General features: G+C 39.3%; 3 protein-coding genes across 3 annotated transcripts in view; 2 read left to right on the forward strand and 1 right to left on the reverse strand.

The window, feature by feature from the left end:
* The window catches only part of LOC310634461 (anionic trypsin-like), a gene marked incomplete at both ends in the record, with an annotated part of 25015 nt that extends 2409 nt beyond the window's left edge, over positions 1-22606 (reverse strand). The window contains 3 exons of the mRNA XM_083352857.1: positions 18647-18900; positions 20870-21032; positions 22567-22606. Of these exons, the coding sequence (XP_083208983.1) occupies positions 18647-18900; positions 20870-21032; positions 22567-22606 (457 nt within the window). The remainder of the gene's footprint in view (positions 1-18646; positions 18901-20869; positions 21033-22566) is intronic.
* A 24837-nt stretch (positions 22607-47443) lies between these two features.
* On the forward strand, positions 47444-52441 carry LOC310633446 (cationic trypsin-3-like; the record flags this gene model as incomplete). The annotated part of the gene is made up of 5 exons (XM_083351151.1): positions 47444-47480; positions 50190-50355; positions 50685-50938; positions 51289-51425; positions 52292-52441. The coding sequence occupies 5 exons, from the start codon at positions 47444-47446 to the stop codon at positions 52439-52441; spliced, it is 744 nt and encodes a 247-aa protein (XP_083207277.1).
* An 11489-nt stretch (positions 52442-63930) lies between these two features.
* On the forward strand, positions 63931-70059 carry LOC310634460 (cationic trypsin-3-like; the record flags this gene model as incomplete). The annotated part of the gene is made up of 5 exons (XM_083352856.1): positions 63931-63970; positions 67724-67889; positions 68200-68453; positions 69200-69336; positions 69910-70059. 5 exons carry the CDS (start codon positions 63931-63933, stop codon positions 70057-70059), a joined length of 747 nt encoding a protein of 248 aa, XP_083208982.1.
* Positions 70060-72089: the final 2030 nt, after the last annotated feature.

Raw genomic sequence — 72089 nt, forward strand, 5'->3', positions numbered from 1 at the left:
GCCAATTCTTGTCAATACTCACCACCCTCACTGAGAGTGTTACCCCATCCTGAAACAAGGCAGTAGGTGCCAACAGCTGGACATCCATAGCCCAGGGTGATGGGTGCAACACTTTTGGAAAGTTCAGCTGGTGTTTCCAATTTGATGAGCATGATGTCATGATCCAGGAGCCAAGAGTTGTAGTTTGGATGAACAATTATTTTTTCAGCCTTGATAAGCTGTTCATGTCCTTCTGGGTTCCTAATATTGTATGCTCCCAGTTTCACGCTGAGGCGGCTGTAAAATCAATAAAGCAATTTTATATTGGTTGCATTGTGCAGAGTCTAGTCTCAAGCTCAGCAACAGTTGTATATAAATCCAAAGAATAATATTCTTCATGTCAAAGGAGAAGTCAAGAACTTCTGTAGCAAGAGTTCATATCTGAAGTGGAAACTTTCCCATTGTTCAAAATTAATATCAATTTCCATAAATATAATTGATGTTTATCCTGCCAGAGCTAGGGATTTGTCTGAACACTACTTTCATTTTAGTCCACAAATGGTGGCATCAGACCAAGAAATTCTGCTTTTCTTTGCTTATCCTAATGAAATTCTAAACAAATTATGTTTAAAAAGATGTCACATAAAGAAAATACCTGTGTTAAAGCCATATTTAAAGCAAAGAATTCTACCTTTAAAAATGTGGTGAGACATTTTGTATAACAGTTACTTAATTTAATGGAAGATGCATATTGTGAGCAGCAGTACTCAGATCCTCACAGGCCACAACCTGATGATACCAGATCAGTTTGTTACCAAGGCAAGGAAAGGTGGAGATTCCACCAGAAGAGATTGGTGGAAGAAAGAGTTGAAAGAATTTGCATCTCAATTACACTATCAATAAATCTTTTATTTGAATCATAGCAGTCACTGCTATATTTTCTAATGGCTTCTTAAGCATTTTTTTAAATGTGTCTGAGCTTTCATAGTCCTTGAAATTTCTTGACTAGTGTTAAAAGAAAAATCTTCATCAGGGTCCAGTCCAAGCTGGGAATAAACAAAATGGAGACTGCTTTAGGAATGACGATTCTTGTTTATTGAGTTGCCAGAAACTTTGGTGACAGCAGGAGGTTTCTGGGGTGGCTGACCACATGGTGCTGGGAGTGGTGGGTTTTTATACCTTCTTGGGCTTTTGTGTTTGAAGTTGTTCCTGTGGTATGAACTTTGACCTGAGCTTTTGAGCGTGTCCTTTTGGTATCCTGATGGTGGTGTATTAATTTTATTATGTTCTAAAGGTCATTTCCTGCTTCCCTGCGGCTGTGGCTGATGGCTATCTCCTGTGTTGGATTTTTTGGGTGAGGAGTTGTTGGTTCTAGGGATCTTTGTCTTTCTAATCCCATCAGCTCCAAGCTTCCTGGCTCCAGTCTTTCTGAATGGATTATCAAATCTGCATTTCTACAGACCTGGCTTCTGCTTGGGGCAGAGAGACGGGGGGGGGGGCGGAGGAGGTGGTTTCTGCCTAAGATTTTCTAATATTCCTTTGGGGAAATCTATTCTACTTTTTTTTAATATCCCCCCAAATATTTCTTTCTCTGGGGGAGTGCTGTCTTCCTACACTAGCTGGTCAAAAGAAGTCAAAAACACATTGTCTGCATATATTGCAAATAAAAATTGGTGGAACTTCATCCAGACTGGAATATTGCCCTAGCAATGTGGATAATAAAGTGGGTACAATTTTTGTTGTTTTCTAAACTCATAATCACAGGGAAAGTGGATTTTTAAAACTTGTAAACAACTGCAGTATAAGATTTAAATAATGCTTTACCATAATATTAAATAATTATTAATGAAATGTAAAAACTCACAGTAGGTATCTTAGGCTTAAAGTTAGATTTAGTTTATGTCTAACTCTAAGGCTGAAGCATAGGTCTACCTTTAAAAACCTAAAATGTCGATTTAGGAATAACTACTTGTTTCTAACATTGTACCAAACATCAGGAATTACTATACTTAGGCCCCAAAGCCCTCTTAAGGTACAACAGAATAGAATAAATATTTCTTTGGTGGAAAGCTTCAGAATGTTACTAGCTTGTTATAATTCTAGGATCTGACATTACCTTTTTCTTAACCAAAGAGAACTTGCTGCTTGCTACATTTTAATCCTAGATCATTTCACTGTCTTTGAAAAATCTGAACAGGACTGTTGTGTCACAATCTACTATGCAGACATGCATGCAGCCATCTGGTAAAAAATGTGATCTTTGAATTAATAGTCCTGAGATGTGACTTTCAGATAATGAATAAGATTAGCAAATTGATATGTGTAATGGAAGGAAACCTGTCTTCAGAAGTGCTTTTTATGCAATCTTTTTATTACTTTTCCATTTAACTGTCATTGATTCATTTAAGTCATTCACATATTACCATCTTAGTGTAGTTATCATAGGATAGGCAATTATTTTGATATCAGAGGTAAGGGATTTTCTCTGCTTTAGCACTGTTTTTAACAATGAAAAAAACAGGCTAAAAATAAATAAAAGTAGGATCAAAACTGGGCAAGATTTTTTTCTATGTAAAGATGTATTATTAATGTCTATGGAGATTCTCACTCATCCAGGTCATACTTATCCCAAAGATACTTTTTCAGGAGGCAACTGGGCTTTCTTGTTTTTCTTTGAAGACGTTTTGCTTCTCATCCAAGAAGCTTCTTCAGCTCTGACCCACCATCTAGTCAGAGCTGAAGAAGCTTCTTGGATGAGAAGCAAAAAGTCTTCAAAGAAAAACAAGAAAGTCCAGTTGCCTCATGAAAAAGCATCTTTGAGATGCATTATTACCACATTTTTAGCTTCCATGGCTTAAAGACATCTTTTTTTTAACCAAAAGTTGCTTTTATAATAATATATCCTTTACTCACGATTTGAAGCAATGAGCAGCTGAAAGGACCCATTGGTCATGGATAAGGGAACCACCACAGATGTGGTAACCAATATTTAGTGAAACCTGATAAGGGACAGAATTTCTCCGACAGGTATATCCTCCAACAATCTTATCATCATCATCCTCACTCAAGGTGGTAGCAACTAATAAGAAAAGGGACATCAACATGTAGAACTAGCACGCCAAATAGAATACATGTCTGAAGACACAGAAGCCACAAACTGAGGGAAAACACAACTCCACTGTTTTTGCATGTATTATAGCAGTTTGTACAGGTAGACCTCCACTTTCAACCACAATTGAGCCCAAAATTTCCGTTGCTAAGCAAAACAGTTGTTAAGTGAATTTTGCCCCATTTTATAACCTTTCTTGCCACAGTTGTTAAGTGATCGCTTCATTTCTTAAGTTAGTAACATAGTTGTTAAGTGAATCTGGCTTCTCCATTGATCTTGCTTGTCAGAAGGTCGCAAAAGCTGATCACATGACCCCAGGACACTGCAACTATCATGAAAACATGCCAGTTGCCAAGAGTCTGAATTCTGATCATGTGACCATGGGGATGCTTCAATGGTCATTTCTCAAAAATCTTGCTGACAAAACTGAAGGGACTTCTTGAAGCAATTGCCAGGAGTTAAGAAAAAGGTATCCCCGTATGCACATACAAACACACAAAATGGATTCTGAGGTTGCATCTGATCTTAACCCCATTCTCACAGTGAAACCCTATTCTCACTTCAAATAAATGGTAAGGCCTACTATATTTGCTAAAGAAAAGAGGGACGGAGATAGAAATATAAAAGCCATGAGGAAAACTGGGAGAGGCAACAGACATACAGAAACCCCACCCTGATAATACCAAAATCAAAACATAAAATTTATTCTCAAGTAAATCCTAAGAGGAATTAGAAGACAGATTTATACCTAAGTATATCTACATAGATTGCCAGTAGATTTTACCCAAATCGTGATCACGTGACCCTGGGTCAGTGCAATACATGTGAGTTGCCAAGCACCTGAATTCTGATCCCGTGACCAGGGGGTTGCTGCAACAATCGTAAGTGTGAAAAATGGTTATAAGCAGGGCTTTTTTTCCTCATAGAACACTCAGAACGGAGTTCCGGCACCTTTTTTGAATGGAACCTTGTAGGTTAGGCAAGTCAGGTTGTATGACATGTGTGAGTTCCGGCACCTTTTTTGAATGGAACCTTGTAGGTTAGGCAAGTTAGGTTGTATGACATGTGTGAGTTCCGGCACCTTTTTCTTTTACAAAAAAAGCACTGGTTATAAGTCACCTTTTTCAGTGTCATTGTAACTTTGAACAGTCACTAAATGAATGGTTGGACGTCGAGGACTAGGGTTCTCTCTTAAATCAAGCAATTTAATTTAAAGTGAATGCAAAGGAATTTCACAAAGACCGTTTTGTGTCTCGAGGGAGATTTCTTTGTCTTTCTTGCTACAGGAAACCTTCTCTTCTTAAGTCACAGTGGACTCAATACAAGTTAGAAAAGCGGGCAAAAATAGCAAAGAATTGGGGGAAAGTATCATACTTCAGGTTTGAAACAGTACCTCTTTCATTTTACTGTTTTGCTGCATATGTACACTCCAACATAAGAGACGGTACAAAGTCAAATACATGTTTTAAACTCACCTGCTGCTCCAAGGAAGGCAAAGATCCACAGGACTTTCATTTTGTATCTTGGTGTGATACAAATCTGAGTGGGACTTTCCAAAGGACTCTCTCCCTCTTTATATCCTTCTTGGGGATTTTATCTCTTCCGTCCAAGGCACACCAGCTCCACACTTCCCAGGGTCTTGCACAATTACACAGCTCCCCATGTACTTACGGTGACAGCATTATTCCATGTGGCTTAACTCTAAAGGAAAGCACTCGTAGCAATGGAAAAAACAAGCAGATGCTTCACTGCCATTCAGCTTGCGTGCTTTGCCTTGATACTCTTTCTGCCTTCTTGAATGGTTATGAAACCTTTCAAAGATCTTTGTTCTGCAAGATCTGGGCCACAGTTAGCCCTAGAAAGCCTTTCAGAGACAGAGGGCAAAGACACGGCTGCCAAAGCTCAGATCTCTTCTCAGCTTGGGCCAGACTAAACAGATTACAGGGGGGGGAAATGCCATACTTATGTCAGAATACACATTACACTGAAGATATATGGAAGAACCATTGCTTTTTGTTGCTGTTTGTTTACTCTACACTAAATACAGCATGGAAGAAACTTTTAACAGTTTGCTCTAGTTGTTGTCCTGATCTAGAAAGCATACCAACAGTTACCCAGTTGGACAGGTCCACCTTGGTTTGGGGTACCTAGAATCACCTCTCAGGGGGGGAAAACTGGATTTGATTGCATATTGTGAAAGTTCTGTTCAATTAGTGTCTTCTCCATCTACAACAGCACCATGACAGCCATATGGAAAAGAAGCATCATCCACCCATGATTCATAGGATTCTTCTGGCTTGCCATATGTCTGTTAAGGAGCTTGTCTGTCCCAAAGGTTTCCTGGTCTTACCTTCACCTCTGATGGAGTCATTGGGAGGAAGAGTAGGCATGGCCATCAGCACAACTGATAGGATGTGGATGTCAACTGATGTAGTCTGTTTCATCTGTTTCTTCTGTTTCATCTCTTTCACTGTCTTTCTTTTCTACCTATTTTTCTCTCTATTTTTGTTAGTTTTTATTTTTATGTTTTAAAAAAATAAATTAATTATATTATTTTTTCAGAATGTCCTTTTCTATGTGTAATTTGTAATAAACTTAGCTATCTTGCAGCTTATTCATATTTTTAGAAAAATCCAAGAATATCCATTGAATGATTAGTGGAAATTGCAAAAAAAAAAAACCTAAAAGGAGAGTGAAACTAATCCTAATTGTCCCTTCCTCTTAAGCAAGATGGACTCTTCTTTCTACATTTTTTTATTCTTAAGTAAACTTCCTCTAATCTATCAAAAACAGAAAGGTGATTTTTGTGTCCGCTTTTGATCCTATTTTTATGCATAAAAGTAAAGCAAGGAGAGAAGCAATCTAGAACTAAGGAGAAAATTCCTAACGGTGAGAACAATTAACCAGTGGAACAAATTGCCTTCAGAAATTGTGGATGCCCCAACACTGGAGGCTTTTAAGAAGAGACTGGACAGCCATCTATCAGAAATCGTAGAGCTGAGAACAGGACTAGATGACCTCCAAGGTCCCTTCCAACTCTGCTACTGTTACTGATTTTATGGAGTTCTTGATTTCAAATGATGATTTAAAGAAAAGTATATTTTTGTGAGAGGGATAGCAACTTTAAATTTGAACTCCTTAAAGAAATGTAAGTAGGTATTGTATTGGTTTGATGATTTAATTTGTTAATAAGATGCCTACAGAATTCAGTGAGAGTAATTTCCATTCTGGACACCAAGATATTCTTTGCCAACAATTAAACAGTTTCTTTGTTGATTCACTCAAAGACCGTGGTTAACACAAAGATCCCCACCATAAAAAAGCTGGGAAAGAAAATAGGCCAAGAACTTGATGAAATAATTTTATCTCTTGCCTATTAAGTTTACTCAGTTCTTTGAATTACTCTGAAAAAGAAATCATCCAAGCATAAACATTTGTGCTACAATCTCCATAAGGAAAGCAGAGTGAAAGGACTGTTGGAACTTATTTGGAATTTTTTTTTATCATCCTTCAGAACATCCCTGAGATCCCTGTTGCTCAACCATTCAATAAAGTCAACATTTCTAAGAGCCCTTATGCGCAGTTGTTAGAATGCAGCACTGCAGGCAAACTCTGCCCATAGCCTGGAGTTCAATCCTGATGAGGTTCGAGGTTGACTTAGCCTTTCATCCTTCTGAGGTTGGTAAAAATTAGGGCCCAAATTGTTGGGGGGCAATATGCTGACATTGTAAACTATCCAGAGAGTGTTGTAAAACACTATGGGGTGGTATATAAGTCTAAATACTACTGGTATTGCTATTCTTACTTCAGATATAGTTTTAAAAAATCTTTAAGAATTGTTAGCTGTCATGACTTGAGATGTTAAAATAGTTGGTTTTAAATGATTTTTTTTTTAAAAAAGAGAATTCCTAAAAGTACAAAGTAACTTCAGTGTAATGCTACACAGCATGAAACTTAATCAGAAGCAATATAAAAATATTTTTTCTCCATTATGTGTGAACAAAATGTCTTGTTTTTACTTCTTTCCCTTAAAGCAGCTCCAAGGCCTTTTGCTGCCAATAAAGTAATTGTCACCCCTCTTGACCTGTCCTTGATGTGACAGGATATTTCAAGATATGGGTCCTGAATTTTCACATTGCCTTATATTTAATCTAAAAGATGAAGTCTCCCGCCTCTGTCAGTTGCAGAAGGTTCTTTCCCAGAGATTCTTGGCATAACCAGCAACTTTGGCATACATAAGCTCTCAAGGTCCTCTAACACATGCTAGGAAACTTTTTTCTCCTAACATATACTAAGAAACTTTTTTCTCCTGTACATGTATGTGAATGAACATATGGATGGCAGAACTCTTGTAAATTTCTAGAATATTGATAATACAAACTATATGGGATATACATGCTTTGCTACCCATCTTTTTAATCATGTAACAGAATATCTCCTCATATTATTTTGAAGGATGTTTTGGGGACTCCCCTCCAAGATTTTTTGTTTTGTTTTGTCTCTTGTCCATGATCTGCTGATTTTGTTGCCAAAACTGGTTCTGTGTGCTGCTTCCCGGATTTGATTGGGAGCACTTAGGAATGACCTAAGATGCCTTTTGGACAGTGGTAGATCCACCTGAGAAGGGGAGTCTTGAAGATTCCAGTTCCCTTTGGGAGTGGTCAGAAAGTCACTAGTCATCCATCTTCCTCTCAACAGTTCTTTTTCTTAAGCATGCATGGGTTTTAACTTCACTTTTTGAATTTTTTTGGTTTACTCTGCTTTTTATCTTTAAAAGTTGACCAGTTGGTTGAATGTTGATTTATTTTAACCAACGGCTGGACTCTAGCTGTTCTTTTTCTTTTTCCTTTTGATTTATGTTGTTGTTTTGGATAACTTTCACTTTCCCATGTAAGGAAACATGACATGCTCTTGGATGGTTGAAAGTGCTTTCATTTGATTTACATTAATATTGGACTCTCACCACAGGGTTTTTGCATTTTTTAAACTTGCAAAATATTTGGAGTCTATTTTTTTTCTTCTTTTAATCTTGAATCAAAATATCCAGAAAATATCTTCCTGCTCCTTTTTGCTTCAGCATTCTTTGTTTCCTGGCTACATTACACAGAACAACGATATGTTAGATTACAGCCAACCAAGGATGGTTGATATCTGGTAAAAGACCTTTTGGTAACATGCAATTTGTAGTTGAAAGCATTTTTTTAAAAAAAATTGATGAAATAATAATGGCTGTGGAAAATATTTAGATGCATGTAGCTCTGTATAAATTAGATTCACAAAAGGAATGTGATTTGAAATCTGCATACCCTTTGGAAAGAGGTGAGGATTGTACAGAGGTAGAACTAACTGAGCTGAGTGCATACACCTCTCTGAAGTTCAAGCCTGCATTCCTTTACAACAACAGAAGCCTGACTGAATGGAGAAGTGATAAATTGGTTTTTCCTAGGAGAACTGAAGAAGCTTGGGGAATGGATTTATTACACTTAGTCGAAAACCACTTTCATCTGTACTTTGTTGGGAAGATAGATTAATTGTGGAGATTGAATTTATTATATTTAATTAGACAACAATTTATAAGAGATGGTATTAAGAAACAAATGTGGATATTTGACCCAGGACAAATTACTACTAACTCTTGGGATGATTTGGGATAGATAAGATGCTGTGGTGAATTTTCTACAAATTGATTATAACAGTTTGTTAACAGAGGGTTTTGAAATTTAATCGTGTCATTTTTTTTAATTATTGCTCTTCTTGTTACCTATTTTGTCATTAATATAGTACATAGATGACAGGTCAATAATTTGAAAATAGACTTAGTAGTTCAAAAATTTGGGGAGTCTGTTTTGCAAGGGGTGGTAAACCAATATTGTAGTAATGTATTAATCACTATTCAATTAGGTGAGACAATATGTGTACATGTGTTGGGTTTTTTTTTGTTTTTTGTCTTGTTAATTTTATGGTGTTTTTTGTTTATTTTTTATTTTTTGGAGTTTTGTATTTTAACTTTTTCCAAATAAAATAAAAATAGAAGAATAAATAAAGGATGTTCTGTTAGAGCAGCATTCCCTAACCTTTCTGGCTTGGTGGACCAGCAGAGGCAGCAGTGGTGGAATGTGGAGAGGGGATGGTTTCATATGTTTGTGCACAACTTTCACAAATGTGGCTTCATGTGCACAAGCACACACCCACTCATCTCTTCTGTGGCCCAGTTCAAGTTTGTCAAGATCTTTTTGGATCCTGAGTTTGTCTTCTGGAGTGTTGGCTACTCCTGCCAGTTTATACAACCCAAATCCTGGGTTGTATAAACAGAGGCATAGAATCAAGATCACATGAGGTTTTAGTAACTTTATAAAACCCTAGTAAGACCACACCTGTAATACTGCAGCCAATTTTGGTCACGATATGACAGTTTACTGTCATCTGCAAATTTGATGAGTTCCCCTTCAGTTCCCTCATCTAAGTCATTGATGAAGATATTGAAGAGTACTGGGCCTAAGACAGAATCTTGTGGTACCTCACTGCTTACTTCTCTCCATGTGGATATAGTGCCATGTGGATATAGTGCCATTGAGGACTACTCATTGAGTATGGTTTGTCAGCCAGCTATAGATCTATCTGGTGGTGATGTTGTCTGTTCCACCTTTTTCTAGCTTACCAAGGAATAGGTTGTGGTCTACTTTATCAAGTGCCTTACTGAAATCTACTACGTCCACAGCATTTCGCTGGTCTACTAGTTTAGTCCCTTTATCAAGGAATGAAATAAGATTGGTTTGGCATGATCTGTTTTTAACAAACCCATGCTGGCTACTAGTTATAACTTTGTTTGCTTCTAGTTGTTCACAGATCTGTTTCTTGATTACCTTTTCTAGGATCTTCTCAGGTATTGATGTTAAACTAATTGGTCTGTAGTTTCCTGGGTCAGGTTTTTTCCCCCTTTCTTGAAGATGGGAACTACATCAACCCTTTTCCAATCCTCAACTACTTCCCCGGTGCTCCAGGATTTTTTAAAGATATGGTGCAATGGTTCTGAGATAACATCTGCCAGTTCCTTCAGAACTCTGAGATGTAATCTGTCAGGTCCCGGTGATTTATATTCGTCAAGGTCAGATAGGTGTTCTCTTACCATTTTCTTGCTTATTTTAATTTTTGTTTCTAGTTTGTCTTTTGCAGTGGGGTTTTTTTTGTATGTTGGGCTATAGTTTATTTTTGTGTGAAGACTGATGCAAAGAATGAGTTAAGCAGCTCTGCTTTCTTTCTGTTGCCTATTATTTCCTTGCCATCTTCTCTCTTTAGTGGACCTACAGTCTCCTTGACTTTTTTCTTGTTGTTAATATGTTGGAAGATTTTTTATTATTATTATCCTTGATTTCTGTTGCAAGTCTTTGTTTGTTCTGAGCCTTTGCTTTCCTGACTTCATCTTTGCATGTTCTGCCTGTCTGCTGATAATCGGCCATAGTTATATGCCCCTCTTTCCATTTTTTGTATTTGTCCTTGTATTTGTAGTATAGTTTAATTTGTTTTGTCTGGGTTTCAATGCATTAAATCTTTTGGGAATTAAGTAAATTTGGGTTGACCAAGCAGGATTTTCAAATGTTGCTAGCTTGCCATTACCCAAAACTGAAAACAAGAAAAAGTATTAACTGCTTCTTAAAAAAAAATGAAGGGTTTAATGAAGGGTTATTTATTGGTTGGAGTGCATAACTTCCCAAGATCCTTTAACAAAATCCAATGAACCTGTATCTGGGACTGCAACTTTTTCTTTCCTTTTATACATGTGTATGCATCAATACATGTGTTGTAGAACTATTGTAAGACTCTAGATTATTGAAGAATCATGTACTTAACATGTGCAGCTATATAAATCAAATTCATAAGTATGCACTTACATATATACAACCTATATGGGTCATAGTGTAACTACCTATATGTTCCAACCCATATTTTAATCATATAAAGGAATGTCTCTTTGTATTATGATCAAGGAATAGACAACCCATGCCCCACTGAGTCATCATTTCAGAGATATTTCATTATGTAAACAGAGAAACAGAATGACCAAAGGGGAAAAAGAAGCATTGGGAGCAGGAATGAAGCTCTCCCATTGACCTTCCTTGTGAGAACCTGACAAGGGGCATCAGAAATCTTCCTTCCGTCCTTCCTTCCTCCCTCCCTCCCTCTTCCTTCCCTCTGCTCCTTCCTTCCTTTCTTCTCTCTTCTTTCTGTCTTCCCTTCCTCCCTCCCTTCTCCTTTCTTCCTTTTTCCTCCCTTTTTCCCTTCCATTCTCTTCCCACCAGACAGGTAACTGGGTGCTGCTGTGAGTGCTACTCTGTGAGGGACGGATGAGGGATTGTGCAAGTGGCTGAGAAACTGTCATGGAATATTGAAAATTAGGATCACATGACCACAACAGCAGCCCTGCAGCACTAAAACAGTTGAAGCACCTCTAACTTTCCCAAATTTTATTCCTTCAGGAATAATGGTCCTGGAATTCTATAGGTTAGCCCATTTGCAGTACCTTTGTTGACAAAGTTTTGCCCTATGATACACTGTTTTGCCCACTTAAAGGTTCTAGACGCAATAGCTTTTTAGAGTATACACTAAATACACTGAATTCTATTCTATTCTATTCTATTCAGTGCCTGACAAGTTTATAATATTTTGATATCTCTAGCAGTTTCTCATAGTATTAATGGTCTTACACATCATGATTAATTCATGTAAACCAATGTCAGTGGATTACTTCTCTAAAGATCACATAGATTGAAAATGATGGAAGGTATGATCCAACACATCTAAACAGAACTAACTTTTGGAAGACTGACTCAAATTAATTATTTATGATTTGATACACCAATTGTGCTATATTCCAAAAGTGGTTGTCAATCATGAAAACAAATAATCTTGGATTAATATGATGCTGCTGTCAGTGACGTAATAAGCTGCCGATTGCCTATATAAATAAAAGATGGGCAGAATGCAATTTATGATGCAAATGAAAAACTATTCATTTCAATCTCTTTATTTTGAAACAATTGAACATTGATCTGAAAGACTCTCACTTGATTCCATTTTTAGCTCATTCTGAAATGCATGCACATGCCTAATGAATGAATACGAGCCAGAATATACTATGTAAAAAGCCTTCTGTTGCTCCTCTGAACAGCAGCAAACTATATATTTGTCATTAAATTCAATAGTGCTGATTTATATTGGAAAAAAGGGAAATATCTCAAGAAAATTAGGTAGCTAATAGTTATTCCAGTTAACTGAAATTATTTTTGTATTGATCCATTCATTCTAGTTGCAGATTATAGCACAGGGGTTTCAAACTGCCAGCTCATGGGCCAGATGCATCATGCCAGAACCGCACCCACCCAATTGATGGCAATGGAAAAAAAGTCGCGATACATCGCAACACGTCACATGACTTGCAAGTTTGACACCCCTGCTATAGCAAATCAAGTATGGATAACGTTCAGTTCATACCCAAATATTTAGGATACATACTCCTGGAAACATGGGCTTCCCAAAATCTTCCTGTGGATACACAAAATAAGTCTATTTTGTGAATCTCAAATCCATGGTTTTTGCTGAAGATGGAGCTAGAATAAACATGAAAATGTAAAATATTCTATTATGAGGTTATGAGACTGGAGAAACTGTTGATAACAAATGGTAATATCACAGGTTCCATTTCCCAGAGCTCCTCAGCTGCATTCAATTCTTTTTAGCTGAAGAGACAAGAAACAATATGTAAATAATATCTCTGGAGCAAACCTAGATATTATGTTTGCCCTCGCACAATTAATTTTTGAAGCCAGCCAATATTCCTGCACCCAGCGGATTAGGACTATGAATCAATAGTTTTTATATATTGCAATATTAGTTATAGAATCCATCTTGAATCTCAGTAATCTAGTTCCAGTAAGAGATATATCATCATTATAGTGTACATTGAAACTTCCTGCTTTTACATTATTATGACACTGTCTTGTCATATTAACACTGGAGATAAATGAGATGCTCTATTGCAACAAATACATGTATGGATTTTGATAAACTTTGCAATCTCTTCTGATGTTTGTCCAGCATGGAGAGCAGATTTGGTTTCGATTCTGCTGGTTAAATTTATTTGAGAGGAATGTTTGATCTCTTCAGCAGAGTGCATTCCTTCAATATATTTTTTGCATTAATTTAATTGTCCTAAGTTATAGTCTTAGGTTCACTGCATTGATTAATTTAACTGTCCTAAGTTATAGTCTTAGGTTCACTGCTGTCACAGAAAGGTTTGTTTGTTCTTTCCATCAGCTGTGCATACTAATTTAATCATTTAGAGCCATGCATTTTTATCCAGGTTATCTTTGTCCTATTACATCATTCACTTCACCTGATTAAGCAGGGGAGATAAATTGCAGACATTATCAATCAATGAATTTTGACTGGCAGAATCCAGAAAGAGAGCCTTCCCTGCCATTGCCCTGTGGGCAATAGTGGGATTCAAATACGTGAACAACTTCCAGAAGTCCATTCTGGGCTTGGCCAACAAAAAATTAGCTACCAGTTCTGCCGAACTGGTGTGAACTGGCTGAATCCCACCACCACTTGTGGGACGTTCTCCTCCCAGAGATAGACCCCAATCTCGTGCCCTTTGAGAAAGGTGTGAAAATTCTCTGGCCTTGTTTGGGATGCAGAAAGGAGCACACAGACATGGGACTGATTAGTGCCCTGACAATTCTCCCCCATCCTTTAATTAATTTTTAACTTGCTTCTTTGATGTTTTATATACTGTTTTTATATTTTTAATATTTTATTGTGCAGTGCCCAGACCCTCTGTGTTGAAAGTGGTTTTAAAATTTGATAAATAAGTAAGATAAATAAAGTTGTCTTTTGGGATAGACTTTATTTGAAGTCTTTCTTATACAACCAGGTATCTAGAACTATAATCACTATTTCTGGATAGGATAGTTTCTCTTTGGAGGAAAAACTGAACCAGATCACAAATTTCCCTTTCAGTCTGTCTATATCATCCGTGGTTCAGTGCTCCAGCCTTGTGCATTCTGTTACAGATATTCTTTGCTTTTCAAAATGAAATTTTGTGTGATTTGGTGTCCTTGTGTGCTAATGTTGGAAAGGCCACTAGCATTGCCAAGGACTTTGGAAAGAAAAAAAAATGAGAAACAAGAATCTGGGGCATTCCATATATACCACATGCAGAATTTTAGCATGGATCCAGGTTAACTGCAGAACCATCTCTTTCCCTTCACTTACTTCTGCCTGTCTCATTTGATCCAATGGGATGGATTAAACAATGCCATTTGATTGGACCCAGGAAGTGTGCTCTCTCTGTTGTAGCAGCTGTCTTTGAGATTCATGGGATCCCAAATTTGCTAACATTATGGAAGTCCTTAAAGACTGGGTTGTTCTCTCAGGCACTGGGTCTGAAGTTCAAGTCAGCCCGTCATTTTTTGTCATGATTAGAGTTGTGTTCATTTTTTTTCATTCAATTTCATTTGTTTTATTTGTTTTATTCTCCATATGCTGCCCACAATCACAGTTGTAAGCTAGGCATCTCTTTAGATTTATATAATTAATAAACTAATTGACAGTTTTAGGAAAGGTTTACTCTAAAAGGGCACTCTTGGAGTTAACTATAATTGAAAATGAACTATGCAGGAACCAGCAAAGAACATTGCCATAAAATTAGCAATTAGAAGAAAGCCCCAAAAATAACACCACAAGAAAATGATTATAGAATCCCTCAAATAGAAAATAAATAAAACTATCCTTATGGGTTCAGAAATGTAGTAAATTAGAGAGAATTTGTTAACCTGATTTTCTGAGATGTCTCATTTCCTATGTTTACTTAAACTCCTTTATAATATATTGCATTGTCACATAACTATTGGAGAAATCTGTACAGACACAACAGCTCAAGTTACAAAAACATCTTGATGAGAGTAGTCCATCCAAACTCTAAAAGGTGAGTTTTTCCCTGTTTCTGATTTTATTTTTTTGAATAGTTTTTTGTTAAAAGATTTTATATATCTAATAAGAAATGTATTCAAAGAAAAAAATATAGTAAATAGAAAATAAAGGAAAAGAAGACAATTCTTTTGTTCAGATCCATGCTCATATATCCCATTGTGTCTCTCCAATTGGTTACTGTTAAATTGGCAGAAAGGTAGGCCCAGTGGTGGGATTCAGCCAGTTTGCACCACTTCAGCAGAACCAGTAGCTAATTTTTTGTTGCCCAGGCCCAGAATGGACTTCCAGAAGTGGCATCTACACAGAGAACCGGTTGTTCACATATTTGAATCCCACCACTGGGTAGGCCTCTTTCTCTTTCTCTGTCTGCTGCTTAATACACTGCTCGATCTATATGACCATTATTAAAATAAAAACATTAAACAGAGAGCGTGTTAATCAGGTTCTATTTATTTCATTTCATTCTCTGGAGAGGTTGGAACAAGAGGAAAGCATCTGTTTCAGTTGACAGCTATGATTTCATTGACCCAGTCGATGTATCTGCATACTTTGGTATAGACTCCTGGATAGCCAGGCAGAGCACAACCTATACCCCAGGAGACAATGCCCTGGAGCCTTCCATTACAAACCACGGGGCCACCAGAATCTCCCTAAAAGGCAAAAAGAGTTGAAAAGAAGAAAGGTTTGATATTCCAGTTGGCTATAAATAAAATGAAAATTTGTAATTCAATTCAGATTGAATTAACTTCAGATCATAAGGAGAACTTGTTGAATGGTTACCCAAAACATTTTTGTGCTCCCAGCTAGATTCCTCCAAGCTTCATAAAAATTTAGGAGTTTATACAGTCTTTCTTCAAAGCAAGAGTGACATAATCTTCCATATTTTTCTTCAGCTTAAATCAAAATATAAGAAAAATGGCCAAATTCCCCTTCCTATCACTTCAGTGTACAATGTCTACAGTGCCCCACAAATAGGCCTCCAAGCAAATTCAGTCCAATTCCAGCCTGAAAATTCCTAGTAAAACTTTCTTTCAGTGTTCCTGAGTAAATAATGGTATAGATATTTTGGAATAAATTATTCTTAATTTAAATTTAATTTATTTTTATTTATTTTAATTCCATTTATATCCCACCCTTCTCCGAAGACTCAGGGCGGCTTACAAGCTTAGCAGTAGCCTTCATTCTATGTATATGCCTGCTTATTAGGGCTTTCACACAACCCCCAAGCGGCATTATTACCAAGTCAGCTTAATTGCCCCCAACAATCTGGGCCCTCATTTTACCTACCTCGGAAGGATGGAAGGCTGAGTCAACCTTGAGCCTGGTGGGATGCGAACCTGCACTAATTGCAGGCAGCTGGTGTTACTTAAGGAGGCATTAGCCCACTGCTCCACCAAGGCTCTAATGGGTTGCAAAAAGAATTTGGACTGACTAAAAATGCAGCATCATTATACTTCAATTCAAATATCTTTATATGTTATGCGCCAAACATATTAGCAGTGTTCCAAATTCCAAAATTGTTCATATTATTGCAATAGGATTTAGAGGTTCCATAGTCTTCCGTTAATTTTTCCTCTACAATTGAAAAATGACACTAAAACAGAAATGGGAAACTGGCAAAAAGTGTGGAACAAAGAGCTGGAATAGGTTACAGTTTTAAAGAAAGTTATCTTTGTCTTCTATATTCATAAGATGCTCGAATTTCTGCAAAAGATTTGTTTGGGCATTTACCAGGCAGAGCTTTGATTCATGTTTAGAGTGTTCTACAATTGCATCACATGGATTCACCACAATGCACAATTGCACCACAATGTTGATTAGAGGAGAAATGAATCAAATGTACATGTATCTTAAAATTTATATACTTTAGCCATAACCCAACATCTGTTGATATTTGAACAACTCAGGTTTTGTTGTGTGTGGTCCGGAATTAATAATATTATCTTACACCAAAAGAAAGGTCTTGCTATACCCTGATCTGAAAATTGGTTTCAAGAGGTTTCCACTTTTGACATATGAACAGGCTTTTCATTAACATAGTGGAAAATCTGAGAGTTTTACTCCTGGTGGTCAGTATTTCAAATTACTGTTTAAAGCATATTTTAATCTTTTAATGTTTAAAGCATTTTTCATCCCATTTTTTATTTTAATATCCTTTTTTCTTTCCTGTTTTTTTCTTCTGCCTAGTTTTATTTCGCTTTGCTTACCTTTTTTGTTGAAATGTCAAAAGAATGGTTTAAATAATATGGCTAATCTGTAAATTAATCCTGAATGCATATCATTTCAGAGGATCAGAAAGCAAGTGTCCTCACCTGGCAAGAGTCTTTGCCACCCTCTAGGTATCCAACACAGACCATATTTGGGGTGATTTGTCCTGGGTAAGCAGCATGGCATTCCTCATCACTTAGGATAGGGGCATTCAGGCACTGCAGAAGATCAGGGTTGTTTACTAGAAAAAAAGAGAATGGGAAAAAATAAGGAAATAAGCAGCAGCTCATAAAAATATATGCTTTATATTAACATTTGTTAGTCTTAAAAGATGCCACAAGACTCTGTTTAAATGATCACTAGCAATGCTGTAATTCAAAACAAATAAAAGCAACTAGCTAGCTGGATAATTTATGGAATATGATATCTGAGGTGAGGTAACTAACTCAGATAAAAGTGCCTCAAGAAAAAAAGGGGGAATTTGATGCACATTCATCTTCAGTGCTCTAAAACTATCCAAACCAGCATTTGTAGGCTTACATTTGTTCAAGGTTCAGTTCAAGAATATTTTTTCTTTTTAATGTTAGAGTTTAAGCCTGGAATTTCATGATAGAGTCAAGTTGCCTCTGCATGTCTCTATCCCTGTGAATACTTAGAACAGTTAGCAATTCAACAGTGATCAAGAAACACACTTCTAGATTTAGGAAGTTTTGCTTGCATTTGGTGATGAAGAGGGCTTAGGGAATGGCCTTGAAGGATAAGAGGCAAAGTTGCTACCAAGGCAATAGTCAGATAAGAGGGACTTGAGCAGAGGTCAAGAAAATAATTTGAAAAAATGTCTCATATAAGCCCCTTCATACCTCACATGCAGATAAAATGAGGGAAGGGGAAGCACATTCAGGCTTGCAAGATTGTGCTATTATTATGGTTTGTCATACAGTCAGCCTGATGCTAAGGATGGATTTGGCATTTTTATCCACCAGTTGAATCCTTCCAAAGGACCTGGGATAGGGAGGTGTTGTTCTTGTTACTAAAATTTATATGCAGGTAGTTTACAAATTAAGAACAAGAAACAATACAAGAAACACAAAACAAAAATGACAGAGAAAACAAATCTGGATAAGAACAAGGAAAAGGAAGAAAAGGGGGCATCAATCATCCCCACCAAAGTCCTGGGGAAATAGCCATATCTTTGAAATACAAATAGTGGGAGCCATTTGAAAAAGCAGTCTTGACTGACATGGCATTGGTTTCTTAGTCTGGTCTACATTGTAGAACTGACCAGCAGGTAGTAACGATTATAGTTCTTCAGTCATGTACCTGGGACTCAGAGTAAGTTAACTAATTCTTGTTAATACTCACCACCATTGCTGAGAGTATTGCCCCATCCTGAGATCAAGCAGTTATCACCAACTGCTGGACATCCGTTACTCAAAGGGATAGGTGCGACACTTGCATCAATAGTGACAGGTGATTCCAGCTTGATGAGCATGATATCATTATCCAGGAGCCAAGAGTTGTAATCTGAATGAACAATGATTTTTGCAGGTTTTTTAATCTGCTCGCTGCCTTCATTTTGTACAATATTGTACTCTCCAAGTCTCACTTCCATGCGGCTGAAAGTTAATATCGCAGCGTTATATTGGTTGTACAAAGCAATGTCTGATCTCAAGGTAAGAAAAAAGCTTTGAATACCTTATGTTAAAGAACACGCAATCAAATCAACCGTCATAGTTTTAGTAAAGAGTCCAATCTAACCTGGGAACTTTGCATGTATTCATGACTAATATCATAAATTTCACAAAGTTAGAGGTTAAAACAATTCTAGCCCTATTAGGGTTGAATATGAATTTAGAGAATCTATTTTCACTCATCTCCACAACAATACAGATTCTGGTATTAACTAAGAAAGTTTGATGGTTGCTTCATCAAATTCTACGCTTTCCCCCAAAGCATCCCAAAAAAATTATTCTTGAATTTTGCATACAAACAAATTATTAAAAGAATGTATTTTTTAAAAATGTACCTGTGAAGGAATTTACATTTTAAAAAGCCCAATATAAGAAAATGCACATGTCAAAAAAAGTAAGGTGATCTTTTTAAAGCTGTTTAGACATTATATATAACTGTTGCATAAATTAGTGAAATATGCATATAAGGCCTCCTACCATTGTAAAGATACAGAAGTTGGAAAGAATAAGTAAATAATTATTAACTATTCACAACAATTGTCATGGCAGATAATTCTTTAACTGGTATTGATCTTCATAGCGTAACATTCTTCCTAAGAACCTAAGATGTACTAGCTCTCAACAACTTTGGGTGGTTCGCAACAATAAAATAACAATTTTATTAATTGTCCCACTTGTTTTTGTTTGAAGACGTTTCACTTCTCATCCAAGAAGTTTCTTCAGGTCTGACTGGATGGTGGCGAATGGAAGGATCACAGTCCTTTCAGCAGTTCCAAGAAGACTCCACACCCATTTTCCCCACTCTGGTGACCTTGAGGACACAGATAAACCTCCAAGTGGCCTTATTGACTCTCTAAAAGAATGCAAATAAGCAGCTGTCTGCAAGGAATATCAATCCCTCCATTCCCCCACCAGCCAGTTAGATCTGAAGAATCTTCTTGGAGGAGAAGGGAACGGTCTTCAAAGGAAAAAAAAAGTCCAGTTGCCTGTTGAAAAAGCACCTTTGGGACAACCATGACCTGGATGACTGAGAATCTTCATAAACAATCTTATTAATTCCCATGTCCTTAGTAGTGAAGGTGGAAGTTAAACTTTGCCCTTAAGCATAAAGTAATGTTTTCTCATAAGACAAAATGCAGAGAAACAAGGTAGGAAACTTCCATTTTCAGGGTTAGGTTCAGGTTTTATGCTCTAAGCATAAATAATGTATACTGAAGCTTCAAAGCCCTCTTAAGGTGCAACACAAAATAGCATAAGACTATTCCTGACTTTTGCTAGATAGTATAAAACGTCTGGCTCAGCCTTAACTGTTATACAGTAATTATTAGAAACAGACATTTTGCCTTCTAATCAAAATAACATTTTCTGCTTGCTGCATTTCATCCTTGGGTCAGTTGCCTGACCTTAGAGATCCGGAATAGGTTTCTACTCTCTCTCTCTACGCTGGATCCGGGTACAAAAAAATATGCCCCTTGAATCAATTCCACAACAGGCTATTTCTGAAGAAACCTGTGACTTTCAGGGAATGAGTTAGCTTAGCAAGTGATGTAAGGAACCCTTACAGATCATTATCATTAGATTTGCACTCTATGTAAATTAGTGTAATTGATTTATTTAAGATACTTCCATGCCACTATCACAATCTATATAATTGAGTGGACAGCTATAGTCCTGTAAGATTACCTTGATATCATAGACATTTTTTGGCTTTGGGATTGATCTTTAATAATAAAACACCAGACTAGGAATAAATAAAAGTGGAATCACAAGCACACAAGACTTTACTGAATGAATATGACATTGATTTATTGTTGGTGCTTTTTTAACTTCCATGTGTAGAGATCGGCTTTATCAGAAATTGCTTTAAGATATCATAAAAATACTCTTTACTCACGATTTATAACAATGGGCAGCTGAAACGACCCATTGTTCATTGATGAGGGAACCGCCACAGAAATGATAGCCAGAATTCAGTGAAACCTGATAAGGGATAGTATTTTTCTGGCAGGTATATCCTCCAACAATCTTGTCATCATCATCCTCAAAGGGGGCAGCAACTAATAAGAAAAGGGACATCAAAATGAATAAATACAGCACTATTATGTAGAAAGCCAACTGGAGTATATGTTCCTATTGAAACCATGAAGCAATGGGTGCTATTTATAGAGAAGACCACTACTCCTCTGTAATTTGAAACATGTTAGCCTCAACTGAGATTACTTAATGATGGACTACCGAATGATTGAATTATTCAACTTTCTTAATATATCTATATAAGTTCCCCAAAAGGTGATAATGAGCTGTGGTTTTGGTTTTCTCAGATTCATATGATGTATGCAGGTATGTGTAACATATCTGCAAGTTGTGGGAGATTGGAACAATCTATATGTTTCATACATAAAATTCTACACACATAAATAATGAGGACTCATATATAAAATATAAGTACATATATTTTTTTTATTTATTTATTTATTTATTTATTTATTTATTTATTTATTTTAATTCCATTTATATCCCGCCCTTCTCTGAAGACTCAGGGCGGCTTACAAGCTTAGCAGTAGCCTTCATTCTATGTATATCCCTGCTTATTAGGGCTTTCACACACACCCCAAGCGGCATTATTACAAAGTCAGCTTAATTGCCCCCAACAATCTGGGTCCTCATTTTACCTACTTCGGAAGGATGGAAGGCTGAGTCAACCTTGAGCCTGGTGGGATGCGAACCTGCACTAATTGCAGGCAGCTGGTGTTACTTAAGGAGGCATTAGCCCACTGCTCCACCAAGGCTATAGAAAGCTGGATATCTGAGACAATAGTTCTAGGCATCAAGCCAGCTTCAAATATGTTTGTATTCTATGTATTTTGAGGGAAACAGCAAAGAATGAACTACGAGAATTGTTACCAAAAACAGTACCAAAATCAAATGGTAAAACCTATTTTACACTCAGGTGAATCTTCAGAAGAAAGAAGAAAGGTTTTGGGCATGTGTGTGTATGTGTTCCTACTGTTAATAGATTTAGCTTTAAGTCAAGTACAAAGGAAATATAGGATTCTCTTTCAAATCAGACATACAAGGAATTTCAGTTAAATTCAATCCAAAACAGTCTCACAAAGGCATCCTTGTGTTGAGGGAGGTTTCTTTACTCTTCTCACAGCAAAACATGTATTCATTAGGGCTTAGTACTTCTTAGAAAATTGCAGGGCTGTAAATGCTTCAGAGAGAATAGTAGAAGTAAATAAATAAAGGAACTACCCATGGAGAAAATGGTGGTCTGACTTAGGGATTCAACTGATTAAGGTAGTTCAATCCAAAGGATATCCATCAGCCTTCACTTAATAAAGTCTAGTTAGAAAGATAACCAGAAATGCCTGGAAATACAGTAAACCTTTGATTCAGAAGATCTAATGGGAAAAGGGAGGATACTTTAAAGCTAGATGTCCATTAAAGAGTAAATTAATATTTGAGCCCTAAAGCACCCACTCGTTTAGTGCTCCCCAATGAGGAACATGGAGAGAAAAAGATGGCTGTCCCCACTGTACCCTCCAACCTCAGAGACTAGAAGAATCAAGTATCTGTTTTAAAACTCACATGCTGCTCCGAGGAAGGCAAAGATCCACAGGACTTTCATTCTGTCTGATGGTAATTTTGTAAGTTGGAATGGGATGTGCTGAGGGAATATTTCCCCATTTATACCCTTCTTGGGATCTTATCTTTTTGGCCCAAGACCCCAACAGCTCCCTACTTCCCAAGGTCTTGCATAAGCATAATTACCAATTAATCATGTATTAGACATTTTCATGATGTGCCATATGTGATAGCATTGTTCCAGGTGTCTTAAATCTAAAGGAAAGCATTAGGCAGATACTCACGCACCATTTGACCTGTGTGCTGGGTCTTCCATTGAGCCTATCTGTCTACCTACTTGGATGTTTCTGAATGTTCTAAGATTTTGGGGGTTTGCAAAGCTTGAGCCACTCTTGTTCACAACAAAGGCCTTTCAACAAAACATGGCAAAGACATGGCTGCCAAAACTCAGTTCTTTCCTTAGCTGGGGTGAAATTTAACAGGTCACAGAAAATTTTCCCATACTTATGTCAGATTATGCTACTCTGGAGAAATAGATATGAACCATAGCTTTTTTGTCTACTCTACATCAAATACAGCAAGATAGAGATCTTTTAACAGTTTGATCCACTTGTGGTCCTGATCCAGAGAAAATACTGGCAGTTATCCCAGTTTGCCCAGTTCATCTTGGATTTGGGGAGATCATCTCACTCAAAGTCTCACTCAAAGGATTTGATTGCATGATGTGAAAGTACTGACCAATTAGCAACACCACAGTGTCTTCTCCAGCACCATAACAACCACCTAAAGAAGAGATATCCTTCTGGATTTCCATAGGTTTGGTAATGACATTGTCTGGCCCCATAAAGTTTTCTGATCTCCCCCAAAGATGTGATGGAGTCATTGAGACAGAAGGTGACATGGCCAGAAGCACAACTTACAGAACAGTAGTTTGAGTGATGCATTGCAGAATAGTGAAAGCAAGAATGTTTATCAAAATAAGTGTCAATGTTTGGTATTTTAACTCCTACTAGTTATTGGAGCAAAGAATGTGGATCAGACAAAAATCCCCCTTTATTCAAATATGTTATTTCCATGGTTACAGGTCTTGATGTATTTATTACTTGTGTTAAATGTGGACAAATGTGGAAAGTCAAGAAATTTAACCTCTCCCCAAACTGTGCTGTGCTCTTGGTCCAAGCTGCAAAATTCAGTGTGCAACCAGAATTGTCTTCAGCTGTATACACAGAAATTTCCATGAGACCTTAAACCCCATGCCATCAGAGTTTTGACTCATGTGAACATTCCTGTCATCTAAAACCTCACATAAGAACATTTTTCACTACAAACCACCATTCTGGGCTCACAGATGACTGATGCTGTCTTATCTAGATTGATAGATATCTTGGACTTAGACAAATCTTCTTTTACTATGGTGTTCTTGTTTGGATTTACAATATTTATGGCCATAAGAGGCTTCTGCATATGAATTGCTCAAGCACTGTAAACTTCCTCTAATATTTCCAGTAGCTGATGAAAGAGTTGGTTGAGATCCCTGGAAATGTTGAATGAGACTTCAAAGTGATGCCAAACAAAGCAATATAATTGCTTTGTTTTAAAAAGTACAGTGTGTGTGTGGTCATTGTTTCCCAAAGTAGCACTGAAGAGTGTTTTGTATGATGAGCCTTCATTAAAGTAAAGCACTCAATCAGAGCTTTGCAAAGATTTGCAGAAAAATGTAAACCGGGATGAAATTAAATCCTTGTGTTTGCCTAAAATTCCTGAACGCTCAAGTACAGGAATCTGCCATCATGCTGGTCCCTTCCAAGACCTCCCTGTATGTTCCTCCCGTTGATATTAATTTTCTTGGTGTTGATCCAGGAGATGTGAAGAGAGTTTCTTTTTCACACTTGCTTGAATGGCAGTAGAATGTTGTCCGATGGTGACTAGAATATGTAGGGAGAGCTACTACAGCTACTAGCCTACGTAACTTCAATGTCTTTTGAAACCTAGATAAACTGGAAGACCATCATTTCATTTGGTGCTATCCAACTCAATAGCTTAATGTGCTATGTAAAAAAAAATACTTTTCATATATTTTGAGCATGCATTTCCTTGGATTTAGCTGGAGGTGATGACACAGACTTATAATTTTGTGTGAGAAGAATCTGTTTTTATTTTCAATATTGATGCCATACCTTATCTTTCAATATTCATGCCACCTATAACCCACCTTATTTCCAAATTGGAAAAAAAATTCTCACAAAGTTATAGTCTTTCTTCATAAAGGAGCTATTCTCTATGTATTTTTTGTTTTTTTCAACTGTAAAATATTCTTTTTGAAGTGCAGCGTAGAAGATAGACAGTGTACATTATTTATGCGACAATATAGATTTAGGGGACGCGATGGCTCAGTGGGTTAGGATGCTGAGCCTGTCGATCAGAAGGTCAGCAGTTTGGCGGGTCGAATCCCGAGTGCCGCGTAACAGAGTGAGCGCCTGTTACTCATCCCAGCTTCTGCCAACCTAGCAGTTCGAAAGCACGTAAAAATGCAAGTAGAAAAATAGGGACCACTACGGTGGGAAGGTAACAGCGTTCCTTGCGCCTTTGGCGTCTAGTCATGCCGGCCACATGACCACGGAGACGTCCTCAGACAAGTGCTGGCTCTTCGGCTTTGAAACAGAGATGAGCACCGGCCCCTAGAGTCGGAAACGACTAGCAGGCATGTGCGGGGGAACCTTTACCTTTACCTTTATAGATTTACAGTTGTTTATAGCCATTACAGTGCTGACAATTTTATTTTCAATCTCATTTTTAATAATTCCCAGTATTGAATTCATTTTTTTTAATCTTTGCCACAACCAGGGTTAAAATTTGATGGAGATAATTATCATTAGTGTGATTGTGAACTTTGGGTTTTGTTATTGCTGTTCCACTATGCTGCACTTTGTGTTTGCTTTTACTGCACTGACCCAATTATTTTAAAATCCATTCTTCCAGTTGGAAAGATGTTTTTGAAATCTTTTGAAAACACACTACTTAACACAAGAGCTGCTGGACTGCTCATCCCTCTTTCTAGCTCATTTATGCAGTAAAGCCACCAGTCCCAGAAACACATTCATTCATTTAGGGCAATCTCCGTTTGTTGTGGTTTCTTGTTCACATTTCTTGTTATTTGGTTTCTTGTTATGGGTGCTCCAACACTGGAGGTTTTAAAGAAGAATTTGTCTGAAAAGTTATAGGATTTCCTGCTTGAGCAGGAGGTTGGACTAGAAGACTTCCAAGGCCCCTTCCAGCTCTGTTATTCTGCAAAAGTATCACATGAGAACATGTCTACCTATCCCATGAAGAGAACTGAAAGTAATTGGACTGTATTTATTATTGATTTGTTTGTCATACTAGCTCAAAATAATTTTAACCAGCAATCCAGTTCAGAACAAATACAATAAAACAGACATGTCAAACACAAGGCCCGGGGGCCGGATCTGGCCCGCGAAGTGGTTTCATGCAGCCCGTGAAGCCATCCTGGAAACAGTGAGGGAACGGCCCCCACTGCCTTGGCCCTGGCCCAGAGACCCTCCTTCTGCCAGAGACCCCCAGATCTGTCCCACTCCTGCCCAGGCCCCCATAGGCACCCTTGATGCGAACGATGTAGAGCTGGCCATGCCCACCCAGTAGGCCATACGCACTCTAGCCACGCCCACCCAGTAGGCCATGCCCACCCAGGCCACTCCCACCTGGCCCCTTGAGGGCAACCGCAATGCTGATGCGGCCCTCAATGAAATTGAGTTTGACACCCCTGCAATAAAATATAAAAACCAGAAGACAATATCTGGGGAATAAAATAATCATCACCCAAATAAAACTCCCATAAGGCTTGTATTCTCAACCCAGTACCTGTAGAAAGATTCAGGACTCTAAGGTGGCTAGATTAACTATCTCAAGGATCCTGTCCACTTCCTCAGTGTCAAACCCCACATAGCTGGTACCAACTCAAAACTAAGGTGAACACATACCTGAGGCAGAAATATACTTCATCCCTTCTTATATCCTCTCAATTTGCTTTTATAGATTGGGGTTAGTATTGCTACTGCTCAGCTCTCCAATACAAATTCTAATTGGGGGGGAAAACTTGCATTTTTATTAGAACAGTAGAAAATAATTTAAGAAGATTTGAAAAAATTTTAATTTAAATTTTTTAATTACTCAGGTCTTTGGGTTGCTCAGGAAATAATTCAAGCAGAGTCAAAAGTCTGATGGATCTTATTTGCACTTATCATTCTTCAGCAGGTTACTGAGATCCCTGTTGCTCAGCCGTTCAACAAACGTTGGTCTATGACTGTAATAAAAATGTGATTGATTGAACCATTCAATACTGTAAATTCAAAAGTTTCTTACTTCAAATTCAGTTAACAATTTTATTAAAAATATCACAATTTGTGATATTAAATTAGTGGAACTTAAATGATTTTTTAAAAAAAAAGAACTGCAAAACATAAAAGTAACTTCTTATGCCATTGTGAAGCTATAAACCATTAATTGTGAACAAAATGTCCCTTTCCCTGAAGCAGCTCCAAGGCCTTTTGTTGACAATAAAGTAATTAAGATTCTCCCTCTTGACTGGTCCTTGATATGATAGAACATTTCCAGATATGGGTCCTGAATTTTCACATTAGCTTATCTATAACCTAAAAGGTGATATCTCCTACCTCTGTCGATTCCAGATGTTTCTTTCCCAGCAATTCTTGGTGGAGCAAGCAACTTTAGCATGCATAAAATCTGAAGGTCTTCTAACTCATGCTAAGGAAGCGGTATCTGGAGCTGTAACTTTTTTCTCCTGTGCATGCATATTTATGAACACATGAACAATACAACTCACATAGATAATAATGCACTTACCTACACTTCGTAACACATCTTTTTAGTCATGTAACAGGATGTCTTCTCATACTATTATGAATAATATTCTGTTGCAGTGCCTGATAAAATTCTAACAGCTTGACACCCAAGTAGATCTACAATGCAATACTGTACAATAATACTCTTTCAGATTATGATTAATCCATATGGATCATGGCAGTTGATTACTTCTTTAAGTATGTAGACAGAGGATGATGGAAATTATAGTCAAGCACATCTGAAGAGTGCTAGCTTGGGGAAATGAAGAATCAATCTGGCAGTCTTAGTGTCTGCACACACCAATTCAGGCCTTTTTCAAGACTGTGGTTGGTAATTGTAAGAACAATGTCAGATTACTCCCAATGTGACAATAAGCTTCCACAAGACAATGTAAGAAAATCATAGCATAATAAATTAAACATCTATTCATAGAACCTCTTTTAATTTGAAAACAAATGAACAAAGATCTGAATGGACTATATATGATTCCATCTTTAACTCATTCTGAAATGCAAACATATGCCTAATCAATTTTTAATAGTCATAATATACTTTGTAATAAGAATTTTTATTGCTGCTGTTCACTTTAAATCTATATGTTTGCCTTTCAACTCAATAATCCTGAATTACTGATTTGAAAGAAGGTATATACCTAAAGAAAATTAGGTAAGTGCTAGAAAACGTTTTAAATCCTTGCATAGACAACTTACTCTTTTGATACATTTTAAAAGTTCAAAGCACATTTTCAGAAATGAAAGAATGTATTTTATACTAGCAAATGTATTATTATTATGGTCTATTAATTCAAAAGCTGAATAAAATGATAATAACAACATATTCCAAAATATATTTTAATTTTGTTCCTGTTTTATTGTATTCTATATATTGTGAATTAAACAAATTTGGATTGACAAAACCAGACAGTCTAATGTCAGTATTTTCATAAGTACCATGGCACTCTTGAAAAAATAAGTCTATCTACTAGAATTGAAAATCTAAATACAAGTGTTACTAACTTGCCATAACCCATAATTCAAAACAAGAAAAATGATCCACTCCTTTTTTTAAAAAAAAAAGTCACATATTTAATCAAGCATTTATTGACTGGTTGAATTGGTTTGGTTTGGTTTCACACCACTATAATTTCCAAAGTCTCCCAAAACTAAGTAATAATGACAAAAAAAATCAAGCACAATGATAATTAAAAATATCCTTGTTAATGAATAAAAAACATAAAGAGGGGGAAAGCAACCTAAGCAATTAAACAATAAATACAGTTGTCATCTTCCATTTAATTAGTCAATAGAAGGCTACCAAAGAGAGTTGATCTAGGAAAAGTCTGTTCCAGGTCACCCTCACCATCCCTGAAAAGCAGAATCTTTGAGTCTGAGCAACCCGCGTCTGATAAGAATGGCGAAAGTAGTTTTTCTTGGGAAGAGAATATTGGTTATGTTGACTCTAATTGGAGAAGCAGATTATTGCTCAGTTCAGTGTGTAAATTCTTCTTGTGGTTGACCTCAAACTACAAACCTATTAAAAAGAGGTTGGGCTGAGGTTGTGTCTTGCCCAACCATGCAAGTTCAGGATTGAGCGCAGTCTGAATTCATGTCTTTCCTATTTAGTTTCAAACTTTTGATAGAGGGAAAGATTTTTACAGAAAGGTTAAAGCATTTCTTCCATTAAAACATAGTAATAAGGGTACTCAATATAAATTGATCAGAATTCTGAAAAGCAGACTAAGACTCAGAATGAAAATGTGCAAAGAGCGAAAAAGCAATCAATAGTTGTATTAAAATTACTCTCGCTAAACTGCTCTTCTTCAAATATGTTAAGCAACAGCCAGAATTCCCAGTGAACATGGCTAAAAGAAGCCAGCGAGATGGTGGAATGGGGAGGTGAGCTCTGAATTATTTCTGTAAACTATCAGAAGGACAATAAGATGAAAACTATTTTCCTTGTTCAGCTAGAAATTCTGTTTTTCAAATAGATAGGAACACTAAAATCCAGAGACAAATCCCTGAGACTACAGTTCAGGGTAAAGTAGATATTTGGCAACACTCTGGATGTCTCTTATTAAAGAACCTCAGATCTCAGAAACACTTCTGGCCACGATGTGAGAAGTGAATATTGATCTGAGAAAACATCACCAGTTACTTAAAATCATATGGTGGCCACCAAAGCTGACATTTGCAATTATCCACAGAATTCAAAACATTTGGTTTTTTCTTCCTAATAAATCCTGTAAAAAAACAATAAAGAACTGAGAAAGAGAACAAAAGTAAGCAACATTAGAAGACCCATCAGCTGCATGAAGACAAAAGATCAGGAGAAACTTTGTGGTATTTCTGCCAGTGGTTATTGTGTGACCTATGAGAGGAATTGGCTAATGAGATTTCTCTTCCAAATACCTGCCTGCAGGTGTTATCTTGCCAAATCCCGTAGTTGTGTCAGCTTTTCTCTTCTTAGCATAAATTTAAGAGTGATAGCCCTGTGCTGTTTTCAAGGGAAGAAAGTACATAATTGTAATTGTGGTGAGCAAACTTTCCTGTCCTTGAAATTATTTTGCAACTCTTCTAAATCTTCACCACATCTTTGCAGAGGATTCCAAAGCACTGTACAGGAGATGTCTTGGCCAGAAACAATACAAAGGACCACTTTCTACAGGGTGGTAGTGGCTTAAAGTGGTGTCTATGGCTTCCAAAATAAAGCTGGTTGAACCAAAGATGGATTTTTACTGAGTGGGAAAGTCATGAAAACGGATGCAACCTCTGCACCCAGATACCATTCATTTCTTGGATTCCTAATAATCTCCTCTGAGTGTTGGAGATTCCACTGATATTATGAAAGATGTTGTGTAGTGAGTTCGTTGCGCAGGAATGAAGACGAGGCGAGTGAGTTCAGCAATGAACATGTTTATTTGCTTGCAGGATCTGAACTAGAGAACTGGGCTACAGTTTGCAGCAATTTATAGCCTGGCCCCAAGGTGGCAGCCAGTAGGTTTAAAGCAGCCTATTGACGCCTAGGGGCAACCAATAGCAGCCCTGGAGACAGGGTGTCTGAGGTGCTGGGAGCCGTTAGCTAGCTCCAGCTTACCATGTGGTGTTACAATAAAGCCCAATACATTACACCCCTCCCCTCTTAGAATGAACAACATCATAGCAACAACAAGAATGATTACAACAATACAATTTTAACAATAATATGAATAGGCTTCTGTTGACAGTACACTAAGACATTAAAACAACATTATAGCTCATTATTTTGGTACAGTCTCATAGTCACAATTAACACAAGGTACATTCAACATTATAGCTCTTTTATTTAGTCACATAATCTGCTAAATAAGTAGGAGGTTTGTGTGTCCTTGTGGAACGTCTGAGGGATTCAGTCACTTTCTGGTCTACCAGCTTACCCACCGGGCTGAGCAGACCAGTGTCTCTTAATACAATTGAGTCAGGATGATTCGGTGCTCTCTGGCTGGCCTCTCCAGGTTGGCCGACCCCAGAGTCAGTGTTTTCAACAGAGTCAGCCCAGAGGCTGTGAAAGTCAGGTTGGCTTGCTCTGTCAGGGGATCCCTGTTGCACTTCTGGACTCCCCTCTTCTATGGCCAACTCCTCATTGCTTGAGCTGTGAGAGCTTTCAGAGCCTGCATGGGCCAGCTTGGCTGCCGGCTTGGGGACCTTGGAAGGGACTTATGACACAGTCATAAGCCATTCTGGAAACCGCTTTCTGAGTTAGTCAATGTGTCGTCTGACAACTTGCCCTCCCTCCAGCCCCACTTCGTAAGAGAGAGAGCCTGACGATTTAGTAATTTTTCCAGGCACCCACAGATTCCCATGCCCATAGTTTCTTGCCCACACCCCATCGCCCACTTCCAGCCCCCTCGGGGGTTTTGGTCGAGAGGCTTCTGCTGCCACTCTATCTGGATGCAACCTGTCCAGTTTTGTGATCAAACGCCTCCCCCATCATAGTTATGCAGGGCTTTTCTCAGTTGCAGTGCAGGTTGTGGAATGCTGGCAAAGTAAAAAATCTGCCAATCTGTGATGCCAGTCCCCAGTTACTATGCATTTCAGTGACTCCTTTGTGGTCCTTACCATTCATTCAGCTTGACCGTTACTGGACGGATGAAATGGGGCAGATGTTGTGTGTCTGATGAGATTTGCTCTCAGGAAAGCCTGAAATTCAGCAGCAGTGAATTGGGCCCCATTGTCTGATACTAAGACATCTGGCAACCCATGCGTGGCAAAGTTTTCTAAGCACCTGGATGGTCCTAGCAGTAGTCATGTTTGCAACTGGAATCACTTCAAGCCATTTGGAGTGGCTGTCTACCACTATAAGGAAGAGCTGTCGCTGAAAGGGCCCAGCGAAGTCTATGTGAATTCTAGACCAGGGAGTGTGTGTTTGCTCCCACCTGTGAACTGGAGCATGTGGCATTTCAGGCCTTGATTGCTGGCATGTATAACATCCATGCACCTGTGCCTCGATGGCCTTGTCCAAACCTGGCCACCATAGGTAGCTTCTAGCTAAAGCTTTCATACGGACAATACCCAGATGGCCTTCATGCAGTGACTGTAAAACTCTATCTCTCAGTGAAGTGGGAACTATGACCCTGTTCCCCCATAGGATACAACCCTTGTGAGCTGATAACTCATGTCTTCTTGAAAAGTAACTCTGGAATTCAGAGCCTGGGCTTTTATCTAACCACCCTGTGTGCACCCATGAAAGTACCCTACTTAGCGTCTTATCGGCTGCTGTTTCTGCAGCTATATCCCCTGCGTGAAGGGGAAATTCTGGCAAGTCCCAAATGGACAGTATTCTGTCCGCTGGGGCCAGATCTGGTTCAATTAGTGGCAGTGGGAGTCTGCTCAGGCCATCAGCATGGCCCATTTCTTTGCCGGGTTTGTGAACCAGCTTAAACGTTTATGTTGATAGAAAAATAGACCATCTCAACATTCTTGGGGAAAGTATGTGGGGTGTTTGTTTGTCAGTTGTAAAGAGTCCCAGTAGTGGTTTGTGGTCTGTGGTCTGTGAAGACCGTGAAGTCCCTGCCATATAAGTAGTCATGGGATTTTTTAACTCCTGCTACAATGGCTAAGGCCTCTTTGTCAATTTGAGCGTAATTATGCTCAGCAGAAGACAGTGTCCTTGAATAAAATGCAATAGGAACTTGTGTTCCATTCTTCTCTAAATGACTCAAAACTGCCCCCACCCCATAAGGGGACACATCACATGCTAAACAGACTGATTTAGACTCCCTAAAATGAGTGACAGTAGATTTAACCGACAAAAGTGCCTTTAGGTCTTGGAAACTTTTTTCGTGAATGTTGGTCCATTTCCATGAAGCTTTTTTATCTAACAGCCTGTGAAGGGGCTCTTCCAATGCGGCCTTGTTTGGCAGGAACACACGGTAGAAGTTGAGGCGGCCCAAGAATGCTTGTAGCTCTCCTTTTGATTTAGGGCTAGGTGCCATTTGAATGGCCTTCACTTTGGATTCAGCTGGGTGAATGCCATTAGCATCAATACAAAACCCCAAAAATTCATTTGAAGAAACCCCAATACTACATTTACTCTTTTTTAATTTGAGGTCTGCTTCACGCAGCCTCTGTAAGATGGCTCTGAGCCTGCTAGCTAACATCTCTGTGGATTCTCCAGCAATAAGCACATCATCAAAATAAGGGCAAACACACGGAATGCCTTTAAGCGTGCGTTCCATGATTCCCTGAAATATGCCTGGGGCAACACTAACCCCAAATTGCAATCACTTCACTTTGAAAGACCCCCTGTGAGTCATGATCATCTGAGCTGCAGCTGTGGCCTCATCAACCAGCAGTTGCTGATAGGCCTGTACCAAATCTACCTTTGCGAAAATGGTGCCCCCTTGCAAAGATGCAAAGATGTGGCTCACCACTGGGACAGGGTATGCATGCTGCTTAAGGGCCTTATTAATTGTGCATTTGTAGTCTGCACATATTTTAATTTCTCCTTAAGTGGTGTTACTATAGGAGTTTCCCACTCCCCACCATCAACTGGTTGCAAAACGCCCTGTTCTGTCTATTTCTGTGTCAATTTTGTGCTTGAGGGCAAAGGGAACCCTTCGAGGCTTAATTCTAATGGGGACCACGTTGGGGTCTAGCTTGAACATTATAGGCAGGCCTGTGTAAGTTCCTAGGGCTGAATCAAATACGTCTGCAAAGTCCTCGCAAACTGACACTAGACTTGCGACTTGTGTCTGGTTGATAACGGTAACCTGGATGCCTAATGCATCAAACCAATTGAGTCCAATTAGACTCATTCTCTGCCCCCCTACTACTACAACATCCAGGTGCCCAAAAAATCCCTTAAATTTAACGGCCAAGGTAGCTTCACCCTTGACTGTGACTTTAGCGTTTTGAAAATCTGTTAAAATTATGTCGGAGGGCCTTAGCTTGGCCCATTTTCTACTGTGACTGCACACAAAATTAAATGTGTCCAGAGAAATGATGGAAACGGCTAAGCCTGTGTCCAACTCCATTTTGCAGGGGATGCCTTGTAGCTCCACCTGAAGTTTAAATTTGGGTCTGAGGGAGCATCAGGCCCCTGTACGGCAGACACTTCTGCGGCTTGCACAAAACCCCACAATGAACGGCCCTGAGGCCCCGGTAACTCTCCTGGTCGGATCTTCCGACTGGTGCTTCGATGGCTGGTCCCTCTGATGAGCTCTGCATACTGCTGCGATGTGGCCGGTTTTGCCACAGGCCCAGCATGTGGCTGACTGGAACCTGCAGTCTGCGCATTGGTGGCGGCCACCACAACCTGGGCATCTAGGTAGATCTGCTTTGTAAGGAGTGTCTTGTTGCTTGCTGTTGCGGTGCTGTGTGTTTGGCTGTCTGTGCAGCTTGTCGACTTCAGCGTCTTCTTCTTCTGATTCCTCGGTACGTTTGGCGTCCTCGTGGACAGCTTCTTCGCGATGTGTCGTTTTGGCGGGCCTGATTGTTCGGACGGCTCCCCCAGTGGCTTCGTCTGCCATGACTTCATCCTGAGCCTCAGCGAATGACAGTTTTGCCCTAGTAAAAAGTTTTTGCTGCAGCTCTCGATTGTGTAGGCCACAGACGAGCTGGTCTCGAAGTCGCTCTTCGATGTCCGAAAATCGACACAGGTGTGCGGCCTGCCTCAAGGCCGCAATGTACTCCAACACGGTCTCACCCAGCTGCGGTATTCGCTGTTCGAAAGCGTAGCGCCAAGCAATCACTGACATCTTTGGTTGGAAGTGTCCTCCGAGCTTCTTCAGATCAGCATAGGAGACTGACTCCAGCAGCGTTGCCGCGAACAGGTTTTCAGCCAGATCGAATGTTGCTGGGCCGCACACACAGAGCAGCATGGCATTCTTCAGTCCATCCTCTGCAACCTGGTTCGCCCGAAGGTAGTTTTTGACCTGGGACAGGTACAAGGGCCATCCTTCTGGTTGCTTGATGTCGAACTCTCGCAGCCTTCTGGTCTTCGCAGCTGGTTCCTGTGTCTTCTGATCCTGCTCCTACTTTTGCCCAGGGACTGATCCACTGAGCGCATGGTCGCTAGCGTATCTGGCTAGCCGACAAGGGGGGGAGTGCTTTTCCCACCAGGCGTGCGCTGCCTCTCCCCTAGTGACTTTCAGCTCCTTCCGAGAAGCAGGATCCCACCTTCGTCGCCAGTGTTGTGTAGTGAGTTCATTGCACAGGAATGATGACGAGGCGAGTGAGTTCAGCAATGAACACGTTTATTTGCTTGCAGGATCTGAACTAGAGAACTGGGCTGCAGCTTGCAGCAATTTATAGCCTGGCCCCTAGGTGGCAGCCAATAGGTTTAAAGCAGCCTATTGCCACCTAGGGGCAACCAATAGCAGCCCTGGAGACGGGGTGTCTGAGGTGCTGGGAGCCGTTAGCTAGCTCCAGCTTACCACGTGGTGTTACAATAAAGCACAATACATTACAAAAGAGACTTCTTTTATTGTGCTTTCTGGAGAAGTAATAGCATTTTGTACAATACTGACTTGCCTCTCCATGGGATCATAATCGAATCACATGATTTTGAAATGCTTATTATTCTCAATTGCTAGCCAGGCCTGAGACAAAAAGGTCATGGGATGTCTTTGTCAAAAGATGAAGTTACCTGGAGGTAACTGCTTGCACAAAATACATGTCTTACTTGAAGAGGGGGTGGGGGGGTTGAAGGAAGGAGTTCAAATTGCAGAAATCATTCCGTGGCTTCTCAGCTTTGAATCAAGGAGGCCTCTTCTCTAGGCTTAATTTTTCATATGAAAAATAATGGAGGAGCTGCAGAGCCTGCCCTTCATGCTGCTGCCGCTGCTGCTGAGCATATTATGGTCATTTTTTTTTTTTTTGCTTGCACTCCAGCAACCCGGCAACTTGTCCTTGCCGTACCACCAGATTCCACAATTGGCTGATTTTTGCCTGGCAGAGGCAGAAATGTTCGTTCAAAACAGCCTATAAAATATATTTCAGTTTAGACCATTTAGTAGTACAATATGACTGTGTCTGCTCACATGTGAGCCTCTCTTAATTTAATAATATTTCTCCTAGGATTGCAACCTATAAAAATATAAAGACTTAACCAATTTGCAAGAGAAAGACAGCCACACATTTTATCTTGGATCCTTAAGGGTTATGTTTATTTGCTTTTTTCCATGCATTCCATGCATTTAAGTGGATGCCTACACTGTATGACAATATGAAGAAGAACAAGAAGAACACTTTATTGATTAAATCTATTGACTATCTCAAAGGAAATCTTGTGAAAAAGCATCTTTGGGTCAAATATATAAAGCTGATGCAAAAATGCAAATAGATACAAAGAAAACAACACTTCATAATAAATCATCACCCCTACAATTAACGCTAATCTGATCCAGGTATTTTTCCCCCCAAGCTTTTAAGTGGATGCCTATCGTTATGACAATATGAAAGCAATATTACTGGAGACCAAACTCCAATCTCTCCCTCAGGCAGGGCTTAAGTGGAGTTTTAGCAGCTGACAGGTTAAGATGCATGAATCACTTCCAAAAGAGGCTGTGATCTGCAGGGAAGATTCTGCAGTCAGTGATGGAGTGTAGGGCAAAACAGTTGGGTCAAGGTGGGGTTAGGCATCTACTCCATTCTTAACTTCCACTTTCATTCCTTGCCTCCTTTTAGCTGAAACAACATAAACTGAGTACCTATCTCCATCTGGATCTGTGACTGAAATGGGCTTTGGACCTCAAAGAGATCCTTCGCCCTTCACCTGAACTTAAGTGAGGCTAGGTAATAGTTTACAGCTGTCACATTGGGTCTCTGATTGTACTGAGAAGTTTCCACTTCCATAATGTTCCAGATGATCACACTGTTAAAAATGTGATTTGGAAGGCACTATATTATAATAACGTGGATTCACAATCGGCTGACTTAATTCCACTCAGATAAGCAGCACTAATGTCTCTACATTATGTTGGGGAACAGGGGATCAGACTTGAGGCCAGGATTATTCAACATTTTTCTTAATGACGTGGATATGAGACTGATGGCCTGCTTTGATTTGATTTGTAGATGTCACAAAACTGGGAGGTCTGCCAACACTAGGCTAACAATCTGAATAGATGGATTGAGAGAAACAAGAGGTACTTTAAGAGAAAGAAATGCAAAGTATTACACTGAAGAAGAAAAAAATGTAGGACACTTCTTCAAGAGGACATATGAAAAGGACTTGGGTGTGGTCTCTGACAAGAAGCTGAATATGAAGAAGGAGTGTGAGGCAGCTTCTAGAAGGTTTCCAGAAATTATTGGGAAATTAATATGGCAAAAGTGGATTTATTTGATCAGAAGTGGCATAATTTCTTATAAGCTGGTAAATGGCTTCACTCCAAAATTAGACCCTTAACCAGTCTTATCCTGGTTTTATTTTGTTTCTTCTATATTCTATTACTGTGGTATCTTGCAGTAGGATGAGTTATTACAGTCTGCTTCAGTCCAGTCAGGGGAATAGTTGTTTAGAAACAATGGTAACTTTCTTTAACTATAATACTGCATGAACATATAATGGAAATGATCTTTGCTTAGAGGTATAGAACTCCATCCTTATTTTCAATATGACTACAAGATGGAAGCAGAGAGTTAGCTTCCCTTTCTCTTTGCAGCCATCTAGAGATTGCCTGGATTTCTGCTCAGAGACACGGTACCCTACTTAACTTACAACTACCTTGTCTTTTATTCCCCTTAATTATCTCAGGGAAGAAGGACATTTCTTAGCAATCCTGGGAGCAATCTTATTCCCAATTGCTCTCATGATACATCTCCAAACTCAGTTTGCTTTTCCTCAGTGACATTATAACAAAATTCAATTTGGCTATGTAAGTAATGACCACCTGCCCATTATAGGATCTCCAGTCCCTTAGTATCATCCATGTGGTAATCCAGCCTTCAAACTGCTTGAGTTCAATTTATCAATTTAGCTGATATCATTACGTAGCTGAGCCTGGTTGAGAAGACCAAGGTATCTTTGTTAACTACACAAGATTCACAGATTAAAAACAAATGGAGAAGATTTTTGAAGGAAGAAGATGGTATTTTGATGTGCTGTGGTTTCACTGCTTGCACAGAAATAAACTGCTGAATCCTCTGGCTTCACCACTGATATATTCAAAAGACAGCGATCCAGAATAGGCTGGTCAGCATTTAGATGGTGCAAAGATGGGTTTTTCTGCAGGATGTTATCATTATAGAAATTATAGAGGAGCTGAAGATCCTGATGCTGTCTATGCTGCCGAAACCAAAGCATATTATGGTGTCCATAGTCTTGTCTACATTCCAGTCTAGCATCTTGACCTTCTTCCAGCATCATGCTCTGTGGTTGGATGATGTTGGCATCTGAGCATCCTAGAAGAAAATATACGTAAGAAAAAATAAGCTCTAGCATAATTTTCTAGATGAGAATCTGCAATCTATTATGGAATCAGCAGGGTACACAATCCAGTTGATCCAAATTTTTAGTTTCAGTTATATAGATCTTTGGCATCTATTTTTGTACAGGGAGGAAATAAAGCAGTTAGCTTCAACATTTGGATTTACTAAAAGTTAGCTAATTCAGGAATATTTTTTTTTCATTTGTTTTGATAGGATTGGGTATAAACTAGGGATGCATATTTAAGCATACATGCACCTGAACAAGGCTTTTTCTAAGAAAACAACAAAGATGAAACTAAGAATAGATTGGACCACCATTTTTTAAAATTAAACTAATGTATTTTGTGCTTAATGTTAACATGGTGGAAATCCCTATGCCCCAATCTAAGGAAAATGAATGCAACGTTCTGGTTACTCCATCAGGTCCAAGAGTTCCAGGGGTAGACAACCTTGGCTCTTTTATGAGTCGTGGACTTCAACTCCCAGAATTACTGAGCCAGCATAGCTGGCTCAGGAATTCTGGGAGTTGAAGTCCTCAAGTCATAAAAGAGCCAAGGTTGCCTACCCCTGTGTTAGACCAAAACATCAAGGAGATAACTAAGAGACCATTTTGTTTCCTACTGAATCTGAAAAGCTAACGCTGTCATGTCCTATGCAAAAAATTGCTACTTTAGGAAATTCATTTTTCCACTCTCTTATTTAGTCCTTAGCTCAAATCCCTCCACTTGGAATTAATACAAGAGAACTATAACAAAACCTACTTGCAATCCAAAGAAAAGCAGCTACCAATCTTAGCTGAGCAGTCATGTCGTTCTCCTGACAACGTTGAAGAAAATCTTGCTGAGATAGCAGGAGTAGGCTTTCCTTTTCTAAATAATCTGAAAGTTTGATTAGATCTCCCCCCTGCGGCCATCTCTCTTTAAGCCAAGGGTCTTAACTTGCCTTTGTATGAGAAGGAATCCATTCTTGCCTGAATTTCTGCTGTGAATGTATACTGTCATTCCAATCCTAATAAATATATTTGTGTTTTAGTTCATATTTTATTTTCAGAATGTTTTGACACTATTTTTCAGTCACTCTGACAATTTCCCCAGTGACGTAAACAGATGTAACTACATAGTTGTTCCTGTAGCTTCATTCTTACTCTTATTTTCACACGACGACTCTAGAAAATGCTATCAGCCACTAGCGGGGAAAAGGTCTTAGATAATATGGAGAGCTAATGCATTTTGCTTAAATGTATTTAGGATCCTTCAAGAGGAAGATGACACATTACCTAGAGCTGGTTGCCTTTGCCTACTGCAACCCCTGATTCCAACTACGGTATTACAGTATGACTCTGTCCTCTGGGCCACCAGCCTTGTTCAACATCAGCTGCCACTATTCCAATTGTTACTAGAGTTTAATTTTCATGGGAAATATGTTTATTTAGATAAAGTGATATATGTAATTAGTTTAAACCTTTGTTTCTTGAATTAATCCCAATAGTTGATTATATACAACAACTAAACCATAAACTCACTGCACTGGCTGGGTTCACACAAAGCTCTTCGGCTTTGAAACGGAGATGAGCACCGGCCACTAGAGTCGGAAACGACTAGCACGCATGTGCAGGGGAACCTTTACCTTTACCTATTATTATTATTATTATTATTATTATTATTATTATTATTATTATTATTATTATTATTTCCAAAAAACCTTGCTAAGAAAACTGCAGAGACTAACCAGGAATCAAAAATGACTCAAACGCATTAAAAAAGCTTATAATGAATCCAACTAATGTTTATTGGGTAAGCAATGGTTTGAACTAAGAATCTCATGATTTGTAAATGGAAATTGCCAAGGACTGTGAAGCAAGGATAAGGAATCCCCACCCTTATTTCCTTCAAACAGAAAGTTCTTCAACAGTTACTTGAAGCAGATAGGGAACAGTGAGCAGAGGCATCTCTAAATGCCCCAGGAACATACTGACCTTTACCTTGGCAAAAGCGCCATGTATTCTTGGGTCTGATCGAAAAAAAATATATTGCCACTAACATATGCATATTCTTTGCTTGCTTGAGATGGCATTTTAAAGCAAAAGAATGAGTGGCTTGAAGGAGGTCCAAGCTATGCCACCTAAACGCTGACAGTGGTCCCAACCTTAATCAGTCTATTCTGAACACTGCCATAGTGGTCTCTCTAGGCACAGAAGGGAATCCAAATGTTTATTATCAAATCTTTTGAATGATACTAAGTCCCTGCTTTCGGTGGGTATGGCATAACAATTAGAAATCTGTTTGCTTGTTTGTTTGTGTTTCTGGTCAATTCACAGAATAGCTCAAAGTTCAGCCTTCCATCCTTCCAAAGTCAGTAAAATGAGGACACAAATTGTTGGGGCCAATATGCAAATAGTGCTTCTGCATTGTAAACTGCCTAGAGAGTGCTGTGAAGCACTATGATGTGGTACATAAGTCTAAATGCTATTGCTATTGCTATATTTTTTGCAAGATTGCAACTCACTTCTAAAGCTCTGACTTGGAAAGCTCTCATTCCAGTTTGGAATTGTGGAAGACTACCAATGGCCCTCATTCGCTCATAAATAGTATTAGATGTATCTGTGGGCCTTCTTCTATCCTTGTAATCCACTTAAAGGGGTGTGACTGGGGCAGCACTGACATTTTGCAAATTAAGAAATAAATAAATGGTTAACTTCTCAAAAGGTGAAATGTGTAACCACTGAAAACACGAGCAGAGAAATCAATGAGTAAAATCACCATTCAGAGGCAACCAGTGTTTTGCTTCAATCCTGTGTGGATGGATCTGTGCACAGGGCTTCAATCTATGTGACACAGACCGGCAAGGAAACAGCGCTAGGTAGTTTGTGTGTAGCTGGGTGACCTGGAGCTCTCACTGTGCCTTAGCAACTGCACAGAAATATACCGCGGGCTTTGCAGCCTCTTCCGGAGGGATGATAAGGGAAGAATGAGTCACTGCTCTCCTAGTGATCCCGTATGTCATGATTTCCCTTCTCAGATCACTATCAGCAATGGAGTATCCAATAAGCTGGAACTTCTTCTCTCCAGCGTTGCTGTCCTGCCGATACCAAAAGAGTATGAAGTAGCTGCTATCATCATAATCACAGGTGATATCTGTCTGCATCCCCTCTGGGATGATTTTGAAGCGTTCCTTCTGGGTCACTATAATAGCATGGCAAAGACCTGCATAGACTGGAGGAGAAAACAAGATCCATCTCAGGAGGCTTGCTCAATGCAGATGGTCAGGGGTAGGCAACCTCGGCTCTTTTATGACTCATGGACTTCAACTCCAGAATTCCTGAATCAGCTATGCTGACTCAGGAATTCTGGGAGTTGAAGTGCATGAGTCATAAAAGAGCCGAGGTTGCCTACCCCTGTCCTATGGTCATCCCTCAAATCCAAAGGGGCTGATTTGCGTCAAATGTTTTTTGTCTCTTCGGGAGAAACAGCCTCTTTTTTTCTCACATTTTTTTTATATTAAGCATTTTCTCATATACCACCAGAGAAAGCTTACAAATGTTAAAGGAGATTTGTGGGGAAGCCTGCCTGAGCCACTGATTATTTCTTTCACTCTATTGGATGTATCTTACTTGAGATATTCCTCTCACTGATATCTCTTTTAAAAATTCTGTCATAGCATTAGCGTTGAATGCTCCTAATGCCTTTTCATCCGTTTTAGAGCTATGGATATCCCAGAGTACTGTACAGCTAACTATCCTAAGAAAGGCATTCTTACCTGCCAACAGCTTCAAGCCAAGGGTCTCCCACCAGATAGCTTCCATTGCAAGAGGATGTCACGGGATGACTCTGCTCTTGAATCTTGAAACACAGGAAGCTCCCTTCATTAGCAAGAGGAGTGGCTTCTGAGCCTGTCCAGCCAATGAAGAAACAATGCTGGGGTCCTGCAAAGACAAAGAAATTCTTATTCAGACTGTACAATCAAGTGGGTGAATTAATTCATCAAGTTTAAAAGAACATGGTCAGTCAAATGTGGTTAAATCATTTATCACAAGGCAAAAGGCCGGAATTTTCTGCTCTGATTGTTCCAGTAATTCACTGATCTTTAAATTTTTAATTTTTATTTGCTGGGTTTTAGAATTGTAATTGAAAAGCTTAGGCTCATTGCTTTTCTTAAGTATATTTCAAATGCCCTTTGCGCTTGCAGACAAATGAGCTTCCAGCTATTCAGCCACTTTCCAATTATGAGCTCGAGTAATAATTAAATTAATTATTTTTCCCTTCTATCTTCAATCTCATAGAGTTTAAAAGGTTAGGTCTGTTTCTCTTTATAAAATTTAGACAAATTCTTACAATCACCACAAAAGAAGCATACATGTGTGCATATTTGTCCACCCAAACACAAAGTCTCACACACAGACCTCTTTTTGCAGAGAATAAAGGGTTTCAAAAATAGACAAAGTGGACTTTGGCAGATCTGCGGATTGCCTATTCTGAATCAGTATGTCTTGATAATTGTCTAATGAGTGCCAGTTTGGTGTAGTGCAGGGGTCAGCAACCTGAAACAGTGAAAGAGCCACTCGGAACCGGTTCCCTCACAAAAGGAAAAACTGGGAGCCGCAAAAAATGTGTGCGCATGTGCGTACATGCACGAATGCGCAGAACAGGGTTTGACTGAAGAGTGGAACCAAGGCGAGATATGCACCTACCCTGCATATTTGAATTGATTGGTTGAACTTTTTTAGTCCCACTTTTTTTTTTGGACTGCACATGGCAGAGGACTGGGAGCCGCAGGAGATGGCTGAAAGAGCCGCATGCGGCTCCGGAGCCGCGGGTTGCAGACCTGTGGTGTAGTGGCACCAGGCTAAAAACCGGCACAAAACTATCTGGGTGATCTTGGGCTAGTCTGTCTCTCTTAGCCTTAGGAAGGAAGTAATGGCAAACCACTACTGAAAACTTGCCAAGAAAACTGCAGGGACTAGTTCAGGCAGTCCCCAGGAATCAACAGGGATTTGAAAGTGTGTGTGTGTGCACGCGCGCACACACACACACACACACACACAAAGAGTTCATTGTATCACTTGCATGAGTTCTATGGGGCTGTAGTATACGTTGCTAATAGATAGTTGAGTGATTGAGATTTATTAAGACATACCTGTTGGTTTTCAGGAAATGTTTAAATAGATCAACTTAATCTAATCTAATCTAATAAAAGTGTATTCATTTGTGCATATTTGATAGGCCGAGCCCTATATTGTGACGGGGCTTCTTTGAACTGCAGAAAAATATTTAGTAAGAGCAGAATGCTGGGACATTTGTGAAAGTTGGGGTATTTCTTTCAGTTGGCTCCCATTTCTCTTGCTTGTCCATTATTGGGGGAACTCTGTCCTACACAGAATTCACAGGTTGGATGGGATATCTGGGAGTTGAAGTCCATGCATCTTAAAGATATCTTGAGGTAAGATGGGTGACCTATAAATTTTATAAATAAGTAAAGTTGCTATGATTGAGAAACAGATCTATACATAAGCAAGGAAAATATGTGATCTCTGTGAAGAAGAGTAGACAAAAAATTACTTTGCATGTGAGATGAGTAGCATAGAAATGTAATAAATAAATAATATAATACTTATAAAATATGCTGTCAATTTTCTCTGGTAAATACCATTCTCATTTTGCTGACTCCCCATTGGATATGTCCTCCCTATATCATTCCTACCCATATTCCCTGCTGGATTTTCAGGCTAAGCAAACCAGTCAGTGCAAAACAATTGAATCTATGGAGCAAGTGAGAGAAAGATTATTGATCCACACCTCAAATCCATGGATTTCCCTTGAAAACACCATTAAACTCCAATATAGTATAAGAACAACTTACTCTTTCTAACCCAGAGCCAAATTCTGCAGCTCATGTAAAGAATGTTTTCACAGGAAGAAATGAGAGTAACCTTGAAATGCTGATTCAAAAAATATACAAAGGATACCGGGAGATCTTGATGTTTCTAAGGAGAAGTTACTGTCCCTGTTGTGCATCCTCCCAAGATAAGCTGTGATATTGTGCTAATTTATGTGTCTGCAGCCCAGGCAAACTTTTTGCCTTTGTTGAAGGACTTGATTCCATGGTTGGCTGGTTTTAGCACTGGTGCATTCCAAAAAGGAAGGGATGAATTGCATTCTCTAACTCCAGTAAGGCATTCCTTTATGACATCATAAGGCAGCATAAATCAAGATTAAGTGATATCACAATCCCAGAAAATATTAATATGTAACATATATTAAGTGATATTAAACCTTAAAATTTCTCCAGTACTACTAAACTGAAGATACCCAATTTCCTCCTCTTTAAATCAACCATTGTCCGTGTGGTTTGATTTGGCAACACGAATATTGGTTAATGGATATGTTAGTGCTGAAAAATCCACTTCCAGAGTTTCTGAGGATCCCCAAAATGTCATGTGCTCCTGTGGTGGGTTTCAAAATGAGAAATGGGATAGGGAGGAGAGAGAAAAAATAACTTCCCTATTTTGGTTGTTTAAATATTTCCTCCTTCCTTATTGCATCAGTGAGAGGTTCTGAGTGGCATGGAAGCCCATTTGGAGAAGAAAGGATATCCGAGGGGGGAAAGTATTGGATTCTGTGAATCTCGTCTCTTCAAGCACTAACATTGGCTGTATTGAAAGGAGAATCTCCCTGTCTGATATCAGCTTTCTCTCTATGAGCAGAGTTCTGAGATAATATGTAGCCTTGGAATAGCCTACTAGATAACAAAAGATTGCAGTGACCATTTTTGAAGAAGTTTCCATATAGCAAAGTGATCTGATTCACACCACCTCAACTGATCCCATGACAATATTACTGGGAGTCTGCAGAAGTCACGACTGGTCTTTGTGCCACGCTATCTTATTCTTGGGGGGGGGGAGGAATGCTATTTTAAAACAACAAATGCCACTTTAAAAACAGCAACCTATCACAGACTTGTACTTTGAGGAATGTTTGGGCCTCCTTGAAAGAAATTCTTGCCTTATGCTGCCCCCTGCTTCTAGCTTCTGTTCTAGCATCATAACACATGCTAGATGCTAGAAAGATGCTCAAATACAAAATTGCTGATATGCCAGCTTTACAGGTCACAGGGAGCCGGAGAGTAACAGAAATGTACAACCATGGACTGCAGATATTTTAAGGGCGTTTATGGCATGCATATTATATGCATAATATTGTTCGTTAGTTATTAATTCCTAGCAGAATTTCCACTCAACTTGTCTATGGGTTTTTTTTTGCATGGAGCATAAAAAAGTAAAAGTTCCCCCACACATGTGTGCTAGTCATTTCCGACTCTAGGGGCTGGTGCTCATCTCTGTTTCAAAGCCGAAGAGCCAGCGTTTGTCGGAGGATGTCTCTGTGGTCATGTGGCTGGCATGACTAGACGCCAAAGGTGCATGGAGCGCTGTTACCTTCCCACCCTAGTGGTCCCTATTTTTCTACTTGCATTTTTATGTGCTTTCGAACTGCTGGGTTGGCAGAAGCTGGGACGAGTAACAGGCGCTCACTCTGCTACGCAGCACTCAAGATTCGACCTGCCAAACTGCCGACCTTCAGCTCGACAACCTCAGCGTCCTAACCCACTGAGCCACCGCATCCCTTTTCATGGAGGATATGAGAAGGGAAAATAAAATGCATGGATCAGATGAGAGGCAGAACATTAGCAACTTCTGTGAAGCATGGGGAGAGTTTTTGCACCTAGTGGAACGAGGTAATTTACTGCTGGCCATTTTTAAATGATTGTAAATGAGTACTGCTTGGCTGAGAGTTGTCTTTGCTGAACTTTTGACCAGAAAGCACAAACATTGATTGGCTGACCATCTTGTGTGCCAAATATTTAAACGTAGCCATGCTTATCATCAAATGTGCTACTTCAGTGATAACTATGGTGGAGACGTGAGAGGGTCAACATCTGTCCAGGTTCTAAGGACTAGTTTTTGCAACTGTGGGCATGTTCTGTCCTTTCCAGGCCCTCCCTCTCTGGCCGTTTTTGTTTCTGCTGCTGGGGAATGGATGTGACACCAGAAGAGAAGAAGCAGCACCAAGATTGTTGGAGATAAAGATGGATCAGGACATCTCTAGAGCCTGACTTCCCCAAGCGAAAAAAAAATATTCCAACAGGCAGGCCACTTTGGAGAAGACCTTTTCCCACAAGCTTAGTCCTGTTTTACTTTAGTTTCATATGTTAACAGTACTACTGTATTCAATTTTAGACCTTGTAGGGTATACTGTATTCTGTGTATCAACAGACTTTTTAGCGCAAAGCTGCGCTCCCTTATTTCTTTTCAGAATGGATTTTGAAGGTTCAAGACTAGTTGTCTGATGAAAAAAATTCTTCTATGTTAGCATTATACCATCTCTGTAAATTATCTGCGCTCATTTATCCAGAAATGTGACCAAAATCAGCAATTTGGTTAATCTTAGTTTCTTGGCACTCTCCTGATGGAAACATTTCCAGTTTCTGTTATTACCGTATTTTCCGGCGTATAAGACGACCCCTGACTTTTGAGAAGATTTTCAAGATTTTTCGTCTTATACGCTGGAAAATACTTACATGCCAGTTGCCAAGTGTCCGACACAAGCCCGATTCAGCCCCGTCTGATGCAAATGGTGCAAAGCCACGCGCTCTTCCAGGCCAGACTCTGCAAACAGCATGCCAAAAGCCGCAACCACCGTGGGAACTCTGAGTCCCCGCCTTTCGGCAGCCTGCACAGCCAAGCGTGATCTGGCTTTGAGATAGCATTTGCAGACGGAGCAGCCGCCGCGTCTGGAGCCAAGCCCTGCCCAGGAGACGGTTGGCCAGGCGGGCCCGGAAGACGCACTAGAGAGCCGGGCTTGGGGCAGCCATGCCGAGGCCAGCTGGCGAGGGCTGCTGCATGGTCTGCAGGCAAGAGGGGCGCCAAGTACCACTGTTCCACACTCCATGACCGGGCAAGCGATTCTTCCGGTCGGCGCGGGTCAGGCGGTGCCTCGGCAGGAGCAAAGGTGCTCCCTTCCTACTGTCGAGCAGCGCGCCTCTGGGGACCGCCTGCCCCTCCTCTTTTCAGGGACCTGACAGCCAGCATTGGAAGCGCCAGCATGGCCAGTCCTACAGAGAGCAACGGCGGCGGCTGCAGTAACCGCCCCAGGAGCTGACAAGAGTTTGCCCTCCATCACCCGTTCGCCATCGGCCACTTAAACACGGGTTGCCATCTCCTACCTCCATTCACCCAGCGATCCCGCCGTCCAGCAGAAAAGAGAAAAGATCAGAGAGGTGAATAGTATTTTCCGGCGTATAAGATGACTGGGCATATAAGACGACCCCCAACTTTTGAGAAGATTTTCATGGGTTAAAAAGTTGTCTTATACACCGGAAAATACGGTAACTGAAATTGTATGAGCGTTTTCAATATACTGTTTCACCCACATTCTGGTCCCCATCGATTGCGCAGTGTCATCCAATATAACCCAGGAAGCTTTGAAAGGATAATGTCCCAGAGATCTTCATGCCTTCTACCCCAATGACATTCGGGAACCTACCAAAGATCAAATGGTTCTCCTGGGCTTTAGGCAGGATAATGGCTCAGCCCGTCATTTGGAGGATTTTTTAAAAAGTTTTAAATTCACCTTCAGGTTGTTTGTGATTTCTTATACTTTTCTTACTTTTAATTATAAACCATTCAGAGTAATTAGGATCTTGTGGCCTATAAACTATATATGTGTGGATATATAAATAAAACCTTAAGCCAAATACAATGAATTCTGATTTCTCAAAGAGAATATTTTTAAGTATTGAGGGGTTTCTTTAATACCCTGAAGCCTAATAGCATCAATTCATAAGAATGTTCTTAGAGAGTAGATTTTTTACTTTTTGCAAGTCAGCTGGAGCTTAAAGTAATCATATTCACAGAACCCACTTCATTTTTATTTAAATTAAATCAAGTTGAGTTCTTGTCTTGGGCTCATTAACTTGCTGCTATCTGAACTCAGTATACCATTCAAAGTCCAAGGACAACCCTCACCATAAAAAATATGCATGTCTGGATATTTTTTTTTAAAAAGATGGGATGCCTTTGTGCATAAAATAAACATAAAATGTCTATCTTATGAGAGATAGCAATAACATCTCCACAAAATTTTTCCACTTTCATAGAAAAGACATTTACTTACTGCAAGGCAGCTAAGGATAGAACCTTTATTATAATATATAAATACATGATAAATGTATTTCAACAGTATACATCTAAGAATGGCAGTATTAAATTGTTGGTGAAGAGGAAACTCATGTGAACTCCATCTTTCCTTTCCACCTGTTATTGTTGAGATCCAAGTAACAAAGTTTATATTTTCCATTGCGTATTTTTCCCTTTGATTAAGTCCTTGGAGCAAAGATAATATTGGTCCCACAACATAAATATGTGCAATAGCTCCTCTGGTCTGCCAGTCTGATGATAGAAGGCAACATGAAGTTCATTTGGCTGTTAGCACTCTTGGGAGCAGCTGGTAAGTGCATAATTTCTTCCAGAGAAGATCCTGAGAAGTCTCACCTTGGAACTGGAAAGAGACAATTGTGTTTTCAAGTAGAATTTGAGCTAGCAGGCTTGTGAATTTAAGGGCTTTTTATTAGTTGAGGGCTGAATTTGTAAAGGTGGGACTCCCAAGCCACCAAAATTAATCTATAGAAGTGTTTCTAAACTTTGGCAACTATAACATGTATGGACTTCAACTCACAGAATTTCCAATCCAGCATGCTAGCTGGAGAATTGTGGAGGTTGAAGTTCATACATCTTAAAAGCTGCCACAAGTTGTGAAATACTAGACTAAATATTAGCCACATATTAATTTTAAATCAGGTATCTTTATTGATGATGTAGCTAAGGAACTTTCTTTATACTTTCTTGGTGTTTCAGCTGAAGCCACCAAATTATACTACCTAGTGTCTGGCCTAAGGTAACTTTTTCCCAGACATAATAGAAAGTGGAGAAAGAATTGTAGCCAGGAAAAGCTTAGAGCAGGCAAATTGCTTTTTAAGGCAACAGACTAGACAAACTTTAGGATCCCCAGTTCCTCAAATATTCTACCCATTCCTTGAAACAGAATCATTATCTATTCCATACACTTGCATGATACAAATGGTCCAATGATAGAAACCATTCAAAGGGAAATTGTCTCAGGGTTCACTTATCTTTGTCTTACTCAATGTTCGAGAAAAATTATGTGTAGGAGCATGAGAAAGTAAACAATGAACCTGAAGGCAAAAAGCTGCTTCCGAATGTACATGGATAGCATCTGTCTATAACTCCTGAAGCCAGATACATCTTTTCCTAGGATTGCAGATCACCTAAGTGTACAATTCTGGAAAAAACTGCAGAATCACTGATGACATGGAGATCTGCTGCATGTATATTTCTCTACATACCAAAACATATCCCAAACTTGCATTCTACAGCAGTTCATCAGTATCTCTTCATAGAAGTGTGGAAATCGCTCAAAATAAAAAGAAGGGGGGGAAGAGAAGACATTTTGACAGGAAGTGGAAACTAATGGGCCAAAACAAAGGCAGAAACTCAACTGGCATGAATAGTGGCATTCTTAATGTTTCACAATGCTGCTTACCCAGAAAAGGAATAGCATTCTGGATTATGCAGGCATACAGTATATATCAGCCACTCATATAAAACTGGCTGACTGGCCATTATGTCTTATATAAATAAGATAAAGATCCAGTAGTAGACACCCTCAAAGTTCAGCAGAGATTTCATGAATCCCTATGCTAAAAATTGGGGAATATTTGATTCCTGTTTCACCCACTATGAATTTTTCTCTAAATATTTTCATTATCCAGTTGCCTTCCCCATCGATGATGAAGACGATGATAAGATTGTGGGCGGCTACACCTGCCAAAAGCATTCTGTCCCCTATCAGGTCTCCCTGAATGTCGGATACCATTTCTGTGGTGGCTCCCTCATAAAGAACCAATGGGTTGTTTCAGCTGCTCACTGCTATCAATCGTAAGTAACCATTTGTTCTAATTTTAACTTGGACATCACCATTGTGCTGAAATGTTTACTTGTATTAGTAAATTTAATAAAGAATATACATACATGCTTCTATATGTAGGCACGGGTGTGCACAAATGTATAGAAGTGTTTACTGCCTACCCAGTACTGGAAGCCAACCTGCAATTGTGTCCATCTTTTCCTGGATTTAGCCATTCTGGGCAGCAGGATGCTCTTGTGAGCAGCAATATTAGTAGACTGGGCTTTTACTTATAGCATATTAAAAGAGGTTGGATGAAAAAAGGCATGACCAAAATATCTTGTTTCTTGTTTTGATTCAGACGAATCCAAGTGAGACTTGGGGAACACAGTTTGAGCAAAAATGATGGTTCTGAGCAGTATATTGATTCAGTGAAAGTCATTCGTCATCCCAGCTACAACTCCCAAGCCTTGGACAATGACATCATGCTCATCAAACTATCCAGACCAGCCAGTCTCAATTCCCGTGTTTCAGTAGTCAGCCTACCAAGCAGCTGTCCAGCCACTGGAGCAAGATGTTTAATCTCTGGATGGGGCAACACTCTCAGCAGTGGCAGTGAGTCTTCTTCCTGTTCTTTGATCATGTTCATTTGAATTTATTGAGCAAAATTAAGGAGAGAGGTTAATAGATATTGATTCTTGGCTTTCATTTCCTGACAAATTCCATTATAAATTGGATCATCTCATGTAAAGCAGTGCATCCCAATAAGATACTCAGAACTTGCCTTAAGTCCAGGATTTGGTCAACTGGAAGATTTTTGCAATGCAGCAAAGGATGACTGGCATCCTTAGAGCAATAATTTTACAGAGGTTTTATGGAGAAGCTTCAGTTCTGTAACTGTGCTGTTCAAACGTTCTAATATCTACTTCTGGAAATGAATATTGCTTCTTTGATCTTTCCCACAGCACGTTATCCAGACCTCCTACAGTGCCTGAATGCCCCTATACTTTCTCAGAGTCAATGCAGTAATGCTTATCCAGGGAAAATCACCAACAATATGTTTTGTGCAGGATACCTGGAAGGTGGAAAAGACTCTTGTCAGGTAAATCTTTTTCCTTTTGCCGCATTTTGTATTGTATATTTCAGATGGTGTTCACAGTAGGTCCCACTGTTTAAATTAAATTCATAGCTGGCTGGTGCTTAAGTCTAAGGAAATAATAGAGCAGTGGGTAGTTGGGGAGAGATCCCTATATTCCGGAGCTTTTTCTGCAACTCTCTGGTCTTCAGTTACCTGCTTCTAATGAATAAATAAACAACATCAATCACATCACCCCTGGCTCTTATTAGATTTCGAACCATAAGTTGGATCTGCCTTTTCTTTTAGGAAGCTCTTACCAGACAGGCATAGTACTACTCCATCCCATTCTGAAAACAATTATGACATCTAATATAGAAGAGTATTAAATCAATTTGTCAAAGTTCCAGCTGAAAAGCCCCATGAAGTAAACACACTGGAGACATTGTGATCCCCTAATGTTAAACTTTATTGGCCTAGCAAACTGGCACGTAGAAAGAAAGCCAGCTCTGGCAATATGGCAAAAAAAGATAATTAAAACAGTAAAACTTTCCCTCCCCTCTTTGACAGCTCGGGTACATTGTCCAATTAATCTTCAAGTGTTCGTTATGAGAAGAAAGTCTCTTTTTGCCAAAACATCTCTCCAGCTACCTCAGCTCTCACGCTGATCGAAACAAACCTTCCCCCTCCCCCCTCGCAACTGTAGGCAAGGTAGAAGCAATATGGTAGTCCTGATGACAAGAATCTTCATAGCTTGACACAATTCCATTGGAACCTTTTTACTTCTGCTATCTATTCTTTGCCTCCACCCACCAGAGTCTGAAATAATACAAATCATTGCTCCCCACTGAATATCCTGCTTGTGGAATACATGTTCATCATTTCTTTTCTAGGGAGACTCTGGTGGCCCGGTTGTCTGCAATGGGGCACTCCAAGGAGTTGTCTCTTGGGGTGTGGGATGTGCTCTGAAAGGCAAGCCTGGTGTCTACACTAAAGTATGCAACTACGTTTCCTGGATTCAGAGAACCATCAGTTCCAACTGATCTGCACTTCCTGTCTGGCAAGCTCCCTTTTCACACCCATAGCTAATACTTCACAGGCTGAGAAGAGACAGATTATATCTGCAAAAATAAAAAAAACTAAGCTGTGCAATGACAAGCTTGGTGATTGGTCTCTTTCTTTGGTGGAGGGGAAAGGTCATGGTCATTTAAATTTCTGGGAGTCTACCTCTGTGAAGATCTGACCTGGAAAGTTAACACAACCCAGGTGGCTAGAAAGGCCCAACAGAGGCTTCACTTTCTTAGGATCTTGCGGAAGAACAGGGTAGAACAACAGCTAATGACCCTCTTTTACCGGTCTACCATAGAGAGCGTCCTCTCGTATGGTATTGTGGTTTGGTATGCCGGTCTGACAGCCGTGGATAGGAAAGTATTACAGAGGGTAGTGAGCACAGCACAAGACATTGTGGGCTGTTCCCTGACACCACTGGATGACATCGCCAGGGCTCGTTGCCTTGGAAGAGTGAGGAAGATTCTCAGGGATGACTCACACCCTGGACGGTATCTTTTTACTCTCCTACCATCCGGTAGGAGATATAGGAATATAGCCAGCCGTACCAACAGGCTGAAGAACAGCTTTTATCCATGGGCTGTTAGGCTTTTGAATGGGATGTAATCTTATGCAGAGTTGACTTGGGAGGCCGGTGTGTGGTGTAGTTGGTTCACATAGTGTGGTGGGATGGAGGGTTTGTTGTCACTGTGTGTTGTGGGGAGAGAGCACAGGGGGAGGCTCAGCTAATCTCAATGTACACATGTTGTACTTTGACAATAAAGGTTTATTATTAATATTAAACTAAATGAGTTTTAATTCTTCTCAACGATCACATTCAAAATTAGTGAAATGATGATAGAAGCTACGGGGGATAAATCAATACTGAGATGGAAGTCTGGTAGGAACTACAAGAGGTGTATGCTAGAATGTGATTCCGAGAAAAAGTCACAAAAGAATGCAAATGGTATTGTCATGTGATGTTGTACTTTTCTAAGATGTTTTAGTGTCTTGGGACAGGGCCCCATTCTGGAGATGAAGGAACCAAACAGTGTTTACAAAGTTAGGATCCTGTTCAGGATGAAGGTGTGTATCTTAAAAAACAATCGATTCATGTACAGGATCTGGTGTCATGTCACCTTGGCATTTGTGCATGCGGATCACTGGAGAAGAAAATAATCTGCATGGTTCACAGATACCTGCATAATACACTACTGAGCAAGGAGAGGATTGGAGAAGACAATTGATTCATCCTGGGCTGCCCCTTTGATCTTGCAGTGACAATTTTTCTCTGGAATTCTAAATAAGCTATTGGTGGAAGTCGAAAACAACTTGATGTCACATAACCAATCCAACTAATGTAATTAGATTTAATACACATAGTGTTCATATGTCCCACCATCCTTGCTCATCCTACACATCTATGGGGGGGCAGGTTTTGGGATGCTTCCATTAAACAATGTTATCTTGTTGGACCCCAAAATTGTACCTTTTTTTGGCAGTCTTTCAGCCTACATGGTCAATCACCTTCTTGATTGGAAGCAATGAAACACATCTGGAGGGTGTGGAGAAGAATGCTTTAAACTCTTGGTAAAGAAATAGAGGAACTCAGGTACCACACAGGTTATGTAGGGCGAGTCATAAAAGACTCAAATGTTTATAAACCAACACACAGAGTATGAGCAGATATGATATTGTTGCCATTATGGAAACTTGGTGGGATGAAACCCACAAATGGAACACACAGCTAGAGGGATTTAAATTATTTAAAAGAAACAGACCAAATAAAAGAGGAGATGGAGTTGTTTTCTATATAAGAAATAACTACATCTCTACAGAAATAGAGCACAACAACAATGAAAACTGTCTTGAATGCATTTGGGTCAATATAAAAGGGGGGGGGATGACATTGCCATAGGTGTATACTATAGGCCACCCAACCAATAGATGAAGTTTTTGCTAGTCAGCTAACTAAGGTATGTAGGAAGCACATCACAATAGTAATGGGGGACTTTAATTTCCCTGCCATCAACTGGGAGACAAACTCTGCACCAAGTGGAAAATCAAACAGATTCCTGACAAACCTAGCAGACAACTTTGTCTCCCAAAAAGTAGAGAAGGGAACTAGGGGATAAGCCATATTGGACTTAATTCTCTAACAGAGATGAAATGATAGAAGGTGTTGAAGCCACAGGAACCTTGGGGGGGAGTTATCATGCAATATTAGAATTCAACCTTATGCAAGCACAAGCAATAGAACATAGTCAAACTAGAGTCTTGGACTTTAAGAGAGCTAATTTCAATAAACTTAGAGAGAGCTTGGGAAGGATTCCATGGATGAGAATCCTCAAGGAGAAAACAACTCAAGAAGCTTGGGAAATTTTGAAAAGTGAGATTATAAATGCCCAGTCTAGCACAATGCCAATAAAGAAGAAAAATAACAGTTCTCAAAAGAAACCAGCATGGCTGCATAAAGAAGTCACTGATAAATTGAAAGATAAAAAGAACAAGTATAAAAATGGAAAGAGGGGCACATAACTAAGGCAGAACATCAACAAACAGCCCAAGCCTGCAAAGATGAAGTGAGGAAAGCTAAGGCTCAAAATGAACTAAGGCTTGTGACAAAAGTCAAAAATAACAAAAAAAGCTTTTTTCAACATATAAAAAACAAGAAAAAAGTTAAGGAAATGATTAGTCCATTAGTGGGAGAAAGTGGCAAGAAGGTGATAAACAGGGAGAAAGCAGAAAGCAGAACTAATCATAATCATAATAGTAAAGTTGGAAGGGACCTTGGAGGTCATCTAGTCCAACCCCCTGCTCAGACAGGAAACCCTATACCATTTCAGACAAATGGCTGTCCAGTCCCTTCTTAAAAACTTCCAGTGTTGGAGCATTCACAGCTTCTGGAGGCAGGTTGTTCCACTAACCCTATCTTAACTTGTATTTCTATTCTGTTTTTTATGGCACTATTTTTGATAGGTTGGTCTGGTTTTTTCCCTTTTGTGTAAAGACAGACGCAAAAAATGAGTTAAACAGTTCTGCTTTCTCCCTGTTGCTTGTAAAGTGAAACATTACATGTATTAACAGCAGCGAGGATTGCGTTTGCTCAGCACTGGAAAAATGAAAAAACACTATTGGATGAAGAGATAATTAAGAAAATACTGGACTGTGCTGAAATGGATAGACTTACATTGAGAATCAAAGAAAAAGAAGACACAGAATATTTTCAAAATGGAACTTATTTTATCAATGGCTGGAAAAACGGGATAGAGAATAAGAACGTAACCTGTATTTCTAAGCAAAACAAATCAACCCAGACAACACGTTATACATTAAGCACTAATGAATTGTAATAATAGAAAATTAATAAAATACTTTTAAAAAAGAATTGCTGTTTTCATATTGAAATGTTCTTCTATGATAGTACTAACCATTTCTCACAATCCTGAGAACCAAAAGGACAAACTTTACATTTGAGAAGATTCACTTTTCCTCTTTTGTATTAAATATAATAGACAGAAGGGCTGACTCCACACTGATTTAAACACAAATATTCGAACATCATTGCATCTTTCATCTGTAAAATATCTAGAGATAGGACCATAATCAGCAATTAGGTTAATCTCAGTTTCATGGCTGGCAGAAACGTTTCCACTTTCTGTATTAACTGAAATTTCACGAGTAATTGCAATATACTGTTTCGCCCACATTCTGGGCCCCATCATTTAAACAGTGCCATCTGACAAGAGCATTCAGGAAGCTCTAAAATGTTAATCCCCCAGAGGTCTTCATGCTTTCTATACTGATGATATTCAGAAAACGGGTAAGATCTGATGGTTCTCCTGGGCTTCAGGGCAGGATGATGGGTGAGCCAGGTCTTTTGGAGGATTTCTTTTTCTTTCAGTTATAAAGCCACCTTCAGGCTGTTTGTGATTTTTTTATTCTTTTCTTACTTCTAATTGTAAACCACTCAGAGTCACTAGGATTATGCAGCCTATAAACTATAAAGGTAAAGGTTCCCCCGCACATGCGTGCTAGTCATTTCCAACTCTAGGGGCCGGTGCTCATCTCCGTTTCAAAGCCGAAGAGCCAGCGCTTGTCTGAGGACGTTTCTGTGGTCATGTGGCCGGCATGACTAGACACCAAAGGCGCATGGAGCGCTGTTACCTTCCCACCGTAGTGGTCCCTATTTTTCTACTTGCATTTTTACGTGCTTTCGAACTGCTAGGTTGGCAGAAGCTGGGACGAGTAACAGGCGCTCACTCTGTTACGCGGCACTCGGGATTCGACCTGCCAAACTGCTGACCATCTGATCAACAAGCTCAGCGTCTTGGACTTCCGGGTGGCAAGGCTCCATCGATGGCAGCCGTTTCGGCAGTCAGCCCCGCTGTTTTCCGTGGAGCCGCCAAAAACAGCGATGATCAGCTGTTTGGCGGCTCAGAAACTCGCTCCTCGGGAGAAGAGGGGCGGGTGAGCGCTTAGGTAGGGGTAGAGCTCCCTAGACCACCAGAGTTTAAACTCTGGTGGTTGAAGGGTTTGAGCCCCCCCCCCAAAGCCTGTGTTTGCTCCGGACTCCGGGACGCCCCTGCTTCAAGGCTTTGGAGCAGAGCAGGACGCTGCAACCATCCCTGCTGTCGATACTTAATTGTGGATTACTTGAAAGCAGGCAGAGCTGTGCAGGAGAATGCTGTAATAGCAAGTATTTGAACTTTAACTCTGAATACTTTGAGAGAAAATGCTGCAAGCGGTGTGGAAAGTGAAAGTGCGTATTAGAATTAATTGGGTGTTAAAATGGCTTCCAAACCAGCTAAAGTTCCTAGAAGTGCTGGTGCTTCGCCAGCCCAGCATTCATCTTTACAGGCTCTGATGCCTCCCCCTGTGGCACCCGCACCCACACCAGCATTAACAATAAAAGATTTGCAAGATGCTTTGCAAGATGCTTTGAAAACACAATCCCAACAAATAGCTGAACTTATTGAGAAGAAGAATACTAAAATAAGAGCAGACATTTTGGCTGCATTTCAAGGGCTCGCAGTTTGTATTGAGCGATTGGATGAGCGCGTGGAAGAACTCAGTCAAAACAATATGAGACTAGATGCTAAAATGTTGGATGTTGAAAATGTGATGGAAAAGATTGATGATGATGTAGTATGATACAATACAGAGACATGGAATTTGCGGTGAGAATTAGGGGCTTGAAAGAAGATCCTAAGGAGGACTTGAAAGAATTATTGGCATAGGCCCTTGAGCCGGTTCTGGAGCATTCAGCAGAAGATATTATGGGGGATATAGATAAAATATTTTGTGTTAATTCTTGGATTGCAAGACAAAGGAAGTTACCTAGAGATGTGGTGGTTTATTTTTCAAAGAGATCAATTAGAAATGTGATTATTCAAGCCTTCTATAACAATAGATTTACAGTTGCTGAGCAAGAAGTTTTAATTCTGAAAGAGATTCCTCCAAGAATTTTAAGGAAAAGAAAAGAATTTACTTTTTTGGCAGATGAATTAAAGAAATGGCAGATCCAGTTTAGATGGGAGATTCCAGTAGGCATGGCGGTGATGTACGCAGGCACAAGATATCGTCTTACTACAGTCTTGCAGGCACAAGATTTTTATTCTAATATTTTGAAGGCAGGTTCTCCGCCATCTTCAGAATTTAAAGGAAGGAATGGTGAAGGAGAGCGACAGCTGCGAATGGAGAGTATACAAGGAGCTGAAGGAGTTACTCAGCAGAAGGATAAAGAATTCCAGCAAACTACAGGAGTGGATCAGACTCAGGTGTTAACATAAGAGGTTAGAGAACAAAGAATGACGCGGGCTGCAAGTAGACGAATGAGACAAGAACAAGAACAACAGAAAGCTACAATTATATCTCAAAAACCTACATACAGTGAAGCAGTGGGAGGAGCAAAACCGAAGAGAGTGCAGATGGTTTTGGAAGAAGCGCTCCAAAAGCTTCAGGTCGCAAAAGATGGCAACAAAGTTTCTAACCTGGAATGTTAATGGATTAAACTCCCCACACAAGAGAAAGAAAGTATTTCAGTATTTAAAACAATTTAGAAATGATGTTATTTGTCTGCAGGAAACACATATTCGAGCAGCTGATCAAAAATATCTGATAAATTCTAGGCTGGGTATTCAGTTTATTGCGTCTGCTCCTAATAAGAAAAATGGAGTAGTTATTTATGTTAAGAATAATTTAACAGCTAATTTAATTGAAACAGACAAACAAGGAAGATATGTTATAATTGAACTATTAATAGAAGGCAAAAAAATACTTCTGGTTGGACTATACGCTTCTAATCAACAGCAAGGAGAATTTTATAAACTGTTACATAGTAAGATAACTCAATGGGATTATAAATCTTGTATTTTTATGGGAGACTGGAATGGTGTTTTGGATGTACAAATGGACAAAAAAGGTCTTTTTAAAAGCACGCCAAGTCACGCCAGATTGTCTAAATCTTTTTTTGAGATGAAAGACGATTTGGAATTGAGGGATGTTTGGAGAGAAAGAAATTTGCAAGAAAAAGAGTTTACCTTTTTTTCTGATAGGCATCAATCTTTTTCCAGGATTGATTTTGTATTAACTACTAATGATTTTTTTTCTAAGATCAAGAAGATTAAAATATGTCCAAGAACTATATCAGATCATAGTCCAGTATGGTTGGAAATAGAAAAAGACAACAGAGACAGGCGCTCTTGGAGACTAAATGAAAATTTGTTTAGATATCAAGAAAATGTGGAAGAGTGTAAAAAACAGATGAAAGAATTTTTTAATATGAATATGCACAAGGGTACTTCTATTGAAATGGTTTGGGATGCAAGTAAAGCTTATATGAGAGGAGTCTTAATATACTTGAATAATAAGTATAGACGCAAATTGGAACATAGGCGAAAAGAATTAGAGGAGGAAATTAAGAGGAAAGAAAAGGCTTTAATTTTGAATCCATCTGATGGGAAGATTAAAGAGGTAATTACTTTATTAAGAGGTCAGTTTGATATGTTGATGGCAGATCAAGTGGCTACCAATTTACGGTATGCTAAACATAATACTTTTTGTAATGCTAATAAGCCGGGTAGGTGGTTAGCTTACTTGTTAAGGAAGAAACAAAGGTCACGTAATATAGATAGAATAGACTACAAGGGTAAAGTGGTGTTTCAGCAGAATCTTATTAAAAAGGCATTTGTTGATTTTTATTCTAAGTTGTACGTTAGTGATAAGATTCAAGATGTAGATATAGATAGATATTTACAAGAAGCTAATATTCCTGTTCTTACACAAGAGCAAAGGGAAAGGAGGAATCATTTGATAAGTGATGAAGAAATTATTTTAGCAATCAAGCAATTAAAGGTGGGGAAAGCACCAGGAACAGATGGTTTGACTGCCATCTATTATAAAGATTTACAGTCAGAAATGGTGGAACCTTTAAGAGAATTGTTTAGGACAATTCAATTGGTAGGACAAGTGCCTCCATCGTGGAAAACAGCTTTTATATCGCTGATTCCAAAGGAAGATCAAGATACTACCCAAACCAGATTGTTGAGGGCAATAAGCTGACTTTGTAATAATGCCGCTTGGGGGGGGGCGAAAGCCCTAATAAGCAGGCATATACATAGAATAAAGGCTATTGCTAAGCACATTGATTTGTGCTTTAAATTGTAAGCCGCCCTGAGTCTTCAGAGAAGGGTGGGATATAAATGGGATTAAAATAAATAAAAAATATCGCTTTTAAACACTGATTATAAGATATTTGCAAAAATCTTAGCAAATAGATGAATGAAGGTAATGCAGCAAATGATTCATAGTGACCAAACTGGATTTATAAGTGGTAGACAAATGAAGAATAATCTGAGACATATTGTAGACCTATTGGAGTTTTTGGATAGAAATAACCAGGTTTCTGCAGCGCTGATTTTTTTAGACGCTGAAAAATCCTTTGATCAATTGGATTGGCAATTTTTATTTAAAGCATTGGAGAAAATGGAATTTGGGGGAAATTTTTTACAAATTATTAGGGCTATATATCAGAAGCAAACAACTCAAATAATAGTTAATGGTAGCTTGACAGAAATATGTAATATTGAAAAGGGTACAAGGCAGGGGTGTCCGTTGTCACCTTTGCTGTTTGTTTTAACACTGGAAATATTATTGATTAAAATAAGAGATTCAAATAAAATTAAGGTAATTAAAATAAGAGATCAAGATTATAGATTGAGAGCGTTTGCGGATGACCTGGTTATTACAGTAACCAAACCGACTTACTCAGTTGTAGAACTTATGGAGATAATAATGTCATATGGGAGAGTTTCTGGATTCAAGATAAATATACAAAAAAACTAAAATATTGTCTAAAAATATGACTATAGAACAAAAGGTTGTTTTAGAAGAGTTAACAGGATTTGAAATAGTTAAAAAGATTAAATACTTGGGGGTATAACTTTCGGCCTCAAATGTAAAATTATACAAAAATAATTATGAATTGTTATGGTTAAAAATACAAAAAGAGCTAGAAGGTTGGAAAAAATTACAATTATCCTTATTGGGAAGAATTGCAGCAGTGAAAATGAATGTTTTGCCAAAATTTTTATTTTTGTTTCAAATGATACCTATACTTTAAAAAGATTCAAATCTGGAGGAATGGCAGAAAGGCATTAATAAATTTGTTTGGGCAGGGAAAAGACCAAGAGTTAAATTTAAGATAATGCAAGATGTACGTCAAAGAGGTGGTTTAAAAATGCCCAATTTTAAATTATATTATGAGGCTGCTGCTTTATCATCAATTAGTGATTGGTTTAATTTAACACAAGGGAGATTATTGAATATTGAGGGTCATGATTTGTTATTTGGTTGGCATGCATATTTATTGTATGATAAGAAGGTGGATAATGTTTTTAAGATACATATATTAAGGTGTGCTCTGTTGCGAGTATGGAAAAAATATAGACATAAGTTGAATTATAAAATTCCAATTTGGGCAATACCTAAACATGCAATAGAAAATATAAATGTGGGATTTAAACATGATGTGACTACATACAAAGAAATTTTAAGGATGGAAAGGAATGTATGGCAACTAAAGCCATATAATATTTTAAAAGAAGAAAATATTGTACAAACTTGGTTCCAGTATGGGCAATTACAAGCAAGATGGAAAGAAGATCAGAAAGTTGGTATTTCGATAACTGATGGAAATTTGGTAAAACAAATTAGAGATCAAGGTCAAGCACATATAAGAAGGATATATAGTGCATTGATAGAAATTGATTCAGAAATGGAACTCGTTAAAGACTGTATGATAAAGTGGGCTCAGAATTTTCAGGAGGTTATAACATTGGATACTTGGGAAAAGATTTGGGTCAGAAATGTAAAATTTACACAGGCTCAAAATTTAAGAGAGAATTTTTATAAAATGTTTTATAGGTGGCACTTAGACCCTAAAAAATTAGCAAGTATGTATCCGAACTGCCAGCCTAAGTGTTGGAGGTGTGGTTGTGAGGATGCAACGTATTATCATATATGGTGGTCTTGTAAAAAAGTTAAAGCTTTTTGGATTAAAATTTGGTGGAACATGCAGAAGATATTCAAGAAAAAGATTAGGTTTTCTCCACAGTTATTTTTGTTGGGTATTTTCACAGATTTTACTGTTTTAGATACTAAATTGATCTTGAATTTAATCACGGCAGCAAGACTCTTAGTTGCACAATATTGGAAGAAGGAGGAACTGCCTACTATAGAAGAGTGGACTTTGAAAGTTTCTAACTTGGCGGAAATGGCTAAGATTTCAGCATATTTGAAAGAACAATCGCAACAGAGATATATCGTGGAATGGAGAAGATGGATTGAATATATTCAGAATAAATATGGGACTAAAAAGTTTCATTTAGCATTTGAATAAGCATTGGTTTTATATGATGTATTATTAGTTATTTGTTATTTGTCAGTAATATAGTTATGTCTAAGGCGGGTTAAAGTGCGATAGAATTTAATGTTAGTTTGTTAGCATATTTTAGTTTAAGTTTGTAAAATTTATACCCTGTATTCAGCTCTGGGAAGTCGGGGGGGAGGGGAGGGTAAGGGAGGGGGAGGGGGAGGGAGGGAGTTTTTCTTTTTTAAAAAATGTATTGTAAAACGTTTCAAAAAAAACAACAAGCTCAGCGTCTTAACCCACTGAGCCACCGTGTCCTTCTATAAACTATAGGTAAAGGTTCCCCTGCACATGCGTGCTAGTCGTTTCCAACTCTAGGGGGCCGGTGCTCATCTCCGTTTCAAAGCCGAAGAGCCAGCGCTTGTCCGAGGATGTCTCCGTGGTCATGTGGCCGGCATGACTAGATGCCAAAGGTGCACGGAACGCTGTTACCTTCCCACCGTAGTGGTCACTATTTTTCTACTTGCATTTTTACGTGCTTTCAAACTGCTAGGTTGGCAGAAGCTGGGACGAGTAACAGGCGCTCACTCTGTTATGCAGCACTCGGGATTCGACCCGCCAAACTGCCGACCATCTGATTGACAAGCTCAACGTCCTAACCCACTGAGCCACCAAGTTCCCTATAAACTATATGTATGTATAAATAAAGGAAACCTTAAGGCAAATAAAATGAATTCCAATTTCTCAAACTGAATAATTGTAAGTATTGGGGTTCTTTTTGTACCCTGAAGCCTAATAGCATCTATTCATAAGAATATTCTTGGAGGGTAGTTTTTTGAGTTTTTGCAAGTCAGATGGAATTTAAAGTAACCATATTCACATAATTCACTTCATTTTTATTTAAATTAAATCGACCCAAGTTTTTGTCTGGGGTTAATTGACTTTTTGCTATCTGATCCCAGTATACCATTCAAAGGCCAAGGACAACACTCACTATAAAAAAAATTGCACATATAGATATTTTGAATGCAATATTTTTGTGCATCAAACAAATCTATTATGTATTTCTTATGACAGATAGCAATAACACCTTCACAAAATTTTCCCACTTTCATAGAAATAGCTTTTACTTTTACTTACAAGGATAAAATCTTCATCATTTAGTATGATAAATTTAGTTACTGATCTAAGAATAGCAGTATTAAATACTTGGATCAGTTGGGGGGGACTCATGTGAATTCCATCTTTCCTCTCCACCTGTTATTACTTGAGTTACAAGTAACAAAGTTTGTATTTTCCATTGCATATTTTTCCTTTCGATTGAATCCTTGAAGCTAAGGATAGAACCTTTATTATAATATATAAATACATGATAAATGTATTTCAACAGTATACATCTAAGAATGGCAGTATTAAATTGTTGGTCAAGAGGAAACTCATGTGAACTCCATCTTTCCTTTCCACCTGTTATTGTTGAGATCCAAGTAACAAAGTTTGTATTTTCCATTGCGTATTTTTCCCTTTGCTTAAGTCCTTGGAGCAAAAATATTGGTCGCACAACATAAATATGTGCAGCAACTCCTCTGCTCTTCCTGTTTGACAAAGGAAGGCAACATGAAGTTCATTTGGCTTGTAGCATTCTTGGGAGCAGCTGGTAAGTCCATAATTTCTTCAGGACAAGATGCTGAAGCATCTAGCCTTAAGATTAGAAATAGACATCTTTAGATTTTCAAGTAGAATTTGAACTAGCAAACTAAAAAAACATAAGGACTTATGATAACAGTTTAGGGTTGAATTTGTAAACAAGGAATCGCAAGTCACCAATAATAGGCTATAGAAGTCTTTCTCGACTTTGGCAACTTCAAGATGGGCTTCAACAGGTTGGGGAATTTGGAAGTTGAAGTCTATACATCTATACAATCAATAACATTGGACCATTAGACAAACGTTATTAATTTTGAAACAGTTTATTTATCGATGGAGTAGACAATGAACTTTCTTTATGCTTTTTTGGTGTTTCAATTGAAACTGCTAAATTATTTTTTGCAGTGTGTGGCCTCAGGTAACCTATTAACAGGAATAATAGGAAGTCAAGAAAGAGTTGTATCAAGAACAGCTTAGAATAGGCAAACTGCTTTTTAAGACAATAGCAACAGACTTTACAAAAACCCTAAGAGCCTCAATCTTTCAAATATTATTGACGATTATCTTGAAACCTACTCGTTATCAATTCCAAATACATGCAGGATGGAAATCTCCATAAAAGAGGGAAGTATTCAAAGGATCTTTGTTTAGTTCTCCTCTCTTTGCCCAACTAAATATTAGATGAAAATCATGTGCAGAAGCATGAGGAAATAAATAATAGGGCTTTGCAGTATTTTGAACTTGAAGGCAAAAAGATCCTTCACAAATATATAAGGGCTCATGAATATCACCAGTGTATACAGAAATTATTCAGACCCCCTTCCTTTTTGTCAATTTTGTTATGCTGAAGCTGATTCTACAGTTGTTGAAATTCATTTTTTTCTCATTTTCTCATTAATCAGTACCCCATAATGACAAAGGGAAAACAGAATTTTAGAAATGCCTGTAAATTTATTAAAAAGAAAAAACTGAAATATCACTTTGGCTTAAGTATTCAGACTCTTCACTCAGTATTTTGTTGAAGTATCTTTGACAGCAATTACAGCCTCGAGTCTTTTGGGGTATGAGGCAACAAGCTTTACATACCTGGATTGGGGGATTTTCAGCCATTCTTCTTTGCAAATCTTCTCAAGCTCAGTCAGGTTGATTGGCGACTGTTGATGGACAGCCATTTTCATGTCCCTCCAAAGATGTTCAACAGGGTTCAAGTCAGGGCTTGGCTGGGGCACTCTAGGACATTCACAGAGTTGTCCCTAAGCCACTCCTGTGTTGTCTTGACTGTGTGCTTAGGATTGTTGTCATGTTGGAAAGTGAAACTTCAGCCCAGTCTGAGGTCCTGAGCATTGTGGAAGTGCTTCATTGTTGGGGTGATATTGGGCAGGTGATAAGCAGTGCCTGGTTTCTTTCAGAGACATAACATTTAGAATTGAGGCCAAACAGTTCAATCTTGGTTTCATCAGACCAGAGAATCTTGTACAGTCTGAGAGTCCTAAAGATGCTTTTTTGCAAATTCCAAGCGGACATTCATGTGTTTTGCATTGAGGAGAGGCTTCTGTCTAGCCACTCCGCTGTAAAGCCCAGATTGGTGAAGAGCTGCAGTGATGCTTGTCCTTCTGGAACTCTGTCCTATCTCCACACAGGTTCTCTGTAACATAGTCAGTGCAATCAGGTTCTTGGTCACCTCTTTTACTAAGGCCCTTCTTCCCCGATTGCTCAGTTTGACCAGGCGACCAGCTCCTGGTTGTGCCAAACATCTTCCATTTGAGTATTATGAAGGGCACTGTGATCTTAGGAACCTTCAGTGCAGCAGAAATTTTATTGTAGCCTTCCCCAGATCTGTGCCTTGCAATAATCCTGACTCTGAACTCTGCAGGGAGTTCCTTTGACCTCATAGCTTTTGCTCTGCTGTGGAATGCATTGTTAGCTGTGAGGCATTCTATAGAGAGGTGTGTGCCTTTCCAAATCATGTCCAATCAATTTAATTTACCACAGGATGACTCCAGTCAAGGTGTAGAAACATGTCAGTAACTATCAGGAGAAATGGGAGGCACCTGAGTTAAATTTCAAGTGTTGTTGCAAAGTGTCGGGATACTAATATTAGTATGATATTTCCGTTTTTTCTTTTTAATAAATTTACAGACATTGCTAAACTTCTGTATCATTTTGTCATTATGGGGTACTGAGCATAGAGTAAGGTGGGGGGAAAATTAATTTCAACAGTTGTAGAATCAGGCTGCAGCCTAACAAAATTGACAAAAGTGAAGAGGGTCCGAATACTTTCTGAATGTACTGTAACTCCTCAAGCCTGATAAAGCTTTTCCTAGGATTGCAGACCACCTAACTGTACCATCTTGGGGAAAAATGCAACTTCACTAAGAACCTAGAGATGCACCACATGGATATTCCCCCCACCCCCACTCCAAAGCATGCATTGACTTTGGACCAGAAGCATTACGTAGATCAAAAATGCAGCCCCACTTGATCAATATCTCTCAAAGAGGAGTGGAAATCATTCAAACTAAAAAGGAAGAGTAGACATTTTGACAGGAGACACAAAACTGATGGATGAATAATGGGAAAGAAAAAGGTTCTTAGGATAAAATAAAAAGAGAGTGACTAGTACAAAACAAGTATTGATGTTGGGTGGATCATAGAGAGAAAACACATGAAGGAAGAGTGAGCAGGTGGAGCAGAAAAAGATGAAGGAGCAATTCATGCTTGGGAAGAGTTTATAAGATACTCAAAACAAGTGGAGAATTTAATTTAATTTAATTTAATAATATTTATATACCGCCCTTCTCCCTGAGGACTCAGGGCGGTTCACAGGGCAGAATAAAATACTAAATACAAACGTTAAAACAAGATTAAATAATTGCCCATATTAAAACAGTTGGAATCAAGTTCTAAAACACCAAATTAAAATTAAAACACAAAAATAAAAACCCCACCAATCCCCATCAGGCTAGGCCGGCTTGAACAAACAGAAACGTCTTGAGATCGCGACGAAAGGAGCGAAGATCGGGCGCCATCCAGAGCTCTACCGGTAGCTGATTCCACAGCTCCGGAGCGCCCACAGAGAAGGATCTCCCCCTGGGGACCACCAATCGACATTCTCTGATCGGTGGCACCCTGAGGAGGCCCTCTCTGTGGGAACGCACAGGGCGCAGGGAGCTTGATGCCGGCAGCAGATGTTCCCTAAGGTACTCCGGCCCCATGCCATGAAGGGCTTTAAACACTGTTACCAGTACCTTGAATCTCACCCGGAAGACAACTGGCAACCAATGCAGCTCACGGAGCAGCGGTGTAACGTGGGAGTATCGGGAGACTCCCAACACAACTCTCGCGGCTGCATTCTGTACCAGTTGGAGCTTCCGGGTGGTCTGTACCAGTTGGAGCTTCCAGGTGGAAGATTGAAGGAAAAAAGACAATGGCCAAGTGGTACACAAATGTGGTGGACATTGGGATGGTTCAGTAGTTAAGAGAGGTGTAGTGAATGTAATTGTATCTACATTTAGATAGATCTCCTTTTCTATTGTTTGCTACATCCTTCTCTCCTTCCTCCCTACCGCCCTCCCTCCCTCCTCGTATGACTTCCTACTAGTTGATTGGCCATCCATAGCTTACCTGAATGGGATGAAGATCCCATCATATGGACCATCAAAGTATAAAAAATATTTTGTGAATCCCTTCTGCTAAAATTGGAAAACATTTGGTTCCTGTTTCACCCATGATGAAATTTTCTCTAAATATTTTCACTATCCAGCTGCCTTTCCCATCGAAGATGAAGATGATGATAAGATTGTGGGTGGCTACACCTGCCAAAAGCATTCTGTTCCCTATCAGGTCTCTCTGAATGTCGGGCGACATATCTGTGGTGGCTCCATCCTAAACAACCAATGGATTGTTTCAGCTGCTCACTGCTATAAATCGTAAGTAATAATGTGTTCTTATTATATTTGGGACTTCACCATTGCACTGAAATATTTACTTGTATATCTAATAAAGGATACACAAACATGCTTCTATTTGTAGATACATGTGCACACATATTTGTAGAAATGTTTATTGTGTACTCAGTACCAGAAGCCAACATGTAATTGCTTCCATCTTTTTCAGGATTCAACCATTCTGGACAACGCTCTTGTGAGCGGCAATATTAGTTGGCTTACTGCAAGTTAAAGGAGGGGGGTTGGATGAAAATTGATATGACCAAAGTCTCTGTGTCTTGTTTTGCTTCAGCCGCATCCAAGTGAGACTTGGGGAACACAGTTTGACCAAAGATGATGGCTCCGAGCAATACATTGATGCAGTCAAAATCATTCTCCATCCCAAATACAACCGCCAAACTTTGGACAATGACATCATGCTCATCAAACTATCCAAACCAGCCGGTCTCAATTCCCGTGTTTCAGCAATCCGTCTACCAAGCAGCTGTCCATCCACTGGAGCAGTATGTTTAGTCTCTGGCTGGGGCAACACCCTCAGCAGTGGCAGTGAGTCTCTTTCATGCTCATTGATCAAGATAGGGTCAAGATGTGATTATATGCAGTTGGGTTTATTGAGCAAAGCTAACAATTGCAGTGGGTAAATTGCTAATATAAATTTATTTCTGGCATTCATTTCCCTCACAACATCATGTAAAACAATATACAGGTAGTCCTGACCTTACAACCATCCATTTAATGATCGTTCAAAGTTATAACACTGAAAAAAGTAACATGACTTTTTCACACTTTCAACCATAGCAGCATCCCCGTGTTCATGTATTCAAAATTCGGGTGCTTGGCAATGTGCATGTTTTTATGATGGTTGGTGTCCTGGGGTCATATGAAGATCTTTTGCAAACTTCTGACAAGCTAAGTCAATGGGGAAGCCAGATGCACTTATGAACTGTTATTAACAATCACAATGATTCACTTAACAACTGTTGTAAGATATAAAATGAGGCAAAATTTATTTAAAACTGTCTTGTTTAGTAAGAGAAACATTTGCCTCAGTTGTGGTCATAGGTTGAGGACTTACCTGTACTCCAGTCAGAACTTGCCTTAAGTCCAGGTTTTGGTCAACTGGAACATTTATCCACTGAAGGAAAGGATGATTGGCATCATTTGGGCAACTATATTATTATAGAGGTTTGTAAGACGTTCTTCTTTTCTATTATTGCTCTGTAGAAAATATCTTGTGCATGTCTAATATTTACTTCTGAAAATGAACACAGCCTCTTCGATCTTTCCCACAGCACACTACCCTGACCTCCTACAGTGCCTGAATGTCCCTGTACTTTCTGAGAGTGAGTGCAGTGGGTCTTATAAAGGGAAAATCACCAACAATATGTTTTGTGCAGGATTCCTAGAAGGCGGAAAAGATTCTTGTCAGGTAAATCTTTCCTCCCTGTTTAGAGTATATTTCAAATGGTAATCAAAAATTTCCCACAGTATAAATTCATAGCAAGCTGATGTTAAGTCAGAAAATATCTGAGAGAAGTAGATAGTTGGGAAGAGATCCCTATATTCAGAGGCTGTTTCTGTGACTTTTCTAGTATACAATTGCATGCTTCTGACAAATAAATTAATGACACCCAATTACATGTCCTTCGGTTTTTATTACATTGCTTACCCTAAGTTAGATTAGCCTCTCTGTTAGGAAGTTCTTACCAGACAGAGGTAGTAATTCTGGGATTTTCATCCCATCCCGGTATCAATTATGTCACCTAACATAAAAAGGTAAAGGTTCCCCCACACATGCGTGCTAGTCGTTTCCGACTCTAGGGGCCGGTGCTCATCTCCGTTTCAAAGCCGAAGAGCCAGCGCTTGTCCGAGGACGTCTCCGTTTTCTGAAATATGTTCGTTTCCTCCACCGACCAGAACATGCAAATTATAGATAATGCAAGTTATCTTCACTCACTCACTATCCTGCTTGCTGAATACAAGCTCATCGTTTCTTTTTCAGTGTGACTCTGGTGGTCCGGTTGTCTGCAATGGGGAACTCCAAGGAATTGTCTCTTGGGGCAGAGGATGTGCTCTGAAAGGCTTCCCTGGTGTCTACACTAAAGTTTGCAACTACATTTCCTGGATTCAAGAAACCATCAGTTCCAACTGATCTGCACTTCCTGTCTGGAAAGCTCCCTTTTTGACATTTGACATCTCCAGCTGACATTTCACAGACTGAGAAGAGAGAGATTACTTGTGTAGAAATAAAAACTATGCTATAGCAAGCCTGGTGATTGGTATCTTTCTCTGGTGGAGAGGAAAGGTCTTGGTCTTTAAACAAGATGAATTTTAATCCTTTTCAATGATCACATTCAAAGATAGCAAAATAATGAGAGAAGCCATGAAGAATTAGTAAGAATTGCTTCTTAAACAGAACTGCTAAAAGTTACAAAAGGTTCAATGATGAATGATGATGAATGATGATGGTGGTGATGATGGTGATGATAATGCTCTAATTAATTGAGTTCAGGAGGTGTGTATTAACCTCACTATAGAATAGAATAGAGCTGGAAGGGACCTTAGAAGTCTTCTAGTCCAGCCCCCTGCTCAAGCAGGAGAACCTATACCATCTCAGACAAGTGACTGCCTAGCTTCTTCTTAAAAGTCTCCAGCGATGGAGTGCCCATGATTTCTGGAGGCAAGCTGTTCCACTGGTTAATTGTCCTCAGGAAGTTTCTCCTTAATTCCAGGTTGCTTCTCTCTTTGATCAATTTCTTTCTTATCCTGACCTCTGATGCTTTGGAGAATAACGTGATCCCCTCTTCTTTGTGGCAGCCCCTCAATTTTCTTTAGATTAGCCAAACCCAAGGATTTCTACAGCCATTCTTCGTATGTTTTAGTCTCCAGGCCTTTGATAAAACCTAATCAAATCTGCAACCTTTAAGTATGAATGCATCAAAGACATCTTCAAAATAGTCTTGAGTATGCTCCTGATTACCAGGAAGTGAAGAGCTTAAGCAAATTCCTGGGATCAGCCACATTCCATAGTTTGAGAACAGCCATGTAGAAGGCCTACTTTGTTATATACCTACTCTTTATTTCACACCAGTAGATTTCTTTTGTAGCAACTCAGATTGGAGACAGTCCTAAGAAGAAGTCCCTCAGAGGTATGATTACATTTTACAGATCTGGGCAGAGGAGTTTGTTCAGCACCTGATGGACAAAATCGCTCAGATCCGTTCCCAGTTGGATCCCATGCATGGAGATGGTCCATATGAGATCTCTGGGGAGAGATCTTGCCCTATTATCTGGGTATGGCTTGATCCTGTTGGCCCGGATGAAGTGGGCAGGGCCCTCGATGCTGTCAGTTAGATACTTGTTCCTCCTGGATGGTGAAAAGTTCCAGGATGGTGACTAGCAGGTGGGTCCAGGCAGTGATTAATACGTCACTGTAGGAGGGGACATTTCCAGATGCTTTTAATGAGGTTCACCTCCTTAAAAAACTATCATTGGATCCCACATGACTGGACAACTTTCCAACCTCCCGTTCTTAGGGAAAGTTGTGGAAAATGTGGTGGCTTAGCAGCTGCAGATTATCTGCAGAGCAGCTGCAGATAATCTGGGTGAAACAGATTATCTAGACGCCTTTCAGTCAGGATTCAGGCCCAGTTATAGTATGGAAATTGGTCGTGCTTATTGATGATGTCTGGTGAGAGCAAGGTGGAAGTAGTGCTTGCTCTCCTTGATCTGTCAGTGGCTTTCAACACTATCAACCATGGTATTCTTTTGGGTTGGCTGTGGGGACTGGGGCTGGGCAGCACAGTTCTGTGCTGGTTCAGATCTTTTCTTCAGGGCAGTCTCAACTGGTATTGAGAGGGAATGAGAAGTCCAGCCCTCGCTCACTATTCTGTGGTGTGCCACGGGTCTTGGTACTCTCTCCATTCCTTTTCAACATCTATACGAAACCACTGGGCAAGGTCATCCGTCACCATGGGTTGCAATATATACAGTATGCTGATGACACCCAACTCTATATCTCCACTCTTGATGATCCAAGTGATGCTGTGGCTGCCCTCTCACAGTGCCTGGAGACTGTGGGGGCCTGGATGGGGGTCAACAGGCACTGACTGAACCCTGGCAAGACCAAATGGCTTTGGCTACATGGGGCTCCGGGATCAGGGACTTGTCATCTTTGTCTCT

Source organism: Vipera ursinii (assembly GCF_947247035.1).
Source record: "Vipera ursinii genome assembly, chromosome: 2".
Classification (NCBI taxonomy): domain Eukaryota; kingdom Metazoa; phylum Chordata; class Lepidosauria; order Squamata; family Viperidae; genus Vipera; species Vipera ursinii.